The sequence below is a fragment of the Nothobranchius furzeri genome, chromosome 6 (genome assembly GCF_043380555.1).
Source record: "Nothobranchius furzeri strain GRZ-AD chromosome 6, NfurGRZ-RIMD1, whole genome shotgun sequence".
Lineage (NCBI taxonomy): Eukaryota > Metazoa > Chordata > Actinopteri > Cyprinodontiformes > Nothobranchiidae > Nothobranchius > Nothobranchius furzeri.
The window spans coordinates 40,565,135-40,625,738 of NC_091746.1; the positions used below are offsets into that span (position 1 = coordinate 40,565,135).

At 42.3% G+C, this 60,604-nt stretch overlaps 2 protein-coding genes across 3 annotated transcripts; one reads left to right on the forward strand and one right to left on the reverse strand.

The window, feature by feature from the left end:
• Nucleotides 1-346: 346 nt before the first annotated feature.
• dpysl2b (dihydropyrimidinase like 2b) lies at nt 347-28,620 on the forward strand. Of its 2 annotated transcripts, none has more exons than XM_015975841.3 (14): nt 347-874; nt 14,147-14,235; nt 15,065-15,249; nt 15,999-16,163; nt 20,549-20,610; nt 22,089-22,169; nt 22,410-22,478; nt 23,482-23,602; nt 24,150-24,306; nt 24,394-24,535; nt 24,621-24,791; nt 25,744-25,923; nt 27,235-27,400; nt 28,346-28,620. In XM_015975841.3, the coding sequence occupies exons 1-14, from the start codon at nt 608-610 to the stop codon at nt 28,435-28,437; spliced, it is 1,947 nt and encodes a 648-aa protein (XP_015831327.1). In that variant the 5' UTR covers nt 347-607; the 3' UTR covers nt 28,438-28,620. The 2 variants fall into 2 exon arrangements, with proteins under 2 accessions (XP_015831327.1, XP_015831333.1); XM_015975847.3 differs by lacking the exon at nt 347-874 and adding an exon at nt 4,002-4,267.
• A 12,944-nt stretch (nt 28,621-41,564) lies between these two features.
• Nucleotides 41,565-60,375, reverse strand: adra1ab (adrenoceptor alpha 1Ab). Its single transcript, XM_015975858.3, has 3 exons — nt 60,222-60,375; nt 49,459-50,681; nt 41,565-42,880 (listed from the first exon to the last, which is right to left on the reverse strand). The coding sequence occupies exons 2-3, from the start codon at nt 50,447-50,449 to the stop codon at nt 42,408-42,410; spliced, it is 1,464 nt and encodes a 487-aa protein (XP_015831344.3). The 5' UTR covers nt 50,450-50,681; nt 60,222-60,375; the 3' UTR covers nt 41,565-42,407.
• Nucleotides 60,376-60,604: the final 229 nt, after the last annotated feature.

Below are 60,604 nucleotides of genomic sequence, written 5' to 3' on the forward strand. Positions count from 1 at the left end.
GTGTGTGTGTGTGTGTGTGTGTGTGTGTGTGTTTGTGTGTGTTGCTGAAGGGACAGCGCCCTGCATTGTTGGACTGGGTGTGACTCTGAAGAACTGTCCCTGGTCCTGAACGCTTCCTGGCCCCCTCAGCTGTCTGACAGACGCCCCGTGGAGGCATTTGAACCATTTTAGGACTCTCACAGCTTCTAGACTCCCTGACATGCAGATCTCTGAGGATTAGGAGCTCTGATTTCCTCCCTTCACTCAGACTCCAGGTAATAACTCATCAGATCAGAGCTTACTGGATCATTACAAGCAGGCTGCAGGTCTCTCCACAGAATGACAGACGCGGGGTTTGATTAGATGTGTGCGTAAGCGTTTTGTCACTGATCTGCACAGAGCAGAGGGCTGTCTGCTGCCTCCTGGTCTTCATTGTGGGAGAGCTTTCTCTCAGCGCGTGTTTTCCCTTTGTCACAGCAGCGACCACCTGCGCGTGCAAGCCAGCGAAGGCGGTGGCTGTCCAGACAGCTGCGAGACGGAGCTGAGACAAAAAGAGGAAAAAGCCAAGCTCAGGAAGCGCCTGATAAATCCAGGGAAAAAAGAAAAGAAAAATCACCATCCCACAGGCATGTCAACCACCGAGGAAGTGCCTCCTTTCTTCCAGAAGATCGGCTCCGACAGCCCGTCCAGGCCGAGGCAGAAATTCTGTGGCGTGTTCTGCCCGGTGGAGGGCTCCTCGGACAGCAAGACTCTGGACTTTGACGCGCTGTCGGTGTGCAGAGGAAGGAGCGGCGGCAGAGTCATTGACCGGCAGAGCGACATCTCCCAGCCCAGGAAGGTGGAGATCCGGGAGAGCTCAGGCAAAGAGGCGCTCCAGAACCTGGACGATAAGCGGGTAAAGCCCCATGATTCTATTCAAACCATTTCACTAAAGACTCCACAGAAAAAAAAAATCAGCTTGCAGCTTTCAGATTTTTGGACAGTTTTAACCTTAAATTGCAACAATCAAAAGCTGTCAGCTGAGTTACTCAGCAGGGTGATCCAGACAACTTTAGTACACCACATTTCCCAGAGAGCATTGCGCCAACAGAATAAAGAGGGCCTATCATGCAGGGGAACCAGAGGGAGTGGTTCTGTTGGTCTTCTTTTTTTTTTGGTTTTCTGGTAAAACAGAGTTGACGTGTGTACATTTGAAACCCGAAGCTGATGAGTTCTGGTTGGAAATGTAATGCTTGATGCAGGTTCTTCTGGGCTCTTCAGCAGCAGCATAAAGGTGTTGGTCTGCATGAGTCACAGGGAAATCTGTCCATTTTTCTACTGCATGGTTCGGACCCATAATCTGGTTTTAAAGCTAAATGCTTGGCTCTGACAGGAACAGAACCTCATTACTTCCTTTACTTCATATTTAACCTCCCAGGGGGCTGCTAAAAGCTTTGGGGGTGGGGTGGGTGTGAGTCATAGTTTCATGTTTCATGTTACTTATTGGTCTCCATCTCTTCTTGTCTTGCTCAAAATGGGGTAAAATGTTAGCCAATGTTTGTTTTCTGACTTCAGATGAGAATAAAAATGCACATTTACATGATCCAGTAGCGTTCTGTTGGGCCTTTGTGCTGGTTTTGTTTGTTGCAGTGGTGCTTCAGAACAGTCCCCTTCTAGATTTGCAAGGATTGTGCAGCTGTGAAGGAAGAAATGTGACTGAACAAGGCGTTTTGAGCTTCAGGTACCAGTCACAGGTGCATGGGCTACTGGGACCATGCTGGTTGACCTTCAACAACTTCTGGTTGAGGAATGGGAGTTTGTTCCACAGGAGGAGGAGCCAAGTTGTGGCTGTGTATGAATCTTCTACATGTTACTGTGGCTCCTGACAGTGGAAATAAAAAAAATGAGCCATTGTTTGTTGTTGTTTTTTTGCTGGTTATTGTGAAAGACTTAGTTATCCAATCCAAATTGCTCAGAATAAGACACAAACGGGACAGTTTTACAGAGAAGCACTACATGTTTATTTATGTTGCTTGGGCTTTCCAACAAGTCGAACTTTATCACCAAAAATGTTTGCAACTCAGAAATAATCAACCAAACACAAATTTCTATATTTTTGTTATTTGGTAAATGGCCTGCATTTACCTCAGATCCAGGGACAGCTCGGAAAAGGGTAGAATGCTTTCTCCAGGTCAGGGATGAGGTTCTGCCCCAAGTAGGGAAGTTTAAGTATATCAGGGTCTTGTTCACAACTGAGGGAAAGATGGAGCGCGAGATCGATAGGCAGATTAGTGCTGCGTCTGATGCGGATGTACCAATCTGTCGTGGTGATGAGAGAGCTGATCCAGAAGGCAAAGCTCTCAATTTACAAGTTGATCAACGTTCCAACCTTCATCTATGGTCATGAGCTTTGGGTAGTGACCAAATCAACGAGATCGCAGATACAAGTGGCTGAAATGAGTTTTCTCCACAGGATGTCTGGGCTCCCCCTTAGAGATAAGGTGAGAAGTTCAGAGTAGACCTGCTGCTCCTCCACATCGAGAGGAGCCAGCTGAGGTGGCTCGGGCATCTGGCCAGGATGCCTCCTGGACGCCTCCATGGTGAGGTTTTCTGGGCATGTCCAATGAGGAGACCGAAAGGGAGACCCAGGACATGCTGGAGGAACTGTCTCTCAGCTGGCCAGGGAACGCCTGGGGATTCCCCCGGAAGAACTGGCCCAAGTTGCTGGGGAGAGGGAAGTCTGGGCTTCTTGACATAGGCTTTTGCCCATGCAACCCAACTCCGGATAAGCTTAAGAGAATGGATGGATGGCCTGTATTTGTTTAGTGCCTTCTTAGGGTTCTACCCCCCCCCCCCCCCCCCAGGGCACTTCACAACACAATCAGTCATCCACCCATTCACACACAAGTTCACACGCTGGTGGGGATGAGCTACAATGTAGCCACAGCTGCCCTGGGGCGCACTGGCAGAGGCGAGGTTTTCCAAACACAGGTGCCACCAGTCCCTCTGACCACCACCAGTAGGTGGTGCAGGTTAGTCTTGCCCAAGGACACAACAGCAGCATTCTCTGGTCGGAGCCGAGATCGATTCTGCAACCTTTCGATAACTCGACAACCCGCTCTACCTCATGAGCTAATGCTGCCTCAGATCTTTAAAAAGCAAATGCTTTAAATAAAAAAACAAAAAGGAAAATATTAAGTAGCATGCCCTGCCTTAAGTTTTTTACCTAAGTGTGGGAATTATTTCTTAAACCTCATTTCAAGGATTTAATTGCAGGTGTTGTAGAGCTTTTTAAAACAGATTATAGTAGAGGGATGATCTGTCAGCTGCTCCTCTTCATCGAGAGGAGCCAACTGAGGTGGCTCGGGCATCTGATTAGGATGCCTGCTGGATGCCCCCCAGTGAGGTTTTCCAGGCATGTCCAGCCGGCAGGAGGAGACGTAAAGGGAGACCCAGGACACGTTGGAGGGACTATGTCGCAGTTACATCTGTGTTTTTAGGTCACAAACTGGTTTTAAACTGTTAACTTTCATCCTGCAAGATGCAGGTGCAAGAAATTAACTTAACTTGAATTTTAATAAAACAAAATCTAACTTGAGATATTTTGATTAGATAAAAGCTGAAACTTTGGGATTTTTTATCCCCTTTAATGTGTAATTAGGCTTGCTTAGTTGAAGTCTCTTTGATCCTTCAGACACATAGAGGCCCTGCTGAAGGCCTCCCTGATCCAGCAACTCTCAGGTTCTGGTCACAGGAAGCTCTACCTAACTGATCTCCCGTCAGTTGTTCTCTAGCAGATTTAGAGTTAAGATGGCTGCTGGGCGTCTCGTCCTGAGAATTTGCAGGCTGCAACCCCCCCACCCCCCACCCCCACCCCCACCCCACACACACACACACACACACACACACACACACACACACACACACACCACACAATCCATGAGAGCAATTGATGGCATTAGTGCAGCTCGCCAATCAATGGAGCAGGGCGAGGCTTTGCGCATGCTCCGTGGCGGTCCCTCCCTCCCTCTGCTCCTGTTTGATTCTGTCTGGAGGATCTTGGTGGAGACCGGGCAGGCTGTCAGGCAGCGGTACCGAGTTCGGACAGTCCGAATCTTTAGGTTTGTGGTCTCTAAAGGATCGGCTGCGATCGAGCCTCTTCTTCCTCCTCTGAGAGTTCGACCCGGCTGCAGGCTGATCCGAACATCCCCGTTGCATTGATCCAAAAGGCGCAGCGTAAAAAGCCGAATCCCGACCCCAGGTGAAGATGTCTGGCTACCAGGGCAAGAAGAACATCCCTCGCATCACGGTGAGTTTCTGCCTAAATTCTGATCTCGTTCGAGGCTAAATCTAGTTCGCTGTTCGGGCCCGGAGCTGCCTGGGCCTGCGGGCGTGGACGTAGGATGTCACGGGTCCGTGCACCGCCAAGCTCCGCCACAAATCAGAGCTGAAAGCTGCAAGGATCCGTTTTAGTCAGGATTTTTCTGATGATTCTTTCGGGTTTGATCCTAAAATCAGGTTTTATTCTAAACCCGCTGATTAATGATGCACCAAGGCGGTGGCTGGAACAACCCGGGTTGTGGGAGCATCTTATTTTAGAAACAAGTGCTCCTGTTTGGATCCATCCGAGCTTTTATTCATCAGATTGTGTTTTTTACTGATGCATTTTCAAATCGATCTCACGCCGGTGGCCTTTGTTAGATGCTCTAGGTGTCAATGTGACTGCACACCAACAGCCCCCTGTGCCTCCCAGTCACCCCCAACCTGGCTGCGCTTGCTGTTCACGTTTCCTCCCCTCCAAAAGACTTCTTTTCTGTTTTTGCTGTAAAGGCTTTACCTTAAGTTCTCAAGGCCTGGGTTTAGGAGACCTTATCGGTGCCACACGGAGGCTGAATTGTCCCTGAACGTGTAGCAGCAGGGATGGTGAGAGAACAGGGAGGGGAAGGGAGGGGACAGTGGGTCCTATTTCCTCCCATGTTCTTCTCAGCTGTGGCAGCCAGGGGAGGATGCATGGAGGCAGAGTGGATCAGGAAGGAAGGATGTGAAATAACAAGATCATGTCAGAGCTGCTTATATGAACCATGGTTTGTGTCAGAGCCTTACCCAACACTGGGACAATGCATTTGAACAAATTATTACTTTATTGATACTAATCTAAAGCTTAAATGAACCATTTGTGTTACTTTATTAAGCTTTCATTCAAAGCAACATTGTGAAAATAGTGCCATTAATAATACCACATGCATGGTTTTGATCTTTGGGGGAAGTCGGAGTATTCCCAGAAGAATATGCTGACTTCATGCAAAAAAACCTGCAGTCAGGATTTGAACACCTGACCTTCTAATAGTAGTGTGACCAACTGCACCACTGTGCAGATTGAAACTAAGCCCTGATTTATTTCTCATCATAGAACCCGAACTAGGCAAGGCATCTTTATTTGTTTAGTACATTTCGTACACAGAGGATATTCAAAGTGCTTTCTAGTGAGAATAACACAAACATTAAAATCAATGTGAGAGCACAGTTAAAACACACAAACACATTTAGATTACATTAAAAACACAAATTAATTTCAGATTTAAGAATAACAAAGACTAAGGTAAAGCATGAGCAGTTACAGTGCAGAAGGTGCAGCATAAGAAACATATTCAAAGACCGGTGCATGCATGAAAGTTTTTAGATTTGATTTAAAAGTTTCTAGAGTTGGGGTACATCTGAGGTCATGAGGAAGCTGATTCCATCTGTGTGCAGCATGGTAGCTAAAAGCAGCTTCACCCTGCTTGGTTCTGACCCGAGGTTCTACCAGCTGACTGTTTCCTAAGGATCTCAGAGGCCTGCTGGGTGTGTATGCTGGAAGGAGATCTGACATGTATTCTGGCCCCATGCCACTGAGTGATTTACAGACTAGTAGAAGTGCTTTGAAATCAACTCTGTAGTTTACTGCAATTATATTTCTTTAAAATGTAAGCACTGCTGTCCTGCATGCCAGAGTTGGTTGTATACAATCAGTTAGCCCCTGGAAGGTGTGGTGGGGCTGATTATTGACTATGAATCCTCCTAATTTTAGCTCAACATCTGCAAAACGGATGGACTTGCAGCTGTTTTGTCATAGCTAATGTTGATCAGTTGTGGTGGCCATGTTTTGGGTTGATGCCAAAGTATAATCAGCTGTAGATAGATGAGCATCCAGTCTGGTGGTTTCATTAAATTCATCCAGTGCTTTATGAGGGGTTTTACTGAAAACACACACACAGGCAAAAACATGATCACCCGTCCTTCTAACGAGCCTCCCTGCATCATCAACGTGATATAAAACGAACACCAGAGGTGCTTTTAATGATCTGGTTCTGGTTCCTCCTCTCCGGTGCTGCAGCAGCTGCTTGGTGGAAGATCAGAGGATTAGTCAGAGTTGTGGTTGGACGTAAAAGGATTCCTGAGCAGCACCTTGAAAGAAAAGTGGGTCAGAGACTGAGCTGATATCCAATGGATCTCAGTTGTTCTTGTGGTTCCGGTTCCTTTAAGCCAACAAGCCCAATAACCTGAGGAGACGCTGCTGAGGAAATAAATAATAGATTGGATGAATCTGCTCCTTTCAGCACATAAAGCCTTTATTGAACCTGCTCGGTGAGGCTGCGTGGGTGTGGACCTGGTCAGCCAGATGGAGCTGGGTCAGCGGAACCAGCAGGAATCCCAGGCAGATTCTATTAAATATGAATAAAGCTCAGCAAGTTCACCACCTGGATCTGGAGCTGATGGGACTCCACATTCTGTCTGAAATGAGCTTAAATGATCCTTCTCTGTCTTTTGATCCTTTTTATTTATCCGTTCAGATTTCAGCATCAGGGACTGATGTTTCACTGCAATCCTGATAAAAGCAAAGTAAAAATGGAAACACAAGGACATCTTTTCTAGAAGATGAAGGGAATTATACATAGCTGGATGCTATTCTGAGCCTGTCCTGGATTAGACTCTCTTCAGCCCTCTGAGGGGTTGTTGGTGATCTGTTGGTGTCTCTCTGAGAAGCGGCGTCCTGCAGCTGCAATTGGCCTCCCACAGCCTTCCATCGCTCTCGGCTCATCCATTCATAAAGTGAAAGAAAAAAAATCTGAGAAAACGAGCAGTCATTTGTGTCTGCTTGTTTTGTGCTCAGATGTAATCTGCATGTGAACAGAGGAGGGTTCTGTTGGAATCGCAGAACCCCCGGCTGCTCAGAGGAAGGTCAGCGATGGGTCTCCAGTGATGGGAGGGAGACGATTAATAGTTTAGGTCAATTTAACAGCATGTTGAGTTCAGTTTTCACAATAAAAGCAAGGATTTTCCACCAAAGGTGGAGTTTACTGAGGGATAATTATTAATTTAAGGCAGTACCATTTAAAAAAAAACTTTCATTTTTGTTGAATATGGTGACAACATCAGTTACAGTAAGCCCACTTTGTTTTGTCACTTGTCTTATTTTTGTAGGATTTCAACCCCGTCATGTAAAGCAGCTGTTTGTCTGAGTGTGTTTGGTTGGTGATTTATTATAGTGATGCTGATGTTGCACACATTGGTTTTGCAATGACGATGCATTTCTGTTCTGTTGTACAAACCCCAGCGTTAGGAACCCTTCAGTAACAGATGATCCGTTTCAGTCGAAAAAGAACTGGATTCAACTAAAGGCCCAGCACCCGTTATGTCAGACTTTCAACCCTTTAGACCTCAGCAGATCTATTCCATGCGGTGGTTTGTAGCTTCAAACTACAACTCTTTTGTTTTTAATATAAAATTGATTCAGAGCCTAACTGAAAATAAAACAGTTAAACTAGTTAGTTAGAAATAAAAACAGTTGAAAAAATAACAAAGTTGTTCAAGAAAATTCATTATCTTAATCTCTTATTCCTCAGTAAGATCATCAGATGAGACGTGGGGGACACCCTGGACAGATCGCCAGGGACACACAGAGACAGATGAAACACAAACTCACGCCTAGGGACAATTATGAGTCTCCTATAGACCACACATGCATGTTTTTGGTCTGTGGGAGGAAACCAGAGCTCCCAGAGAAAACCCGCACACACATGGGGAGAACATGCTAACTTCACACAGATAGGCGGCTACTATGGGATTCAAACCTGCAACCTTCCTGCTGTGAGGCAACAGTTCTACCAAATGTGTTATTCAAATAGGCGATTATCCAGTAATAATAATAATTATTCCCACAGAACTCCAGTAAAATCTGCCCAGTGGTTCAGAAGTTTTTGGATCCAGGCAAAACCATTATATTAAGTGACAAGCCATAATAATTTAAAATGAAATAAAATTCTTCACTTTATTACTTACATTAATTATTTTTACCCTCCATAATAAATGCTGTTATTTGTCTAAACCTTGATCCTTAATTTTTCTGGTTGAGTGGAAGCAGTTTGTTCCTCTGAGCCTCCATCTTTGTGTTTCCTACATTAAACCAAATTGTTGCCAGTTTTTCTTTCATTGACCATCATCCATTTCATTCTGTTGTGATTTTCTTTTTTTTGGCCATTTTTCACAGGCTCATCTGTTTAGTATCTATGTTTGAGCATAGCTGCCTGCAGCCAGGAGGACGCGTACCAGTCCTGAGGCTGACTGAGGAACCTGGCAGCGTTCTTCACTCATGTTCTGTTTAGAACAACAACAACAAAACGTTGCTGAGTGACTCCTGACTCTGACAGACCTTGTGGATCCAGTCCTGATTTTTGCTGTACCAGCGTACCAATCAGCCGCCGGCTCACTCGTTTAACCTTTTCACCTCCAAACCAAGAAGAAACAGCACATTTTTATTGATTTTTGGGGATAATGGTTAAGATTTAAAACAAAGGTAACGATAATGTAAAATTATAGTAATGTAGGGAAATTGTATTTAATTGCTTATTCTAATACCTCCATTATTTTCAGGCTTTTTTAGCTTTAAGTTAAATCATTTTAGTTGATTCTCCAGTAAGATAGGGACTAATTGAATGGTTAATTTAAAAGCAGCTTTTAGGATATTTTAAGTCACCTCTGATCTTTTTTATTTCTAAGGATGCACCATAAGACTGCTGACATATCTACTGACCATGAAGAACCTGCTGATAAACCCGTGCCCCTCTGCTCTGCATCTTTTAGCTTTTTGCTTTGGTTTTACAGCCTGCAGCTGTCATCATTCACTCTTTAGGCTTTACTTTGCTGCAGCTGTTCTATAAAACCCACTGTAGCATAAACATCCAGCACCAAAACACACGCACGCACGCACGCACACACACACGCACGCACGCATGCACAATCAGTCCTACGCCATCAGGTCTGGAGTTTGGCCCAGGTTGTCATGAGCTGGGATTTAAAATAAAAGTTAAGATTCAAATGATCAGACTTGACTTGATTTTCTGCCCTTTTTTAATTGCAAGATAAAATTTGTCAACAACATTCCGATTTCTAACCCCCGAACTAGAAGGTCATATGCTTGGTTGAGCAGATCTCAGTACCCTTATCTCAGAGGTGTCCAAACTTGTCTAATGAGTGTCAGAGTCAACAATGAGGGCCGAAATCATCGAGGATAACCTTTCTAAACTGTCCTTGTAGGACAGAAAAAATATTGTTAAATAATAAAATATACAGTATATGCTAAATTTACTTTATGTAGAACATTTTTCATCTGTTCTCCTCAGAATAGGACCTAAATAGGCCTATTAGTAAAATCTGAACACAGCAGTGTCTGAAAGTGTTGGTCCACATCAACAGCCTACTAAGACAAAACTCGTTATTCTAGAAATGTAACTTCAGATCAAACTATATATATATATATATATATATATATATATATATATATATATATATATATATATATATATATGAAATTAACAATTAAACAGTATTTCTTCAATTTTTGTAACATAAATATTAATATTTGTTATTTTATAGGATTATTTTGAATTAGAAGTCTCATCTGTTTTGTCCAGACCTGTTCCATGAGTTTGTTTTTTAATTCTGTTAAAGCTTGGTTGAAAAGTCATGTCTGACTTTCATAGATTAAATTTCATATAATTTGTATTTATTATTACTTTTATTAAATTTAAGTAATTTCTTTGACCATTGTGGGGATTTTTTTATTGACTGAGGTGTACTCACAATTTGGTTCACTTCCTGTAGACTCCTCCTGGATGCTTTGAGGCCAGAGGTGATCTGATGTGAATCGGTGACAATAATCTCTGAGGGTTTAAAGTCTGCTGGTGTTTGATGGTAAAACAGAAGAGTTTAGTCTGTTCCTGAGGGGGGCTCAAAACTTCCAGCTGTTATCCTTAGAAAACGAAGCTAAATGAGATTAAAAAAAAAGAAGAAAGGGCAAACGCTTTGGCTCCTGGAAAGGGATTAAGAGGGATTAAGAGCTCTAGATGAATATTTATTTATCAGACTCAAACTGAACTTGTGTCAAGAGTCTGGAATGAAAACACAGTTCAGTGACACTGATCTTTGTCCACATCCTGTTTGGGATCCCTCTGAGAGATTCCCACGCAGGAGATGTTTGGCACAAGTCCAGAGCAGGCATACTGTATGGCTGACCTCCATGAACTCTAAAATGATCATCCCACTACGGCTCCAACTGCAGAAGATTAATTAGGAAGTAAACTGAATATTTTGCATTCAAACAGGAACAAAATGATTCCCTAGTGGCAGCCATGTTGGGTCACTTGATGCTAAAGGTTACCTCTTGGGTCATTCTGATGAAGACCAAATAAGTGTTAAAACACTAGGATCTCACTCGCATCCATTTAAACCTTTTCTCACTTTGAGTGCTCCAGCCTTCCTCCCTATCTTTCACCTCCCGGTGTGTTTGCATCGCTGCCATGGCTGCTGTCAGAGTGGGACCACGCCTTTACAAAGTATGTTCCAGACCTGCTGTCGTTAGCTCAATGCAGCTCAGTGGGAGTCTCCACTGCAAACATGAGATGTTTAAAAGAAGCTTGACAAGGTTCCTACACACGGAGGCTTTCGCAAAGGCTGAAGCTTTGGATTAAATGCAATAGCAAACACAAAAATTGATCTAAATTTGATGCTGAGCTAAAATTATATATATATATATATATATATATATATATATATATATATATATATATATATATATATATATATATATATATATATGGCAAGCACCACCCCATGGGGCCAAGCAGGTCAGGGATTTTACGCAAAAATGCGTTGGTGTGAAGTAAAGCTAGCATTAAAGGGAGAAAAGAAAAAAAATGAAAGAGGGAAATCAGTGGATCCCGGGAAAGGCAGAATAAGGAGAGGGTGATGAAGATCATACCACATCCAGCCTGAACAGGTGAATCTTCAGCTGCTTTTTAAAGGAGTCCACTGAGTCCACTGATCTCAGGCTCAGGGGGAGAGAGTTCCAGAGTCTGGGGGCCACAGCAGCAAATGATCTGCCACCTTTGGTCTTTAGTCTGGCGCTGCACAACCAGTAGGCTTTGATCACTGGACCTCAGGGACCTGCTGGGGGTGTAGGGACTGAGAAGATCATTGAGTGTTTACAGGTGAGACATGAAATAGTGCAAAACATCATTAAAGTTTCAGGTTTAAATGATGCTACACATTTAGGAACAAAAAGAGAAATGAAGCGTTTCTTTGTAGCTTATTTGTTTTTAAAAATTTTCAAGATAATGTTGGAGGATAATCTGACTATCTAGAGGAATGCAAATTAAATACAGAAAGTTATTATTATTATTATTATTTTTTTTTTTTACAAATAATTCTGATAGAATAAACCCAGATAAAGTAATAGAATCTAGGAGCTGAAGGTGAGTGGAGCTGTGTGTGTTTGGGAGGTTCTGGGTGGTGGTGGTGTGAGTGGTTTCTGCCGTGCAGCAGTTGTCCTCAGAGCCAGGGCTGCTGGCCGGGCAGCGAGTGGCTGCCGCTCAAACAGAGCCGGCTTTGTTAAGCGAGGGATGCTGGAGTCCTTGTGACCAGACCTGCCACTCCCTTTTTGGAGAGGGGTCTGGGGCCCCTGGGGTGACTGGAGGGGGGAGATGAGGGGAAGGATCTATAGGACTCCCCTCCTCCTCTTATTGCTCAGTGTTGTAACAGCAGAAAGGAATGACTGATCCTATGTTCTGCTCTGCGATTGGTCCAATGGGCTGTCAATCACCGATGAGGACTGATGAGTGTGTCTGGAGACTGTTTTATTGTCCCTATGTTGCCGTTAACACTTTGCAGAAGAGAACCAGCAGCAGGAGGAGCTGAGCTAACAATAATTCTCTTTAATGTGTTTTTCTACTTCTGTCACATCTCCAGACATCTCTCTGTTCCATTTTCTTTTCTCTCTTTTATTTAGAAAATATTGGAGACAATCCTGCTTCTGCTCCAAAAGTTGTCTTTATTTCTGTAGCTGCATCAGACTCCTAATGACAACAAAAACAACAAAAATGTTTACTAGTTACTTGTTTTGTCACATTTACCTGTGCAAACATGCTCTACTGATGGAAGTGGAAAGAAAAATCTGATAAACAAAGATGGCAGAAAGAAGGCAACACACACAGTCAGTGTATATTGTGTGTCATATTTCAGTCTGACTAGACCTTCTGCTGTGCAGGATTAAGGCCCTGTCCACACGTAGCCGGGGATCTGCCAAAACATAGATATTTTTCTACGTTTTGGCCTGTCATCCACACGAAAACGGAGTTTTTTCACACGAAAACGGATCTTTTTAAAAACTCCGGCCAAAGTGAAGTTCTGCGTTTTCTCCGTTTTGGGTGTCTGCGTGTGGACAGACACAACCGGAGTTTTAAGGTCTGCAACGTCACTTTCCGCGACAAAAAAATGCTGACATCACGTGTGCGACCTGTGTTTACACTAGCCAACAGCATGGATGCCCTCAGAGCTGCGCTCTGTTACTACCCGATCCATCAATTGTCCAAGCGCTTTCTGCTTGTTTGTTTTTGCAAGCGGAATTACTGCTCCTTGCGGAAGACCACAGACGAAGGACGAGGCTAAGAACGGGGGAAGTACTGCCGCCTACAGGTCTGGCATGTCCTTAACAACGTATTTATCCGGGTACGTGTGGACAGTTTTGTTTTAAAACGAGGTGGTGTGGATGCAAGTTTTTGGAGGGGCGGATATTCGTTTAAAAAAAAAACCTGGCTACGTGTGGACTAGGCCTAACAGTCAAATGACTCTCTTTCTAAGCTTTGTTGGTCCTGGAAGCAAACAAACAAGCATTTTTACTTACATGGACTTCCTGTCTGGACTTCCGGGCTTCTGTAGCGGCTCTTCTGTGTTTATAGCAGCTCTGTCCATTCATGTTTTATTTAAGACGGATCGATTAAATGGGTGGACATAAAGAAGATTTAGTTTGTTCTTACTTTTGTTTTAAATTGATTTCTAAATGGTGAAAAAATATCTATATGATACATTTTCTTACCTTAAATAAGCCAAATATTTTATACATTAATTTATATTCATTTCAGTGTTATAAAAGTATTTTTTCTCACATTTTATCCTTTTAAAAGTCTTGATCGTCATTAAACAGCTTAACCTTGCCACCGCCACCAGATGACACACAGTAAGCCCACACTTGTTGAAAGGTCTCTAGACATTTCCTAACAAAATGTACACACACACACACACACACACACACACACACACACACACACACACACACACACACACACACACACACACACACACACACACACACACACACACTAGGGAGCGGTATATTTGGTTCTCAATACTTCAGATTAAATTCGGTTAGCAGCTCAATCTTTTTGTTTCTCATTACAAATAACGAGCACTTTACCGTTGAGTAAAACATGTAGGTTTATGTTTTTCAGTAGATCAGTGTGATTATTTGGAAAGTAAAAAAAAAATTATTTTTGTGTAGGTAAAGGTTGGAAAAGATACAATATGATATAAGTATAATTTTCATCATTGCCACAGTTTTGATAACAGAATCAAACCTAAAAAAAGTCCAAATTGCTGTTTTCCTATTAATTGGTTTAAAGTCACAGGTCAGTGCATAATGTGACATTAGTAAAGAATCTTTACAAGGAATTCTTTAATACTGCATACAAATTGTGTACTCACCCTTACAGAAGTGTATTTATATGTATCTCTAAAGTCCCCGAACTGGAAGCAGCTGATTCTCACCTGCTTCATGTTAATAAATGAACAGAGACTAATCTTCTTTATTCCTCTCCAGAGTGACCGTCTCCTGGTCAAAGGAGCGAAGATCGTGAACGATGATCAGTCCTTCTGCGCTGACATCTATATGGAGGATGGGGTCATTAAGTGAGTTTACTGGCTTCTTTTTAAGATGCTGCTTTTAGTGTGCGTGTGTGTGTGTGTGTGTTATCAGTTAAAAGTTTTGGAAAAAAATCTTCACAAAAACATATCAAATTGTGCTGATTGTTCAATGACGGTGTGCTCAGATTTTTAATAATGATGTTAATGAAATATCATGAAACTCATAAAAACCTTTAATAACCACATGTGAAATAACGGGATTTAGAGGAAACAGGTGAATAAACTCCCCCCTTCTGTAGCTCAGCTAGACTTTATAATATAAATATCATTCAGAGGCTGGACGGGTCACAGAAAGTAGGACTTTAAATTATGATTTAAATGGTTTTTGCATAATAGCAGTTTAAGGTTTTGGACTTTTAGAAGGTTTCACAAGGGCTTAAATGAGTAATGAGTCATTGGAGGTGACAATGGTGACCCTACACTGTTTTTAGACATTATATTATATTCTTGGTTTAAAAAAGAAAATACATTTTATCTGCAAAAGCATCCCTACTTAAAATAAGGTAAATATTCTTAATATGATCAAATTTTCTTGTTTTGAGTAAAATAATCTGCCACTGAAGTAAGCAAATGTTGTACCCATTCTAGCCAATCAACGTTTGCTAACCTCATTGGTAGATATTCTTTGCTCAAAACAAGAATATTTGATCATATTTAAGAATTATTTCAAGTACTGCTGTTTTTTTCTTTTCACACACACAAAAAATAATAAAATGTTTTAAAACTGCTTCTTTCACTTTCTTGAAAATCATGTTTTTGCAGTGTGTTTCCATAGTGATCTGGATGGTGTTTCAATGGCTGACTTTCTTCTCAGACAAATTGGGGAAAACCTCATTGTTCCCGGCGGGGTGAAAACCATCGACGCCCATGGTGGCATGCTGATGCCGGGCGGCATCGACGTGCACACACGCTTCCAGATGCCGGACCGGGGAATGACATCTGCCGATGACTTCTACCAGGGCTCTAAGGCGGCGCTGGCAGGAGGAACCACCATGATTAGTAAGGAAAGGATAAATAAGCTCTATCTTGTATTATTCAAAACACATCCAGTGCTGTGCCGAAGTCTTAAATCTCTCCTTTAGGTTTTCATCAACCATTCTTCAGACTTCAGGTCTTTTCTTTGGACTTCAGCAGCTTTTCCACTCAGTTTTAGTCCTTACTTTATTTCTCCTTTCTAATCATTGTTGAAAGTCTAAAGAGGAGCTTTGAACGACCTTCAGAAAGTCTGGAGAACCAAACATCAAGCCTGCTTTGAAAGATTTGAAAAAGTCAGTTTTGGAGTAAAACTCAAATAAATTAGTGGTGATTTAAAACCTTTGCACGTCTCTTAAAAGCTAAATGAAACAAAAACAAAGCAACCTGTCTGCGGCCCTCCCTCTGCTCACTCAGCAGTTGTAACATCCTCTCCATGGCAGCAAAACAAACTCTCCCAGCATGTTGTTGTCACCTCAGGCTGAAAGCTTCCTGCTGCAGGCCCACTCAGAAACCTAGACCGGCATCTCACAAACCAAACAGGAACTTTCAATTAAAAAGAATTTGTACACAATTTAGTGACTTCAATTCATTTAAACTTGTGCTTTAGTTACTCCAGAGCTCAAATACTTACTATAGAAGCTGGGGTTTTGTTTTAGTTCAGCTGGAATGTTTATGAAGTGCATTTGACCAACTTTAATTTGTTTTTTAAAAGGTCACTGGAGACATTTGGACCATGTTTAGGTTTGCGTTAATCTGAGTTTCTGTTTCTGTAGTCGACCACGTGGTTCCCGAGCCCGGCGTCAGCCTCATCTCAGCCTTCGAACAGTGGTGCGAGTGGGCCGACAGCAAGTCCTGCTGCGACTACTCGCTGCACGTCGACATCACAGAGTGGCACAGAGGGGTCGCCGAAGAGATGGAGTCACTGGTGAAGGACCACGGTATGCCCTCCAGCTTCCTCCTCTGCTTTATGGAGGCGCAAAACGTAAAAGAATATTTAATATTCGTACAGGCATTCAAACAAAGTTTGAAAACTTTAAATGATTAATAAAAATAAATATTATAGAAAGATAAAATAAAATATGTATTTGGAGTAAAAAAAGTCAAAAGATAATTTATGGCATTACCTATTAACATCAAGAGGAGCCAGTTGAGGTGGCTTGGGCATCTGGTCAGGATGCCTCCTGGACGCCTCCCTGGTGAGGTTTTCCGGGCACGTCCAACTGGGAGTAAGGTTGGGCAATAAATTGCAAAATTATCGTTATCGAATTTTCTGACACTTATCGGGATAATCTTTCCCATGTCAATAAATCTGAAAATGAAAAAATCAAAAGATGTGTTCAGGCTGGCAACATTCTTGTCCCTTTAAAGAGCAAGTCAACCCCTACCAGATTCTAACTCCACTCCCACTTCATGTTTGAAAAATGCAACAAATGCTGTTGCCTGGCGAACCGAGAGGGCGGAGCTGCTAACAAATACACAAACACACAGGCATTATGACATCATAACGTACCAGTTTACATCATAGCATACCTCTTAGCCAGTAGCGATGGCAGATTTAAATTAGAATACAGTGCAGAGTTTTTACCTGACAATGGCACAACACTGCCAGTTTTAGGCAGAATATTTAAATTTTAACTAAGATGCACTGAAGTGCAAAACTATTGATGACACGTGTCTGCAGCACGATTAGACACTCATTTATTTAGTTTATCAGCAAAAAAAGTTTATTTGGGGGTGACTTGCTCTTTAAGAAGCTGTACCACCTTGAGTCACGTAAAAATGTGACTCAACGTAATACACGTGACAGCTCCATCTAGTGGACAACTTTTTTTTCTGCGCATACCTGTAGTCATTGTCCATTTATCGTTATCGAGGTGAAATCCTCAATATATCTTGATATTAATTTTAGGCCATATCACCTAGTCCTAACCGGGAGGAGACCTTAAGTGAGACCCAGGACACGTTGGATGGACTATGTCTCTCGCCTGGCCAGGGAAGGCCTTAGGATTGCCCCGGAAGAGCTGGCCCAAGTGGCTGGGGGTAGGGAAGTCTGGGCCTCTCGACTTAGTTTACTGCCCCTGCGACCTGACTCAGGATAAGCGGATGAAAATGGATGGATGGATAACATTACCTTCAATCTTCACTGATGTTTTTGTTTGAATTTAAAAAAATAATAGAGAAATATATTATTGTATTGGAGCCTAAATGCCAGCTTCTTACAGATCTAAAAGGGTTCTCATTTTTTCATGTGAGTCAAACGGAGTCACTCCTGTGATTCAGGAACATTTAATAATCCCAGAGTTGTGGGAGATTTCTGGAATTCTTCTCAAGTAAGTTTCTGCACGCCAGAGAATCTCATTCTTTCGGTCACTACCCAAAGCTCGTGACCATAGGTGAGGGTTGGAACGAAGATAGATCGGTAAATGGAGAGCTTTGCCTTCTGGTTCAGCTCTGTCTTCACCGCGATAGACCAGTACAACACCCGCATCACTGCAGATGCAGCACCAATCTGCCTATCGATCTTGTGTTAGGATCTTTCCCTCACTCGTGAACCCCAAATTACTTAAACTCCTCCACTTGGGACAGGATTTCGTCCCTGACATGGACAAGGCATTCTACCCTTTTCAAAGACCATGGTCTCTGATTTTGAGAAGCTGATTCTTATCCCAGCCACCTCACACTCCGCTGACAACCACCCTTTCGAACGCTGGAAATCACTGTCTGATGAAGCTAACAGGACCCAACATCTGTAAAAAGCAGAGGCAGACCCTCAGGCCACCAAAACTGATTCCCTCAACACCTTGGCTGTACCTAGAAGTCCTGTCCATAAAAGTTATGAACAGAGTCGATGATGGCAGCCTTGGCGGAGTCCAACTCTCACTGGGAACGAGCTCGACTTACTGCCGGTAATATGGACCAAGCTCTGACACCAGCCATACAGGGACCTAACAGCCCATATCAAAGGGTCGGCTGGTCTCACATACTCCCGCAGTACCCCAAAAAGGGCCCCTCCAAGGGACGCAGTCGAATGCCTTCTCCAAAACCACGAAACACATATAGATTGGTTGGGCAAACCCCTACGCACTAATCCAAGGTTTAACAATTCCATGGACCCTCCTCTTCAGGAGCCCTGAATAGACTTTACCAGGGAGGCCCAGGAGTGTGATCCCCCTGTAGTTGGAACACACCATGATGTCCCCCTATTTAAAAAGGCGGATTGAGGTCAGGAGGGGCATTCCTCCCAACCACACCCCTGAGGTCTCACTGTTGTTGCCCACATAAGCATTGAAGTCTCCCAGGTGAAAGGAGGAGTCACCGGGAGGAGCCCTCTCCAGCACTCCCCCCAGGAACACCAAAAAGGGTGGGCAGTCTGATCTGCAGTTTGGCGCATAAGCAAAAACAAGCAGTCAGGACCGTCCTCCCACACGTAGGCGGAGGGAGGCTACCTTGTCATTCATCCGGGGTAAACTCCAACGTACAGGCAACAAGGCAGGGGACAACAAGTATGCCCACCCCTGCTCAGTGCCTCTCAGTGGGAGCAACTCCATTTGTAGAAAGTCCAACCCCTCTTGAGGAAACTGCTTTCGGAGCCAGAGCCATGTGTTGAGGTGAGTCCGATGATATCTAGTCAGAACCTCTCAACCTCACACACCAACTCAGGCTCTTTCCCAACCAGAGAGGTGACATTCCATGTACCAAGAGCCAACTTCTGTAGCCGAGGATCAGACCTTTGGCTACAACCCATCTCACAATGCACCCGACCCCTTTGGCCCCTCTCACAGGTATTGAGCTCGTGGGAAGAGGGACCCACATTTCCTCTTCGGGCTGTGCCTGGCTGAGCTCCATGGGTGAAAGCCCGGCCACTAGGCGCTCGCCAACATGCCCCACCTCCAGGCCTGGCTTCAGAGGGGGGCCCCGGTGACCCACATCTGGGTGAGGGAACACTGTTTTCATTTGTATTATTCATTGTGAGAGGTCTGTGGGCTGCACTTTGTCTGATCCCTCTCCTAGGACCTGTTTGCCATGGGTGACCCTACCAGAGTTCTAAAGCCTCAGACAGCTTAGCTTCTAGGATCATTGGGACACTCAAACCCCTCCACCATGGTCAGGTGGCAGCCCAGGGAGACCCATTTTGTAGTATTTTACTGCAGCTCAATGAGCTCCATGTCTAACTGCACATAAACGTGGTTTATTTAAATCATTACATGTTTTGGTAATTCTGGGATAAAAGTATATTACAAATATTAAACATTTGACACAAAGTTACTACCTTGTTAGAGCAATGAGCATTTGTAAACATAATAACATATAATATATTAATCACTGCTTTAGAAATACCCATGACTAATAAAGAGAACCTTATTGTAAAATTACAGCATGTCACCATTTATTTATGGTCAAAAAACATTTTGGTAACCCTTTACAACAAGGCTCCCTTTATTAACATTACTAAGTGTATTATTAAGCATTAATTAACGGGATTTTTTTCATCCCCCTTTGTTTTTGTTTGAATTTGTGATTGTGTTGTGTCTATGCAAATTACTCTACTGTCTTATCTGCTATTTTGTTGTATGATCTGAGGACCTGCTCGAAAATGAATTTGATGCCACATCTCAAGCGGTTTATATCCTCATAAATATAAGTTAAATAATTAAATATTTAAAGTATTAACAACTGCTTTACCAAATTAAGTAATGCATTACTAAGCAGACACTCTCTCCTCCCCTGGACCTCTGTCCAAACCTTAAGGACTCGTAATAGTTAACAATAATGGTGACATTAATAAAGGGACCCTTTGTTTATTAATGATTAATAATGCACATAACACACATAAAGGGACCCTTATTGTCAAGTGTTACCACATATTTAACAGCAGGACTTAGCCTTATTAATAACAGTATAAACTTTTAGTTAGCATTTAAAAAAAACACAAACAGGAATAACTAAATCTATGTGGATAATTTTTCCTATAAAGACTTTTGGCATTTTTAAATGTTTACTAAGCACAATAAAGAGTTCCATGTTTTACATAAAGTCTTCCTTTGATAGTCATGGTTATTTATAATGCTGGGATAAAATATTACTATAAAACACATGTTTACAAATGTTCTTTGTGCTTTCAAGTAGCAACAATACAGTGGACAGATTTAGCATGAAACAGGTCACTTTTGTCTCCTAAACCTTAATAAATGCATAACAAACACTTAATGGTTTACATGGTTTTAGATAAAATATTAACATAAACTATTTATCACACATTCTTAAAGAGACCTTATTGTTTGGTGGTATTATTAATTCTAATGTTGTTAATATTTTCCTGCAGGTGTGAACTCTTTCCTTGTCTATTTGGCCTATAAGGATGTTTTCCAGCTCTCTGATGCTCAGGTACAACTTCCTGTTACACTGTGTTTTCATTTTTTTTGTTTAATTTGTCATAAAAAAGCTTTTGGGACACTTTAAACACTTTGATTGACAGCTCAACCACTAGAGCACATTTGATCTTATTGAAGAATGATTCACTGGAAAAATAAAATTAACCATAAATCATGATTACATCACTTGCAATGCAAAATAATAATAACTTTTGCATTCGTCTTGGGACAATAATAATAATAATAATAATAATAATAATAATAATAATAATAATAATAATAATATTATTATTCTGCTGCTTCCTGTTCAGATGTTGTTTTGCAGGCTGATTGTTTTCATCAGCAAAGAGTTTCACTTGACTGAATCTTACTGAAGCCTTTTTTTACAACATTGCTTTGATTAGTTCATATAGTTGTTATAGTTGTCATGTATCAGAGTGAGGAAAAAACAACAGCTATCTGTGAATGTGGATCCACCACAACAGGACGTGAATCATCACTCTGAGATAAATCGGTATTTATGGACTTTGTAGGTCAGAACTTTTTGGACTTGGTTCTCAAATCCAGAATTGTTCTACAGTCAGTTTGTCAGAAAAACATCTAGTGAGGTTAATCGATTAAACTGTTAAATCTGGATTAATGGCACCAGCTCTATGGCACTGCATACTTAATAAATGTGCAAAAGGTGCAACTATAGCAAGTCCTCCCACACCATGTAGGTAATGTTTAACGTACCACAGAAGAACATTAGGGTTTGTCAGACGGACATCCTCCTCTCTTCTAATTAGTCTGCAGCTTGTGACTTCATTATGACACGTTAGCTGTTGTTTATCTACCTTTCTTCCACACGTTGCTGGTGGAGGCCTCCACAGTATCTGGGGTGGTGAGTAACGGCCATAAACGATGTGTTTGCTTTTAAGTGACGTCTTAATCTCTTGTGACAGGAAAATTCAACTGGGCAGTTGTCAATAAAACTTTTGTTTTCTTAATGCCAGCATCTGGTAGAGCTTTGATATGAGAATGCAATGTAAAAGATTTGTTCTTTGGTTCTTTTTAACTCCCATTCATGTGAGCGCTTTAGCAGTCTCAGCCCCACCCCGCTGGTCAAGATGTAACCAGTAGTGATCAAGATCCCAGCCCAGCTGTGGCCCAGGGATCACCTGTGTGTTGGAGCATGTTAGAAACAAAAATATCAAAAAACTATTACTGCAAAATAAAGTATTTGTTGGCAAAAAGCAGTTAATTATCTAATGAAATAATAACTTTTTCTGCCTTAGAGAAAGTCAAACTTTTACTGATTTCTGCTCAACGTGACTGTGAAATAAAGTCTATGCTTCAGAAAATATATTAATATACGTCACAGACTTGTAAAGTCAAGGAAAAAACACGTGTTAGTTTTTATCAAAGCTTTCAGAAGAAAATAAAAAAACATGATGAAAAGAGAATTTGCTGTGAAGAGCTGAATCTGATCTGTTTCTGTTTTTGATGCAGGTTTACGAGGTGTTCAGCGTGATCCGAGATCTGGGAGCCGTCGCTCAGGTTCACGCTGAGAACGGAGACATCGTAGCTGAGGTAGGACACAGGGAATCAGATGAAGCTCTGCTGCTTTTCCTTTTAACAACAACATGAGGTAAAACAAAATATTGGCAGGGACACAAGAAGCTTCCATGCATCATTTTCATTTTCTTCATTATGAACAGATGAGATTCATGTTTTGTGGAACCTGAACATGACTCAAAGTTTCCTCTGTGTGTGTGTGTGTGTGTGTGTGTGTGTGTGTGTGTGTGTGTGTGTGTGTGTGTGTGTGTTTAGGAGCAGCGCAGGATTCTGGAGCAGGGGATCACGGGGCCTGAAGGCCACGTGTTGAGCCGTCCTGAGGAGGTGAGGCAGATCTGATTTTAGGAATCATTTCTACATGATGTGTTTGAATTTGCTCTGTTAGAAACAACTGCAGCCATGGTGTTTGACTTTTTTGTAAATGGAAGATTTTCAGATTAAGATTTATGACTTTGGGACATTCAGCAGCTTGGATGAGCAACGCTGGCCTGTTTAAAAATAACAAAACAACCTAAAGTCACCTGAAATTATGTAAACAGTGCATTTTTCAAAGGATGAAGCTGTTCCTTGTGTCAGAGGCTGCTCAGTCACCTATGAGGTGAGGAGGCCTGTCATGATGCTCTTTGCTCTGGTTCTGCATCTGCTGGTTTGAACAGCCTGTACTGAAGGGAAGCAGCTCTTTTTGAGCTTTTACTCTTGAGCTCAGTAGTTCTCATAAGAACTAAAAAGTTTCACTCGAGCTTTACCTTAGCAGTCAAGATTTAGTGCTGGCTTGCTGGGAAGCCGCTGCTGTTTTCGCGTCTCCATGGAAAATATTTACATTTACTAAACTAATGTGATTTTGCATCCGGGCATCTGTTATAAGAATACAATCTTACTCAGAGTCCAGAGGGAGGAAACAGAAAGTTGTGTTAATGTTCCAGTCATTAAAACCGTGATTGTAATTAATGATGTTATTTCATTACAATTTGTTCAAAAGGGGAAGAGAACCATCTGGGAACAAGCTTCAGAAGATGGGTCTGAGCCAAAGATGAAGGAACTAAAAAGCCTTTTCCACTCAGAACTAAATATTTCTTATAAAATTCTGTATCTGTTGTAGCTAAGGAGGGAAAACCCTATCTCTACATATTTTACTTGCAGCGCTGATTTGTGCAAAAACTTTTGTTTTAGTTTGTGCTGGTGTTGGTTTTGCTAAGCTAATTGCTGGCAGTTATGTGCAGTGAGTGTGTGTGTGTGGGGGGGGGGGGGGGCATTTTCTATGGAAGAATAAAGGTGACTTCATCAGTTCCATTGCCACATCTTCAAATAAACCTTTATTGTCCTGCAGGTGGAGGCGGAGGCTGTTAACCGTGCCGTGACTGTGGCCAATCAGACGAACTGCCCGCTCTACGTCACCAAGGTGATGAGTAAGAGTGCTGCTGATGTCATCGCCCAGGCGAGGAAGAAGGGTGAGGAGCCAAAACTGATACTTTGAAAAACAATCAGTTGAACAAGGAGCTGAAAGCGTTGGCAAATGTCGACTAGAAGGTGCACGTTTTCATGAGTCTACATTTCTAGTTTGTGGATTTTGAGCCGTAGAAGGTTGTCACATGTTTGCCTGGGTTCCAACCTTCAACGATGGTTGTAAGAGTTAGATCCCGACTGAAAGGCGGCTCCTCCTCATCAAAAGGAGCTAATGGAGGCGGTTTGAGCCTCCTGGTTGCCTCCCTCTGGAGGTTTTCTGGTTATTTTCTACTGGAGGTGGAGAGGGTCACTGAGGAGAACGATATCTGTCCTCCCCACCTGAACCTGTAACCTCCACACCCTATCTGTGGATAAGTGGAAAACCACTAATGAGTGGGAGACAGCTGGAATGCCCTGAGAAAACCTGTGCATCTGCATTTTTTTGTTGCAGAAAGACATTTACAGGTGTCTTTACTTAGTCCTATTATTTGTTCCTCTGAACATTTCAAATCTTAATATTTTATAGTATCTAATGTTCTGTTGGACTTTCAGGTACCGTGGTCTACGGAGAGCCCACCACTGCTAGCCTGGGAACAGACGGGTCCCACTACTGGAGCAAGAACTGGGCCAAGGCTGCAGCCTATGTCACCTCCCCTCCCCTCAGCCCTGACCCGACCACACCGGACTATCTCAACTCGCTGCTGTCCTGGTAAAGCTTTGATCCAAACCCTCATGTTAGGAAAACTTTGTCTGAGAGAAAACACTCAAAACAAAGTCCTCTCCACCATCTTTACAGTGGTGACCTGCAGGTGACAGGAAGTGCACACTGTCCCTTTAACACAGCTCAGCGCGCCGTGGGGAAAGACGACTTCACCTTGATCCCTGAGGGGGTCAACGGCACCGAGGAGAGGATGTCCATCATCTGGGACAAGTCTGTGGTACATGTTCACACAGACCGTAAGATAAGTCCAATTATCTGATTCAAGGTCAGCGATCCCAACACACAGTTCTGATTTACTCCAGGTGACGGGTAAGATGGATGAAAACCAGTTTGTGGCTGTGACCAGCACCAACGCCGCCAAGATCTTCAACCTGTACCCCCGCAAGGGGCGCATCGCCGTGGGGTCCGATGCAGATCTGGTGCTGTGGGACCCAGACGTCACCAAGATCATCTCCGCCAAGAGCCACAACTCGGTACAGCCTCCTGTGACTCGAGTGTTAGGCTTAGAGGAGACTCTTGCACAGGGCGTTGGTCTCACACAGCATCCAGGGAGTGATGTCATTCATAAAATCTGCCAGAGCTCAAACACATCATTGTCTGATTGTTAGCAGACCAATCGCTGTGTCTGTGTTCGCTCTGGGAATGTGTTCACTTAGTCCTGTTCTTTGGTTTCTTCTCATTTCATGGAGGAAATTGCTCGCTGCCAGTGTGTGTGTGTGTGTGTGTGTGTGTGTGTGTGTGTGTGTGTGTGTGTGTGTGTGTGTGTGTGTGTGTGTGTGTGTGTGTGTGAGTGAGAGAGGGAGAGAGGGAGAGAGTTATGGGATAGCCTTGTCTGCTGGTGATCTCATGTTGGGCTGTGGAGTTTGCCAGATTGCCATGACCTCAGCTTTAACTCCAGTAGCTTTTAGAAAGAGCAATTATAAGGCCTCCAAAAACACCCAAACCCCTCTGAAGACTAATCTTCTTCATCCTCTTCATCTGTTAGCATTTGGCCAAAGGGAACACTGTAAAATACATCAGCTCTGTACAATTTTTACACTTGTTTCTGCTGCTTTTTCTACATGTTTCAGTCCAACAATGTTCCACTGCTGTTTGGCAGATAATGCATGAGGGAGAGATTCATAAATCTTATTTGGGGGGTGGGGGGGGTGGAGAATGTGCATGGCCTTACATCATCCTGATGATAGAGGAAAATCTGTCTGGAGGATGTGAATCACCAGATCTCTGCTTTGAAGTTGTTTCTGTTCTGATCTGTTATGGTTTCGAGCATGCTGACTCTGAGGAGGCAGTAATAAAACATCACAGGAGTACGTCTGCCAGACAGGAACTTTAATTCTAAAAATCAGCATTGAAAAACCATTTTTACACTGGTGTTGGTTTGGTTAGGGCAGCACTGTAACATCACCGCTCTTGTTCTGCCCTCAGACTGTGGAGTACAACATCTTTGAGGGCTTGGAGGTGCGCGGCGGTCCCCTGGTGGTCATCAGCCAGGGGAAGATCGTCTTGGAGGAAGGAAACCTCCACGTCACCGAGGGTTCGGGTCGGTTTGTGGCCCGCAAACCTTTCCCTGACTACGTCTACAAGAGGATAAAAGCTCGCAGCAGGGTGCAGTAACTAGTTTCCTCTGCTTTGATGCTCTCTCTTCAGATTGCTACTGCTGAATGTCAAAGTGTGTTAAACTGGATTCAGGCGGTTGGACTTTTAGACTTAAAAACGCCACAACTTACATTTTAAAATTGGTTTGACTTTAAATCGTCTCACAAAACAGCTTCTAACAGGCTGTATAAAACTTAAAGTGACAGTTGAAATCCCACCTGTTTTAGGTTAGGATTGGTTTTCAGCTAACAGCTGGTCTGAACACAGCTAATACAAAGTGGATTACTGTCACCCTAGAACAACTCCACTCGTGGTTTTTCTGGCAAAAATATTCAGGGTTTCTAGCTTAGCAGCTTTGTTGCAACACTCACTGAGTTTATTTGACCTGTGTAAATCACACGTGAAACTCTAAATGGTGGAAAAGTCCATTTATTTCAGTAATTCACCTTAGACTGAGAAACCATCTAAAGGCTCAGGAACCCTTTAATGTGTTCTGGATTCATTAGTTGATTAGAGTGTGACACTTTGAGTCTACTGAACTTTTTCACAATATTGTAATTGTCTAATATTCAGAATGTGGGGTTTTCACCAGCTGTAAGCCATGATCACCACAATTATAACAAATAAAGACTTGGAATATCAGGATTTGCATAGAATGAGTGATATGTTAATTTCACTTTTTAAGTTGGATTATTGACATAAAAGAACTTTTGCACCATATTCTAATTTTTTGAGTTTCACCTGTATGCCAATGTCTTTTCGAGTCGGGTTTGCAGGTCCCAAGTCCTGATAAAGTTTAATTAAAATTGTGACACACAAAATAAACGAAGGAAAAAAAAATTAGGAGAAACATTTCCTTTTGTAGTTCTTAACTTACTTAGCAATTTGTACTCACGTTTTGTGTCTCCTATGACATTATTCCATTATTGTATACTACAGCATCCATTACCATTAGATACACAACGAATAATGCAAATTAGTTTATGGTGTCATTTACTGACTTCTAGTCACTTTTAGGATAGAAAGTAGCAACGTTCTTTACTGAGACATTAGCAGCACTAATAGCCTGTTATGCTAGTCATGTCAGATGTCCTTCTGTTAGCTGTTGCTTTACAAAAATTACATTTAAACCTTTGTCAGAAACCTGCCTAATGAACTAATTTAGTATATATATATATATATATCATAGTTATTTGCATCGGCTAGCAGTAACACTTCCAGTGAGCACTGCTGATGTAAATATTAGGCTATTTCTGCTGGAATAAGGAAACAAAAAGGATGCAAAGATTTTTACCGTGTGTTTTATGTCCCATGATGCAGATGGCTGAGCTAAGGGGCGTGCCCAGGGGTCTGTACGACGGCCCGGTCTGTGAGGTATCCATCACTCCTAAAGTCATGACTCCTGTCTCCTCCGCCAAGACGTCTCCTGCCAAACAACCCAACCAGCCTGTCCGCAACCTGCACCAGTCTGGGTTCAGTCTGTCCGGTCAGCCCCAGAACCATACTTCTGTTATCCATAATCAATATCAGTGTTTGTTTACCTTCTCCCTGTTGTCAGGAGAAACTAAAGTGGTTTCTGTCCCTCATGATGTAGTCACTCATCTGGCAGTTCTAGTTAGAAGTTAATCAAATTAGGATTTTTGTACAAAACATGGAGAACATTCATAAATGAATGAACGTTATATCAAAGCAAAGACATTTCTGCTTTTTAAAGACAATATATTTATATTACATAGAAAGCCAGTTACTTTGGGCTTCTAGTCAGTTTCCAGAGTCATTACTGGTGTCTGGAATCTGCCAGGAAACTTTTCCAGTTTAGCCTCCGTGAGTCAGAAAGTAAGAGACGAATCTGGGAGGAGTTGGAGAGCCGTGAAGCTAAGGTTTGACTGACTGGAGAAAGAAAATCTGATATTTTCAGCAGGAAACACTTTTGAATAAAATTGTAAGGAATTTCAAACAAAGTGAGACACATTTAAGACATTTTGGTGATTAAAGAGAAACAAGAAGGGCTTCAGTTTAGATGCTGAAACATCTATGTCAGTTTAACGTGATTCAGATCTAATTATGTTTTAGCTCAGTTCAGGAAAACAAATGCTTCGTGTCAAAATTTTTATAGAAAAACATCTAAAAATGATGTTTTACATGAGACGTTTCCCTGATTTGGACTCATTTTATTTAGTTTCTTCTATAAAGCATTTTTCAGGAACAATCTGTTTTACAACCAGAGTTCATCATTTGTCTGTAATAAAACATCTTTTTTTATTTAGTGGCCTGTTAGTTAGGATGTAAAACAGCTTGTAAATGATTTTACTGCAGTAGTTGGAAACATGAGACATGAAGTCAGATTTAAAGGGTCAAAAGTAGCTTAAAGGAGAGCCCAGAGTGAGCAGCAGTGTTTAAAGTCACCTCTTGTTTCCTTTTGGTCTCACAGGAGCTCAGGTTGACGACAACGTTCCTCGCAGGAACACCCAGCGCATCGTGGCGCCTCCGGGCGGCCGGGCCAACATCACCAGCCTGGGTTAGAGTGTGTCCCCCCTCACCCCCCCCCACCCCTTATTGGACACAGAAGAAAAAACGAGAAAAAAGTCTGCCTCATGATGGGAAAAAAGAGAAAAAAACACTGCTTAGTTGAGCACTTTGACTACATTATTTAGATTTTTTAATACTGTTTTTGCCATTTGATTTTTCTTTGCTGATGTTCTTCAAGGTTCTGGCGAAACTAATCTTAGTTAAAGTAGTTTATGGAGGATATTGACTGACGATTGCTTTCATTTAGTTTGTAGCTGAAATGGAGAAAAAGGTACAAACTGGCTCCTGATGTGCTTTTTGTTTTTTATGTTGAATAAATCAGAAGTAAAGTTGCTTTTTAAGAGTTTTGCAGTCGAGTGGAGAATCTCCATAGCTGCAAACGTCCTGCTGTTTGTTCTACGTTGCATTTTATTCACTTTTTTAATTGAATATTTGAACTCCGAGGGCTGCCTTAAGTGAGTTTTTTATTTAAATGTTTAACAGGTGTGAAAGTTGAGGGTCAGTTGGAGGGCAGGTAGGGGTCTTCGGCACACACACACACACACACACACACACACACACACACACACACACACACACACACACACACACACACACACACACACAGTTTTTTTTGTCTGTTTTACGTCATAATTAAGTAGCAGCATTAACTGTGGAAGTTTGTGATCGTTCATGACGGTCAAAGTCTTAATTTTGTTGCCTTATTGTCTCATTTTTTCATTTCTAGAGCAGGGAAGGTACCAATCATATCCCAGCTGCTCGTTTAACACACTCCTGTTTCACAAAGGTCCACATTTCTTCAAATCCATCCATTAGCGCACAGAATGTTAAAATGACCATCTCTGTTTGTTATGTGCCTGAAGCCACAGAAGCTGTACCGATAGTCTGAATCTCTTTCTGTTCTTTTGGAGGTGAGTGAAGGATGTAAGATAAAAGATGTAAAATAGCCAGGAATAACCGATTCAAAGGTGCCAGATGTTTCTGCTTTCAACGAGGCGACGGAGCCTCCCGTACAGACGGATAAAAAAAAAATTAATAAGCAGCTTGATATCTTGAAATGTACTTTTAGAGTTTTTATCCTTGTTGTCAGATTGCTTTCTAGTGTTATTCTGTAACTAGGTGCCTAAAGGCTGAGCACTATTGATTTCTGCTTGGAAGTAGACCAGAGCTGGTGTATTCTGTGTGCAGTGTTGATGTGAGAGAGATGGAGCCGCAGCTCAACCGCTGTTCAAGAGTCTTCTTAAATTTACTTCTCATTAAACAGATTTGCTGGGTTCCCACTTATGTTAACTTTATATTTTTCCTCAACAAGATGCAACAGCTTCCTCCTGCAGCCATACTTTATCACAGCTAGCTTTAAATTCACTTCAGCTTCTCTTCGAACACCAAAGTTGCCGTTTTGCTTTTGTGTGCATCTAAAGTTGGAATCTTTCACAAATGTGCACGCAGACGTGAAGCAAAACCAGTATTTTGGTGCTTCGCCCCCCCCCCCCCCCCCCCCCCCCCCCACACACACACACACACACACACACAAGCTCGCTCTGGGATAGGGCTGTTAGAAGGGAGAGAGTGGTATAATCACTTTAGCATCAGATAATCTCTAAGCTCCCTGAACTGTTTTACAGTTGTAACTGAGGGGGGTGTTAGGGGGTCGGGTTCCACCGTGGCTAACAATGTTTGGCAGCAACCCCTTCTCTCCCACCCCTTAATGCTTCTTTCCTTGTTTCTGACTGTTGCCATGGTGACCAACATCTCCACTCTAGCAGCATTTTGCTTTCTTTTCTTTTTTTTTGTTTTTCTTTGTCATGCCAACGCTTGTTGGAACCCAAGTTGCCACCGGCAACCGCCGCCCAGACTCGGTGCTGTTGTTGCAGAAATATTTTGGACATCTTTTTCTAATTATTGTGTCTCTGCAGCAGCATCCTTGTGGAACATCAGAACCAAACCTGCGTCCTGTTACTTCCGAGTACACACACACACATACACACACCGCTCTTGTCAGCTTGAATGCTTTTTCTACACCATAATATGCTAATATTGATGTAAGAGTGACATGTATGTAAACAACTTGCAGACTGGCAGGTTCTTCCTCCTGCTCTGAGGTTGTTGATGCTGTTAAAACCCCCACCCCCCTTGCCTCTGTAAGCTTTATCACCCCCCCCCCCCCCTGTGAAAGTGAACCAGTGTGGTGGTGTTTGTCTCGCTGGCTGTGGGGTTTCTGGGATGCTTGCTTGTTATGATAAACCTGTAAGATTTCATGGATGGTGATGTAAAAAATTGAAAGAAGCAACAAGGATTTGAAATAATAAAAAAACAAAACAAGAAAAAACTGAATTAAATCAGTTTCTTTTGTTTCTGTATGATGCAAGAAAGTGAGCTACCTCTGGTGAGTTAGAGGTGGTCCTGCCACAATAAAACCTCCACAACGAACAAAGACTCTGGTGAGTTCTTGTTTTATTTGTCGTGATTGCTTTTGCATCAAGACTATACCACGCTTCAGTCAGACACAATTACTGACTTTTGTCTCTGAAGCAAGAAAAAAACCACGATAATGAGAATTATAATTGAATAATTAAATTACACACTAAGAAAGTAAAAACAATGGAAATGTTCTTTTTTGCATTTTACAACAAAAGTTTAAATATATTGTAAGGCAATAATATTCTAAAAACAATGTGTTTTATTCAAACACCTCCACAGTTTGGTTTTAAGATTTCCCCCAATTGCCTTCAGTCAATACAGGAATTAAAATATCTGTCTGACCCAGTGGTGTCTAAACTTGGTCCTCGAGGGCTACCATTCAGGTCACAAAACTCTCCAGAAGCTTGCTAATCAACTGCTAATGAAAACCAGGTGTGCTGAAGCAGAGAAACCTCTGAAACATGAAGAATGGTGGCCTTTGAGAACCAGGGGTCTCATTTATCAAACATTGCATAGAATCCTTACTAAAACCGTACTCAAGCTCAGCAAAAAAAAAAAAAAAGTACTTACGCCAAGTAGGTTTGTGATCTATCAAACATGGAGTACGCACAGCTGCACGCAATCTCTGCTTCATAAATCGGAAACTATCTACAAATAGTCTCAGCTGCTTTTTAGGCCTAGTCCACACGTAGCCGGGTTTTTTTTTAAAAACAAATATCCGCCCCTCCAAAAACTTGCATCCACATCACCTCGTTTAAACAAAACTCTGTCCACACGTACCCGGATAAATACGTTGTTAAGGACATGCCAGACCTGTAGGCGGCAGTACTTCCCCCGTTCTTAACCTCGTCCTTCGTCTGTGGTCTTCCGCAAGGAGCAGTAATTCCGCTTGCAAAAACAAACAAGCAAAAAGCGCTTGGACAATTGACATAGCGAGCGCAGCTCTGAGGGCATCCATGCTGTCTGCTAGTGTAAACACAGGTCACACACGTGATGCCAGCATTTTTTTTGTCGCGGAAAGTGACGTTGCGGACCTTAAAACTCCGTTTTTGTCTGTCCACATGCAGACACCCAAAACAGAGAAAACGCAGATCTTCACTTGGCCGGAGTTTTAAAAAAGATCCGTTTTCGTGTGACAAAACTCCGTTTTCGTGTGGATGACAGGCCAAAACGTAGAAAAATATCTAGTTTTGGCAGATCCCCGGCTACGTGTGGACAAGGCCTTAGTCACATCCCGCCCTCACCACGCCCACTTACTGCCATAAATAGTCAATGCAATGTGCCTTTTGGATCTCATGCATATACATAAGCCGGCCTGTTGCAGCGCTCCGCCAATGACAAGGGCGACCGTAGATCAAGGAGGCGCAATTTCACAAGCAGAAGTTGAGGTGGAGAAATGAAAGGAAGTGCTTTTGCAAAACAAATAAGAGAAAATCCACGGAGCAGCACAGCGTTGCTGAAGCCGTCAAGAAGAAGAAGAAAATATCATTTCTATAGCGCCTCTCAAGATAAAAATCACGAGGTGCTTAATGGTGAGTTCTTCAGATAGATCTGTGGCGGAAATAAAAAAATGATCCAAACAGGAGTTGATCCTAGGCAGATTGATTGATTGAGGCAGAATGTCATGCGTTTGTGTGTCCTGTCACTCTGACAAGATTGATCATCTGCCCTGGCTAGTTAGTGGAGATTCCTGTTTGGCTGACTGGTTAGTGTGTGTGACTTTCACTTGGGAGTCTGGGGATCAACTCCTGTTTGGATCATTTTTTTATTTCCACCACAGATTTTCTCTTATTTGTTTCGCAAAAGCATTTCCTTTCATTTCTCCACCTCAACTTCTGCTTGTGAAATTGCGCTTCCTTGATCTGCATTGATCTACGGTCGCCCTTGTCATTGGCGGAGCGCTGCAACAGGCCGGCTTATGTATATGCATGAGATCCAAAAGGCACTTTGCATTGACTATTTATGGCAGTAAGTGGGCGTGGTGAGGGCGGGATGTGACTAAAAAGCAGCTGAGACTATTTGTAGATAGTTTCCGATTTATGAAACAGAGATTGCGTGCAGCTGTGCATACTCCATGTTTGTAGATCACAAACCTACTTGGCGTGAGTAAATTTTTTTTGCTGAGCTTGAGTACGGTTTTAGTCAGGATTCTACACCGCCAACGTCGTTAGGTCCGTTTTAGGGGGGCTTCAGCCCCCCCAAAATAATCACAAGCCCCCCTATCATTTTGTTTTTTTTTAATTTTATTTTATATTTTTCAGTTAACTTTTTTTTATTTGTTCACATCTACATGCTCAACACAATCACGACACATGTGTGTTGGTACAGGAGTTTTTTTTAGTCTGAAACAGAAATAATAATTAATGAATATAGAACTACACCATTGCACAGAGGAAGTATCAAGAAAGGACTTCCTCCACTTCCTTAACCCCAACAGCTTTGTTGACAAGTCAGGAGGCAGGGGCGATACAGCAAAACCTATATCCCTGCTCAGCGCTCATGTAAGTCACTCAACATCACATTAGGGTAAGACAGCAACAGCAGCACACCGTTAACATTTCAAGGTTATAGTTCAGACTTCAGAGAGAGGAAAATGCTACCGCACCGACATGCTAATGCTAACTCCGCTAGCATGTTTACATGCCGCAAACCATAATGAAAAGCTTTGATGTCAAGTAAAATGATCAGAAAACTCCCCTGAAGTGACATGATTTATGAGCCATTTCATTGAGTGATTTAGTGCCACCAACTTGAGCGTACAGTAATGAGTCTGCACAAACAGAACCTGCTCTGCACTTGTGTGCAGGAGCTGCAGCCCTCTCTGTGGGATCAACTCTGCGCATGCAAATCTCTCCCTGCTCTCCTCAACAAGTAGCCTCTCCAACAGTCAATCACAGACAGCTCTATTTTATCCAATCAAAGCATGTCCAGGAAACAATGCTTTACAGAAAAACACCCATTTAACAGCTTATTGAACTGCTTTCTGCTGCTGGTTAGCTACCAGTCACCATCCACTGCCTGCAAAATACTTTGTTGTAATTCATGTGTCATGATTAGGGTGACCATACTTTGACTTACAGAAAAGACACATTGCCCATTCCTAAAACTCTTAAATTGCACTCTTTTCAGTTAAAGAAGACTTTCAATTTCAATATATAAAGTGTTTCTTCTCTGTTTGGTCAGACATAAATGATCCCTTGATGTGTAAAAGGAAGTGAACAGTGGAAATGTCCCAGGAAAAGAGGAGGGTTAATCAACCTAATTAAATATATAAAGTCCTCTTTATCTGAAAAAAGTGCAATTTTCCTTGCAGTATTTCCTGGCCATGCTTTGATTGCACAATGGAGAGCTGTCTGATTGGCTGACGGAGAGGCTACATTGCTTTGTAAATTGCAAATTGAGCAACAGCAGGGAGAGATCTGCGCACGCAGAGACGGAGTTGAGCATGCAGAGAGAGGGCTGCATATGACTGCAGAGCAGGTTGTGCTCTTGCAGATTGATCACTGCACGCTCCAGTTGGTGGCACAAAAATCACTCCACACTAAAAACCTGAATCAGAATATGGCCGAATGTGTATATTATTGACCGTTTTTCTATATTATATATTTTTCTATAATATATATATGATATATTAGGTACATATATGTTTCTATAAAATAGTAAACAGCCAGTTTTATATATGTCACATATATTCAAAAGCTATATCAGAACATATATTAAAACCTATATGTTTATATGACTTCTTTCCATGTGGGTTGTCAATTGCTTAATATTTGCTATGTTTACCTATGGTAAAGAAAGGATATTTTGTACTCATCTAACTTTAACATAAATTTTGGCAGCTTAATGTGACGTTATGGAAAATGCCATCATCATGAGCAACCAAACATAGGCTATATTAGGCTAACAGTTGTCCATATTCTGTACCATTTATCCACCAATGGCTGTTTCAATTACTGTGAGTGAAAACTAAATGGCATAGTAGCATTTGTTCTGGCATTAGAAATTGAAAATGTTTTTCAGTTTGTTGGCTAGATGGATATACGAAGATTTTTTAAGAGAGTAAGTGAGGAACAGGAGAGAGACCAGGTGGCTGATGCTGAGGAGATCTGCATGGTCAAGGTCAGTGATCTACAGCGAAAACAGGGGCAAGCACACCGTTATGAGCATTTACCTGAGCACAAAGTTCCCAAGCAAAATTGAACAGTTTTCTATTTCTGAGTGAACAGGTAAGAGACCTTGAGAAAAAAAAACTATAATTATCATCTGGCCTGCAACCTTATGTCAAGTTGTATCTGTATAGTTGACTTTCTGTATTATAAGTTGTACTACTTGCTGGATATTTTTATATATACTGTTATTTTGTCTTGTAATTGTTAAGTACACACTCCTTTATTCCATATCATAGCAGTGTTATTCATATAAAACTGTCAACTGCACACTCATTTGGCAGAATAAAAGTTTGACAATTATTCATTTGTTCTTTATTGTCATATTTCAGTAACATAGATAATTAAACAAGTTGTAATTAAACAAATTAAATAAATGACTACAACATTTCCCCCTGTTAAGTGCAGTAGACTGAAATGAATAGCTTTATTTGGAAATATAACATATCAAATTTTTAATGGACTTATATAAAATCTTTCTTCAACATAGACCCCACTAATGAACTGATTAAGTGTTATTTTTTATAAAAAGAAGAGAGAAAATGCACAAAGGTAGGAAAGGAAAAGAAAGTGATAAAATAATAGGTTTTGTTAAATTTTCTTCAGCTAATGAATTAATTGACAAAGTTTTTGCAGGGTGTGACAAAAAATGTTCAAGGTCAAGCTCCTGGGGCTAAGCCCTCCTATCTCTCAATCCTAGTGACGTCCATGTTCTACACAATGTTTAATAAATGAGACCCCTGGTGAGTTTGACCTCTCAAGGGTTTCAAACAGTCTGCTCTAAATAAAAAAAAAAACTCATCAAACAAACTAAACACATACCAGCAGCCATGTTTGCTGCTTTTATAAGCCTACTAGAGACCAGGGGTGGGTATAGGATTGAAAAAGTTCCGGGGCTTAGTCCTGATGAGTGATGGATTTTTCAGCATCTGCAAAACGTCGGCACTTTTTAAAAATTATACGGCATCTCAACTTTGAAATTTCTGACCACCTTTAAATCAGAAAAAAATCACTGGATTACTCTTGTGAATTAGTCTTATATAACAAAGACCATGCAAGGTTACTGAAAGATCTGCCCTACATCCAGAGTCCTGCAGACCTCATTATAAAAAAGCATGATAACAGGCAACAAAAGTCCAAAAACTGCTTCCCTAAATGAGAAACATATGGAAACCCTATGGCGTCAGACCCGTGCCACAACCCGTGCGTGTGAACGGGACTCGCGAGTGAAAATATACATAGCGAGAGGTCATTTGTGCACTGAGAGGGAGCAAACTGTGTCTGTGAGTGCACAAGGATGTGCACAAGTGACAAACCTGCGTGCGCGCGTTGCCAACGAGGACACGGCAGAGGAAAACGTGCGCGTGCGGCAGCCTCTCTGTGCGCTCGGCAGCCTCTCTGCGCGCTTGGTTTCTAACTCCGCTCGCTCGGCTGTGAAGGGGTTTTGGCACTCTGGAGGCGTGGCCTGTGGCAGATCTTCTCTGTCCTCTGATTGGTTAGTTTTGCCCGCACTTTACCCTCTACCTCATTGGCCCATTGGCTTCCTGTCGGACCACAATGATGAGAGCTATATCCATATAAAAAAATTTGATATTCAGTAGTTGTTGTCATAGCTCAGCTGGTAGAGCTGGTGACTCTCCCCCCGGAGGAGGCAGGTTTGAGTCTGGGCAAGGCAAATAGAGTAGATGTTGTGTTATTTTTTCCTAATTCCTGTGATATTATTTTACAGTTGTGACCGTTCAACTGTCATTAAATGTCCAAATGTTTGCTGGGCAGTGCTTTAAAAAGTGCAGATAAGCTAGATGATTTTAACCATATAAAATGCCTAATGGTAAAACAGGGAAACAACTAAAACATGACAGATAGCAGCCCTCGAGGGACCAGAATTCCCCACCCCTGGTTTAGATGGATTAGATCACTTGTGCAGATCCAGTTATCTGCTATAGACACTGATCCCATCTTTGCCTTGTTGAAGGTCTATATTAATGAATCACAGCCCACTCTAAACACTCTCAGGTCACCCAGAACACTTATGGCTGCAGCATGTTTGCAACACCATGAGAATTTCTGACTTTCTTGAATGCAGGGAGGAAGGTTTTAACTGAACACCAGGTGGCAGTGTTGTCCTACTCTCTCTGTCACTTTGCTTCAGCAGCTGTTTAATAAAAAAGAAACCAATTAAAAGGAGTCAGAATTTCAAATGCTTTCATTTAACCCTTCAACTTCCGCACTAAAAGACTGCATTCCTCTGCATAAACACATTAAAATCATATAAGGCGGCAGCAACATACACTACATTCACCAGAAGAGAAATAAGGATGACCAAACAAGTTGATTAGAGCAGGGCCACCATGTTTTAGAGGTTTCTCTGCTTCCACACACCTGGTTTGAATCAGTCGCTGATAAATAGGGTTCTGCAGAGCATTGATGACCTGATCAGCAGGTAGTTCAACCAGTGAATCCTAACAGAAATCTTTCATGGTCCAACAGGTGAGATAGTGATTATTTATAACATTTAACCAATTTGAGCCATCCACTTGAGCAAAAGTCAGACCAAAAGCCTGGGAGGAAGTTGGTTTGATGAGTGAATTGCTAACAACATGAAAACTACAGCTCCTTTCACTCTTCCTCCTCTCTGTCCATCATTTTCTCTTTGCGTCAAGTCCACAGAGACTTCCACGAGACTTTAAGGCCAAGAAATGTGCTCAGAGTTGGCTGAAAGAAAGCGATTCTTTTGTCGTTAGGAGGAAAATTTCTGGATTTGAATCCCTACAGGGTGCAAATGTTTCACTTTGAAGAGAATTCTCAGTTTTTCTGAAGCAGCACACCCATGGTCTTCAGCTGCTTCCCAAACCGTGAGCTCCAATTTCCCACCGCTGAATCAAATTTCAGGTAGGAAATTTAGCCAGCAACAAGTTATTTAACCCCGACTGATGCAATGAGTTGCATCAGATTTCTTAAAAAACCATCTGGAAAGACACATCTGGTGGTCATGGAAAATATGTTAGTCTATGTGAGAAGGGTCAGATCCTTGGCATCAAGCAGAGAAAACATCTAAGGAGATTGCAGAAACGACTAAAACTGGGTTTAGAACTGTCTAACGCTTTTCTAAAAACTGGTCTGAGTCCAGATGGACCCTGCTCCAGAGTGATGGTGCATCAGGGTAAGAAGAGAGGCAGATGAAGTGATGCACACATCATGCCTAGTGCCTACTGTACAAGCCTGTGGGGGCAGTGGTATGATCTGGGGTTGCTTCAGTTGGTCAGGTCTAGGTTCAGCAACAGGATGTACTCCAAGAATGAGGTTAACTGACTTCCTGAATATACTGAATGACCAGATTATTCCATCTTCCCTGATGACACGGGCAAATTCCAAGGTAACAATGCCAGGATTCATCAGGCTCAAATAGTGAAAGAGTGGTTCAGGGAGCATGAGACATCATTTTCACACATGGATTGTCCACCCCAGAGTCCAGATCTTAACTCCATTGAGAAAATTTGGGATGTGCTGGAGAAGTCTTGGTGCAGCGATCTTGGTGACACATTAATCCAACACTGGATGGAAACAAATCTGGCGACATTGCAGAAGCTTATGGAAAGAATGTCACAGCTAACCTTGTGCTGTAAGATAAATTCTCGCGAGATTTGGAGTTTTCCAAAACTCAGGAGAATGTGTAGACTCGACACGGGGCGGGGCTACACTTTGAGATCTGGCTGCTGCCACAGCGAATGTGTGTCGTAATCAAAGCTAAAGGTGGTCCAACTAAATATTAGTGTGACTTTTTGGCCGGGCAGTGTAGTTTCCACATTTTTCCCTGACTATAATCTCAACTCTTGCTTCTTTTGCTTTCTTCATTTTGTTTTCTTTTTCTTTCTTCCTCCATTTGCACTGCCATTAATGTGCCATTGCAGAAAGTCAAACAAGCAGCCAGTTAACATTAAAAAGTTCAGTCATTAGTTAATTGATTAATTGCTTTAAAAACCCATCAAACTTGATCTAGAATTTGCATGACTATCTCATCAGAATGTCTCAAAAATACTTAAGAAGTTTTACTTACATAAAACTCTAATTACAAAATGTTTGGTTTAGTAAAGTAGAGTCTCATTAACACCAAACAACCACTCTGATTAGGGTATTGATATTTGTTGTATCATCAGTTTGTTAAAAAGCAGAAGTTCCTGCTGCTGCAGAAGCAGCCTGGATATCAGGCAGCAGCTGGAGACACGAATGAACCACGACCCAGTCAGAATCACACATCCATCCCCTGTAAACAGTCGTCCTGTTGTTTATCGGGATACAAAACGTGTCAGGTTCAGGTAAACAACACTAACAAGAAGTTTGGCTACTCTATCAGGAGTGAAGTGCTGCTTAAACTTCTCATTTCTGCTTTTGGAAGAAGTGTGATGCAGAAGACTGTCAGAAAAAAGAGTTTAACTCAAAAGCTGACTTTCTTCCAGGAGAACAATGAAGCATCTCTGTCTTCTCACCCTGTGCTTCTGCAGCCTCCACCTTATTAATCATAATCACTCTGTAATGACACGCCACTTTGCTAAGTCAACTGATTACACCGAAGCCCGCCTCTTTTTCTGTAATAGGAGCCTGGATCCATTCATCACAACAGCATTTGATTTAATTTGACAGAGGCGGCAACATTCTTTGCTGCTTCTCTCCAAAAATGAGAGCTGCATGTTTAACAGGAGGCTGCTGCATTTATTTTCATAAATAATATCAGAGCTGATGGGAGCAGATCTCTCTCTCTCTCTCTCTCTCTCTCTCTCTCTCTCTCTCTCTCTCTCTCTCTCTCACTCTCTCTCTCTCTCACACACACACACACACACACAAACACACACACACACACACACACACACACACACACACACACACACACACACACACACACACACACACACACACACACACACACACACACACACACACACACACACACCTGGATATAAACACTGTTGCATACTCAGATGGGATGGAATTTGCTCAACGTGAGCGACATTTTGATTGTTTTATATCCTTCAGGTGCCTCTCTAACACAAATATCGCGTTCAACTTCACGAGGAGTCACAACCTTTGCATGTGAAAAAAAAAAGTCAGATTTAGTGTCTGATAAATGTGGATTTGAAGTGTTTTTGTTTTAGTTTCAGCAGCAGGGACACGCCTCAACCTCATGACCCAGTGAGTCTTATGCATTCTATTCCTTTTAGCCATTTTCTGCTATTTTCCATCTACTTACCTTTTATCATTCAGTTCTCAACCCACTAGCTTTGCTGGTCCTCCTTGACCTTCCCAAACATTTCACTTGTCATTCTCATCCTTCTGTTTACTTATCTCTTCTCATCCCACTCTTTCCTCATCCACACCGAGTATCATCAGGAATCAGTTAAACTGGTTTAACTTGCATTTTTATTTGGCTTCACTTATTCCTTTCATCCATCTTATTTTTCCTCATCTCTTGCATCCTTCTCAGTCCTTGTCATTCCACACATCTTCATCCCACTCACTCCTATTGTTCCTGTGGATTCTCATACTGCTCATCTTCCTCAACTCTTCCACCTCTCATCACACTTCCTTTCCTCATATCACATTTTCTTCTCATCCAAACTGAATCTCATTCATCATTACTCCATCTCGTCTCACTTTGTCCCCTCATCTTTACAATCCTCATGCCTTCTCATTCATTCTTCACAACCCCATTGCTTCTCAGTCTGCTCATCTGTTACTCCTGCTCATCCATACTTTCCCATCTCATCTCATCTCACCTCACCTCACCTCACCTCACCTCACCTCACCTCACCTCACCTCATCTCACCTCACCTCATCTCACCTCACCTCACCTCACCTCACCTCACCTCACCTCACCTCACCTCACCTCACTCATCCTTTAAATATAATAGTAAATGCATGAAGAAATAACATTAGACTGCAATGGGATTAACCCTCCCATGCTCCTAACAGGGTCAGATGGACTCCAGGGTGTCCCCCCTTGATTTTTCATGACTTTTCCCCAGTTATTTTCACTAATACAGATGTGACGAGTCTTCCTATGAGCATGTTCTGGGTCTTGGATATAAGAGCTGATTGATGAGTGGGTTAAACTCAGAGTTAAAGAATCACATCAGTCAGCTGGTGCTCCTATTTGCTCATGCATTCGCTTTTTTTAATACAAAAAAATCTGCAGTGTTTGCTTGAGGGGATCCCCGACCGTGAAGCTCCGCAGTGACAGAAAAGCAGAAGTTAAACAACAATAATCTGTCACCAGGACTGATGAGAGGGGGGAAAAATACATCAAACATCTTTTTATTTGTTTAACATCACAAATGATGATGTAAAACACAGAAAAGACATTTCAACATCATGTTGTTGGAGCCTTAAACAAAAGCGGCAGAGCGCCTCAAGCTTCAGACATGTTCTGGAAAAAAACTTTTTCTGTTTCAATTTAATCCATTCTGAAAAAAATCTCCCAGTCTGACTTTTTCAGGTTGTTACAGACTTTTAAATGTCTCTTCTTCAGAACAGAGGTCACACATGTCTCTCTCTCTCTCTCTCTCTCTCTCTCTCTCTCTCTCTCTCTCTCTCTCTCTCTCTCTCTCTCTCTCTCTCTCTCTCTCTCTCTCTCACACACACACACACACACGGTTTCTCTGTGAATACTAATTATCACCACAATGTTTTAATATCCTGCCCTAGAGACCTTTGGTGCAAACTGCAGAAATACCACTGATGTTTAATGAAATCTCGTCTCCAGGGTTCTTTCACAATTTCATTTAGAATAAATTACTTTATCTTCATGTGTCCTTGGCTGATGGATATGCTTTCTATCTGAGTGCTCGAATCCACAGAAGGAGCTTTTGGCTTAGATTTTTTTCCACAAAGGCCAACAATATAACTTGTCCAAAAGTTTCTTGCTGAGCTTGCATGTTCTGAACTCATAAGTCATTTTTATCCCCATCTGTTGCATTTCAGGACCCAGGAGTTGTTCATAATTGTCTCTCCGAGCAGGCGGAATATTAACCCTCTGATGCATGAATTATGAGATCTTCAACCATGATTTTTTAAACAATTTTTTCATTCATCTTTAGATGTGAATGAAACAAATTTCAACAAATATTTTTTGTACCATTTTGTTAATTTACAAATAATTTATTACATGTCCATCTCAGTGTACAACGTGCATTCTGAACATGAAATATGGTGGCTTGACTTACTGAAGTCCAAATGGAGGGGCTCACATGCAATAAAGTCTTCAACAGCTGTGCTTAATAGCAAAAATAAAGAAATAACAATTTTGAGTACCTGTCCACTGTAGTGACCATTATGCATCAAAGGGTTAAGATGGAGTACCCAGAGTTCTCAAGGAGACAATTAAACAGCCTCTCCCGAAATGCCAAGCGAAAGGCGCAAGACCTTGGTCGACCCATTTGTGGAGGGGTTCTGCAGTATTGAAGTTCGCCTTGCTGAAAGACACCAGGTCTTCAGGAGACCCTTCTTCTGGGCTTGTGCAGTCTGAGCTCGTTCTTTAGGGGCAACAGATGCGGACGAGGTCGATAGCGTCTTGCAGCAAGCCCAGGGAAAAATGGTGGTCTGTGTTTGGACCGAGACGATGGATACATTAGAGGCGGGGCCTGTACTGGAGGAATGAGCGGAGACGTGTCCCTGTTTGGTGGTGGGAATCCCTGTCCTCAGGCAGTGTCCATGCAACATGTTGTGGAAGGCTTTTTTGAACTCCTGACTGAAGCACGGGTAGATGATGGGGTTAATGCAGCTGTTCAGGTAGCCCAGCCAGAAGGTGATCTTAAAGATGGTTTCAGAGGGTTTACAGGACGGGAAGATGGAGCCTGGAAAAAGCAAAGACAAAGAAAGCAATTGGAAAATGTTCACAAAAATAAAAGAGCTCACGGATCTGGAAGAGCTGAACAATCACCCAAAATTACAGTTTCCTAAATTATATAAGGAACACTTCATGTTGACAGTTTTGATTGGTACCATTTTAGAAGACATACCACAGATGGTGCATCAAAAATATGCTTTCATTGTTTTTACTACATCCCAGCGCCACATGGTGGAGAGTCTGATGGTATTTCTCTTCACTCATCTATTACCAGGTGTCCTTGGGCAAAGCACCTTTGCTGCTGGTGGTTGGAGGGAGTAACAGCGCCAGTACTCTGAAGCCTTGCCTCTGTCAGTGCGCCCCAGGGCAGCTGTGGCTACATTGTAGCTCATCACCACCATGGTGTGATTGTGGGTATAAATGGGTAAATGACTGATTGTGTTGTAAAGCAACTTGGGTCTTTTTAGACTCTTAGAAGGAGCTATAGACAGACCATTCTTCCTGAGTGGCGCTCCAGTAGCTCTTTGCTTTTCTAGCAGCTCTGTCTGCCTGTTTTTTTTATTTTTTATTTTTTATTGTAGCTGATCAATGAAATGATAAATTTATGTTTACTTTTTGTAGCAATTTATACTTAAAAATTAATCACCACTAAATTGCCCAATTCTGCTACATCTTCATGTAACTTGGTAGGTGCATTCTTCTTAGAATGTCAACTCTGGATATTTTAGGCTAAAACAAATCAGAAAATATCAGCATTAACATTGTTTTGCTTTCAAGAAAAAATTTAAATTAAACTAAATTAGAAGACCTCTTATGATGAATTATATAAATGGAAACCGTGTTCCCTTGCCAGGACGTGGGTCACCAGGGCCCCCCTCTGGAGCCAGACCTGGAGGTGGGGCACGTTGGCAAGCGCCTGGTGGCCGGGCTTTCACCCAATGGAGCCCGGCCGGGCACAGCCCGAAGAGGAAACGTGGGTCCCCCTTCCTATGGGATCACCACTTGTGGGAGGGGACAAAGGGGTTGGGCAAAGTGTGTGACGGGTGATAGTCGGGGGCGGGGACCTTGGCGGTCTGATCCTCGGCTACAGAAGCTGGCTCTTGGCACATGGAATTTCACCTCTCTGGTGGGGAAGGAGTCTGAGTTGGTGTGTGAGGTTGAGAGGTTGAGAGGTTCCGACTAGACATAGTCGGACTCACCTCAACGCCTGGCTCTGGAACCAGTTTCCTTGAGAGGGGTTGGACTTTCTACCACTCTGGAGTTGCTCCCACTGAGAAGTGCCAAGCAGGGGTGGGCATGCTGGTTGCCCCCCATCTTGGTGCCTGTACGTTGGGGTTTGCCCCAGTGAATGAGAGGGTAGCCTCCCTCCGCCTATGTGTGGGGGGACAGGTTCTGACTGTGGTCTGTGCTTATGCACCAAACTACAGTTCAGACTACCCACCCTTTTTGGAGACCTTGGAGGGGGTGCTGGAAAGCACTCCTTCCAGTGACCCCCTCATTCTGCTGGGGGACTTTAACGGTCATGTGGGCAACAACAGTGAGACCTGGAGAGGTGTTGTTGGGAGGAACGGCCCCCCTGATCTGAATTCGAGTGGTGTTTTGTTATTGGACTTCTGTGACAGTCATGGATTGTCCATAATGAACACCATGTTCAGACATAAAGGTGTCCATATGTGCTCTTGGCACCAGGATACCTTAGGCCGCAGCTCGATGATCGACTTTGTTGTTGTTCCATCTGACCTGTGGCCGCATGTTTTGGACACTCGGGTGAAGAGAGGGGCAAAGCTGTCAACTGACTACTACCTACCTGGTGGTGAGTTGGCTCAGATGGTGGGGGAGGATGCCGGTCACACCAAGCAGGCCCAAATGCATCGCAAGGGTCTGCTGGGAATGTCTGGCAGAGTCTCCTGTCAGAAGGAGTTTCAAATCCCACCTCCGACAGAACTTCCAAAATGTTCCGAGGGAGGCGGTGGACATCGAATCTGAATGGACCCTGTTCCGTGCCTCCATTGTTGAGGCGGCCGACCAGAGCTGTGGTCGCAGGATCGTCCGTGCCTGTCGTGGTGGCAACCCCCGCACCCGCTAGTGGACACTGGCGGTTAGTGATGCTGTCAAGCTGAAGAAAGAGTCCTATCAGGTCTTTTTGGCCTGTGGGACTCCAGAGGCAGCTGACGGGTACCGGCAGTCCAAGCGGAACACGGCTAGGGTGGTCGCCAAGGCAAAAACCCGGGCATGGGAAGAGTTCAGTGAGACCATGGAGCAAGACTTCCGTACGGCTTCGAGGAGATTCTGGTCCACCATCCGGCGCCTCAGGGGAGGGGGGAAAGCAGTGCGTTACCAACACTATCTATAGATAGTGGAGGCATATAGATAATGGGGAAGGTTTGCTGCTGACCTCTACTCAGGATGTTGTGGATCGGTGGGCAGAATACTTCGAAGACCTCCTCAATCCCACCGATACGTCTTCCAGTGAGGAAGCAGAGTCCGGGGACTTTGGGTTGGCCTCTCAAATCTCTCGTGCTGAGGTCACTGAGGTGGTTAAAAAGCTTCTCTGTGGCAAGGCTCCAAGGGTGGATGAGATCTGCCCGGAGTTCAATAAGGCTCTGAATGTTGTGGGGCTGTGTTGGCTGACGCGGCTCTGCAATATCGCGTGGACATCAGGGGCAGTCCCGCTGGACTGGCAGACCGGGTTGATGGTCTCCTTATTTAAAAAGGGGGACCGCAGGGTGTGTTCTAATTACAGGGGCATCACACTCCTGAGCCTTCCTGGTAAGGTCTATTAAGGGGTTCCGGAGAGGAGGGTCCGTCGGATTGTCGAACCTCAGATTCAGGAGGAGCAATGTGGTTTTCGTCCTGGCCGTGGAACACTGGACCAGCTCTATACCCTTACGGGGATCCTGGAGGGTGCGTGGGAATTTGTCCGACCAGTGTAGGTGTGTTTTGTGGATTTGGAGAAGGCGTTTGACCACGTCCCTCGGGGTGCCCTGTGTGGGGTACTCCAGGAGTATGGGGTACCATGTCCTCTGATATGGGCTGTTAGGTCCCTGTATGACCGGTGTCAGAGCTTGGTCCACATTGCCAGCAGTAATTCGGGCTCATTCCCAGTGAGAGTTGGACTCCGCCAAGGCTGCCTTTTGTCACCGATTCTGTTCATAACCTTTATGGACAGGATTTCTAGGCGCAGCCAAGGTGTGGAGGGCATCCGCTTTGGTGGCCTGTGGATCAGGTCTCTGCTTTTTGCAGATGATGTGGTCCTGTTGGCTTCATCAGAACGTGATCTCCAGCATTCGCTGGAGCGGTTCGCAGCCGAGTGTGAAGCAGCTGGGATGAGAATCAGCTCCTCTAAATCTGAGGCCATGGTCTTGATTCGGAAAAGGGTAGAATGCCTTCTCCGGGTCAGGGATGAGGTCCTGCCCCAAGTGGAGGAGTTTAAGTATCTCGGGGTCTTGTTCACAAGTGAGGGAAAACTGGAGTGTGAGATCGATAGGCGGATTGGTGCTGCATCTGCAGTGATGCGGGCGTTGTACCGGTCTGTTGTGGTGAAGAGAGAGCTGAGTCAGAAGGTGAAGCTCTTGATTTACCGGTCAATCTACGTTCCTACCCTCACCTATGGCCATGAGCTTTGGGTGGTGACCGAAAGAACGAGATCATGGATACAAGCGGCCGAAATTAGTTTTCTCCGAAGAGTGGCTTGGCTCTCCCTTAGAGATACGTTGAGAAGCTCGGTCATTAGTGAGGGGCTCGGAGTAGACCCGTTGCTCCTCCACATCAAGAGGAGCCAGTTGAGGTGGCTCGGGCATCTGGTCAGGATGCCTCCGGGACGCCTCCCTGGTGAGGTTTTCCGGGCACATCCAACTGTGAGGAGACCTAAAGGTAGACCCAGGACACGGTGGAGGGACTATGTCTCTCACCTGGCCAGGGAACGCCTTGGGATTTCCCTGGAGGAGCTGGCCCAAGTGGCTGGGGAGAGGGAAGTCTGGGCCTCTTGCCTTAGGCCCCCGCGGCCCGACTCCGGATAAGCGGATGAAAATGGATGGATGTATGGACTAAATTAGAACTCGAGCATTTAGTAATGGGGACACAGACCATCATTTACAGATTAGTGCACACTGCAGCATGAAAGGTACTGTGCTTCTGGGGCATTGCTTAACAAATTTAATTTGAAAATGCATTCAGATGAAGTTCAAAGTAAAAAAAAAGACATTCTAATATTGTCATGTTTTCTATTCTTTCCTATGATCAAAAGAAAGTAGCATTACTTTAATATATTTTAATCAAGCAGAACAAAAAGCAGTCATCAAAATATTTATTTATAAAAATTTGTTAAATCATTTAATAAATAAAAATATAAGGTTTTATGCAAATGCATGTGACTTAAAGAATGAAATAAAAACACCAAAATAAAAAAACAAGTTATGAAATAATGAATTAAAGAAGCATAAACAGATTTCTAAGTCTGTCTTAAACATATGAAACTTAATATTGCTCCAAATGTGAGCTAAATGTTAGGAGCTGCAAGGGTTGTGATATATGGGAGGTTAAAATAATTAAAAAATCATAACATTTCTATTAATAATATTCATGCAAAAAAGTAGATTTTGGTAGTTTATTTTTTCAGCGATTTTCAGTGCCCGTTATATTAAAATATTCAGACTTTAATGCATGCTACCTGCTGGTTCAAGAGTAAAATCCAGACATAAATCTAGCAGTTTTAATAAAACTTGTACATTCTTCCTGCTATCAGGCACCTTTGAGAAGTATTTTCTTTACATGCGGACCTTGGTAAATGCTCTGGAATCTGGAAAACTGTTGCTATTGCGACAGATTTACAGCTCGATAGTCAACAAGTGCTGAAGCACAAAAACATGCTTTTCATCTAAAGAGTTTGGGTCATAAAACATAAATTCAAACCATCAGTTTCAGAATCTCATTGCCTCGGTGTTTGAATGAGCGCTGAGCCGTGAAGGTCTGTCTCTATTGAAATGCATAGCTGTCCTTGTATGACTGGCTGCCTCGGGAGTGGTGGTGACTCTGGATGCCTCCTGGCATTACAGTCCATTAAACTTCATGCTTGTTATCTATAATGGCCTTCGTACAAGGGAGCAATGGTTTGGCTCATTCCTTTCCAGTCCACGGTGGAAGCCCATTCTGCTGTTTTGTTTGTTCTGTTTGGCTGCTTATAATTGAATTTCTTCGTGTCCGTTCTAAGACACTCGTCAAGGAGAAAGGTCCTCCGTTCAAGTTGTGCTCATGAAGGAAAAATCATTATAAACAGCCGTGCTTAAAAATACAGGCTCCAAATGGAGCTCTGACTAATGTAAAGGATGAGAACCAGCTATCGCTCTGGGCTGTGACTGCTGGCAACACACTGATATACTGTAGTGTACAATACAATGACTGTGCCAATGTATGGGCTGCAATTTAGTCCAACTTTATTTTTTGATTACGTATCAATTTGTCAGCATTTTTATTGACACTGAATTTATATGGGGCTGCATGGTGGTGCAGTTGGTAGCTCTTTGGCCTTGCAGCAAAAGCTTGCAGGTTCAAATCCCACCTGTGTGGCCTTTCTGTCCAGAGTTGGCATGGTCTCCCCATGCATGCAAGGGTTTCCTTTGGTATTGTGGTTTCCTCCCACAGATGGTAAACATGTATGTCACGCTGATTGAAGACTCTAAATTGTCCCTAGGGGTGGGTGAGTGAGTGAGTGAGTTCCTTGTTTTTGACTGTGATGGACTGGGGACCTGTCCAGGGTGTGTCCACCGCCTCTAGCCCTATGATTGCTGGAGTTAGACATCGGCTACTAACAACCCTAATGAGGAAGAAAGGGTTTAGATGATAGATGGATGGATGGATGGATGATTTTATAAGCAATCTAGTCTTCAAAGCCTCCTGAAGCTGTCATGGTCCTTGGAAATACATCTAGAAGACATCAAACAGGGTTCCAGACTCCTTTCAGTTACATTCTACAAAACTGTATTTGGTTTTGAATATCTTAGAAATGCCCACCATGACGGACAGACAACAGACTATAAAACTGAGCCTAGCAGAAAACAAATATATCACTTAAGCAAGAGACAAGACAGTTTTAAGTAGTTTTGCAATATCCCACCCTCAATCTTGCAAAAGAAACTGTCTCAAAATCCAGTATCTTCTTCTCCAGTGTGGGGTAAAAAACTCCTCTTCTCCATTGACTTAAAATTTCTGCCGACACCGTGAGGACATAGAGAGCTCTCCCCAATGCTTCGAGATTGTATATTTGTCACCAACAGTTGCAGCCCAGTGAAATCCAGACTAAGTGAATCCAGAATATTTTGACTCCTAATGTCGCCTGTAGTCTACCCTTTGTAAACCAAGGCTGTTTTGGGCAGTATACTGAGTTGCTAAGGCCAACTCACATGCAGTAATATCTGGTCATGTTAAGAACTGCAACCTCTATAAGCTTACTATTATAAAATTATTTAAAGGCTAACCAGTCATGAACTTCCAGCACCAATAAAATACAAAGATTTGTCTCACCACTCTTTTCTGACAAGCGATGGTCGATAATCACACAGTACAAACCCAGCCTTAGGAAGTACCTACCGATTGGTAAAACCAGAAAAAACGGGAGCCAGCAGAGGATGAAGCACCCAACCACGATGCCCAGAGTCTTCGCTGCCTTTTCCTCTCCTGAGAACTTCAGGATCCTCGGTAAATGAAATGATGGCCGTTTGGGCGTCTCCTCTTCATCCTCCTGCTTTCCCACCTGAGCAGAATTCCCTCTGTGGATCCTCAGCATCACCCCCTCCATCTCCACCTCATCTCCTTTCCTGCTCTCTCTAAGAGATTTAGTTTCTCTTCTCGCCACAGTATACACCCTGCAGTACATGGCCAGGATGATGGCCAGGGGGATGTAGAAGGACCCTAAAGCTGAGAACAAAGCATATCCAGGCTCCTCTGTGATTCGACACACAGTCTCGTCTTCTGGGTCGGGCTCCTTCCAGCCAAAGAGAGGGCCCACAGATATCGCTGCTGAGAGTCCCCAGAGAGCCGCCACCGCAGTGAGGCCCCTCCGACCAGTAGCTATTGCTGGATAGCGCAGAGGGTAGCTGACAGCCAGGTATCGGTCAATAGAAATCACACAGAGACTGAGGATGGAGGCAGTGCAGCAGAGAACATCCAGGGCAGCCCAGACGTTGCAGAAGGATCGTCCGAACACCCACCGCCCCAAAGCTTCAGAGGTGGCCGAAAACGGCAGGACGGCAGAGCTGAGCAACAGGTCTGCAGCAGCCAAGTTGGCAATGAAGTAATGAGTCACCGAGCGCCAGTGGCGATGGAAAAGCACCGACAGGATAACCAGAATGTTTCCGAGGACTCCGAACACAACAAAGATCACGAGCACGACCCCTAAAACCACCGCCTTGACTACATCCACCTCAGGGTGGGTGGAGGAGCTGCAGTTGGGGCAGAGATCTAGACGGGAAACACTGGTGTTCTCTGAAGGAACCATTCTTGACTGTTGGGTGAATTTACTCATTAGGCTCTCCTGTTTTTGACGCCATCCAGCGTGGAGGATGGAAGCTTTCCCAGCCATAGAAACTCCACTTCCACTTCATTTGCGGACACCACGACTCCTGCCACCAATCCAGATCATGTTGTCCAGATTCCTCGGCTAAATGTCATATTTTGACAGCATGTTGCCACCATAGTTTGTCTCACAGAGTCTGCACATGCTTAACAAGAAGGGCAAAAATGATTCATAATTAAATTGCTGGTCATTGATGGATCGTCTTTAGTCACGCTGATGAGCCTCGGGGGTGACGAATCTGTACAAGATAAGAAATAAAACATTTAACAGGATTTGTTACTTTTTTATAAACCAGACTTTTTAATTGCCTTTCTTCTTGCAGACAAATCGACTTGAAAATGACCAAAACAAAAATGACAAAAAAAAAAAGACAAAAACCTTAATCCTAGCCCAAATAAAATCAAAAATTCATGCCGCTACAATATTAAAAATAAATGTTCTGATTAAAAGGTAAAAACATAACTAAAAAATCTTCTCACTTCATTAGAGCTGCTGCAGACAAAACCAATTTTCTTTTTATTCATGGACAAAGTAACCCACTGCCTTTTTACTCCTCTGACAACCAGAAAATGTCTCTTATATTAACACGTGACTTTAGTTTAACCTTAATTTAACCAGATAGATTGATGTTCTGTGAGGGAAGCAAGATTATGATGGAAAATATAAATAGTACGTAATCAAGTAGCAACAGGGGTGAACACGAGCACACCAGAGCAGAAATAATGATCCTCAGGGGGCCAAAAGAAAATCATTTGTGGTATTATGAGAAACCCAACCAACCGTGCTGCGAGAAGATAAATGAAAGCACAAATAATTATGTTTTTAAGGGCAGACAGTCAGCCTGCGCCCCGTGATGGCTTCCTGGAAGGTGTGATGTGTGCTTCTGGGCTTTAGCTCATTCGTTAGATGACAGGGGAAGAACTGAACTGTGAAGAGAGCGGTATATAACCCTCAGACAGCCTTACTGGTGCTGATGGTCCGGCCTCTGTTGGAACACGTGACACTGGGAATGAAGGTGAGTGGGATAAGCAGAGTAAGGATGGCAGCATGGTTGTACTTTTCATGCATTCATGCAGGATGCAACAGTACTACTGATAAGGTGGAACCAAATTCTCTCTCTGTCTCTCTCTCTCTCTCTCTCACACACACACACACGCACGTACACACGCACACACACACACACACACATAATAAGTGTAAATAAACCTAAATATTGTTTAAACATAATATTTATAGTTAATTTTGATTCAAATAAAGTTAAAATAAGTTACAGTAAAATGTTACCTGTATGTATATATATATGTATATATATATATATATATATATATATATATATATATATATATATATATATATATATATATATACATATATATATATATATATACATATATATATATATATATGTATATATATATATATGTATATATATATATATATATATATATATATATACATATATATATATATACATATATATATATGTATATATATATATATATATATATATATATATATATATATATATATATATATATATATATATATATATATATATATATATATGTGTGTGTGTATACATGCACATGTATATGTCCATCCACCCATCCAAAATCCATCCATCCGACATCCAAGGTCGGGTTGTAGGGGCAGCAGCCTAAGCAGGGAGGCCCAGACTTCCCGCTCTCCGGCCACATGGGCTAGCTACTCTGTGGGAATCCCAACGCGTTCCCTGGCCAGCTGAGGAATATAGTTCCTCCAGCGTGTCCTGGGTCTTTCTTTAGGTCTCCTCCCGGTTGGACGTGCCTGAAAAACCTCACCTGGGAGGTGTCCAGGAGGCATCCTAACTAGATGCCCGAGCCACCTCCACTGGCTCCTCTCGATGTGAAGGAGCAGCAGATATACTCCAAGCCCCTCCCAGAAGACTGAGCTTCTCAAGACTCATTTTGGCTGCTTGTATCTGCAATCTCGTTCTTTTGGTCACTACCCAAAGCTCGTGACCACAGGTGAGGGTAGGAGCGTAGACCGACTGGTAAATTCAAAGCTTCGCCTTCTGACTCAGCTCTCTCTTCACCATGACAGATCGGTACAATGCCAACAACACTATAGACACATCACCAATCCGCCTGTCGATCTCACGCTCCAGCATTCTCTCAGTTGTGAACAAGACCCTGTCCCTGAGATACATTAACTCCTCCATTTGGGCAGGACCTCATCCCTGACCTGGAGAAGGCATTCTACCCTTTTCCGATTTTGATGATTTTATAGTGAACATTTAAATTTATTTAACTCTTAAATAAATTAGGATTTGACTCGTAATCTTTAATTTGATTATCCTATATTTAGATTTAAATTGGAACACTCTTTTTTTATTATTTACTATTATTTGAATATTTATACAATTTGAATCTAAACATGCAAATCACAGCAGCTAATTTAATACAAAATAATAGGTAATTGGCACACAATGCATGTCGGATTATTTGGCTAGAAAACAAGAATTGATTGCAACAATATTTAGAATGCTTGTTTAGTAGAAAATAATTTCTTTCAGTGTGATAAAGTCCCTGTGAGAAAAGATTAAGTGCTGCTGCTCTAACGAGATTTTCTCTCTAGTTCTCAAGTGTTGGAGAATTGGTTTGTTACTCTGAAATGGGGTCAAACAGAAAGTAAATTAACAGTGACCTTAGGTAAAACAAGATTACTGAGATATATACCATGCCATGCATTATTCCTGCTCTCAGCAGCATCATGCCGTTTGTCCCCAGGCTGTGAGCTAAAGACAATCCTCTCCTGGTGTTAAAAGCTGGAGCTGTAAGTCAGCACCAGGTGACACATTTATGTCACGAAGCTGCTCGGTGACACATGGCACATGTTAGGTTTAATCTGCATGTGCCGTGTTCAGGCTGCACCGAGACCTGAATTATTACCTGTTCTCATACTCAGATCAGCCATCACATTAAGACCACTGACGGGTGAAGAGAGGAATGCTGCTGTTATTGTGATACTATGTTCTGCTGAGAGTAACCTTGCATCCGCTTCAGTGTTACTTTCCTGTTTTATAAAACATTCTCCATTCAGTCATGAATTAGTATCATAAGCTGCTCCCAAAGTTCCAACTCAAGACTAGTGGATCAGTTCCAGATGCCTGTGAGGACTCCGTGTTTGGTTTGAGAAAATATTTGCCTTGCAAAAGTTTTGCTCCCATTTAATTACACAAAAGTCAGGCTCTTACAGTCAAGCAAAGGCTTGAACATTTAAAGATGTTGCAGAAATGCCTTTGCAAATGTGCAGAAGCCTGTGTCGTTTCAGGATGTGGCTGGCATGATTAGTGATCAATGAACTAGAGAAAAGTTTTAGAGAGGCTCAAATTTATGTAAATGGTTTTCATGACCCATGACGCCCAACACAAACCTCACTGGAGCAGGTGTTTGTAAGGTTGATGCAGGGAGGAATGTAGGCTGTCAGTAGGATGGTGAGAAAAGCCGTGGTTGGTAATAAAATTAAGACTGGGCAGAATAAAACTAGAGGAAAACACTTTTATTTTAGAAGAACACAGGGACAATAAATAAAACAACTGTGTTTGACCCCAATGTACACGTTTGTACAATAATTCATGTGTCTATGGTGCAGGTGGGTGTGACAGAAATAGGCTACGGGGGCGGACACACACACACACACACACACACACACACACACACACACACACACACACACACACACACACACACGCGCGCACACAATGAAACTAATTTATAGCAAAAACGAGTGAACGAGTTCTTTAAGTAGCACGCCATAATAATGAAAAAGCCTCAGACTTCCCCAGTTACCAGTCTGATTGGATCTTATCGTGTCTGTAGAGATAAAGCCCAATCACAGATCAAATAGGACCATCTGAAATTCTCCAACATGACCAGATCTATCACTCATCTCAAACATTAAGTGTCACTAGTGGACCCTCCTGTATTTTGTGTACATCGTCTCAAAGATGTGAATTTTGGGAAATTTGTCAAAAGGGCAGTTTTTAGAGTCTGGACCATCTTTTCTTGCCCTCCACTCATCTTTCATTTTCTAAAACACAAACTGGTCAACAACTTAGTAAAAAACTGACAGCGGTACAGCTATTCTGACAGTGCTGATGGTTGAGTGGCAGCAGACACACTGCATTGGATTGGCTGCAAATGTCAATTAGTTGTTGGTGTACCTGATGTTCAATGATTCATGGCAGGTTTCTTTATCAACTTTCTTCTGCCTTTTGTGAAAGGATGTGATTTCAGTTTTTCACGGTGCTTTAAATGGGTGTTCTGGCCAATCCCTGTGCCTCTTCCCCTCATGTTTTATTCATGCCGGTGCAGCAGCGAACAGGGCAGCGAGGCAACAGCAGCACTGAGATGAAATGATGAAGTGATGTTCGACGTGTGAAATGACCTTTCCAGTCTGGTCTGCTCGTCGTTGCCCTTCGACCCCTTCCTGCCTCGTTGTGAGGCTTCCTTTCTATCTGGGCTCATGTTTTCATGCTCCATGAAAGCAGAAATAAGAAACTCGTTAGGCCAGTCAATCAACCCTAAAGTGTTTATTCTAGCTCTCATTCTAGCTTCTTTCCTTTGGATTTTCTTTAATTGGGAACAAAGCATCAGGCTTCTTTCTGATGTTCCTTAAGCTACAAAAACAAAAGCTGTCACGAGGAGTACTAGTAACCCACCTTAATGGAATTAACCTTGGCACTGACCACTTGGACCCTACAGAGACTCTTCCTCTACTGATGAGATTTGATTAAAAGCTATGAGTGGATGGTATAATTCCCCAATTTACTTGAGGAATCCAAAGGATGATCTGGTCACGACGTTGCATTAATGGATGTAATGGAAAGGTGCTTGTCCTTGGAGCTGGGAGACCATCGCCGGATTAGAACTAGTCAGCCAATGAAACGTTGAGCAGAATACATAAGGGCATGTTTGGTTTGAAGAGACAAAATCAGCAGGAGTGTTATTCAGCCTAACGTAGCTTGACTGGAGGCAGACTCATCTGGAAAGAAGGCTTATTGCTTAAGGCAACATTATTATCACACAGCGAACAGATGACATGAACACCTTCAACGTCTTATGTGTTCATTATTTCTGCAACACGTAAACAAGCTGCTGTTTTATGCTCAACACATCTAACACCAACATGTGTCATTTAATTTCTCTGATTGGCAGCAGTTGGTAATTATATTTCTAGTAAAATATTTACATTATTTTTACATGCTTTTTTCATGTTAATGTCACATGTTTAGTTTTCACACCCTGCAGCTTTACAAAAGCTAAACATACATCACAATGTCCAGCTCTGTTAGTAGCTGTGTGCTACGACTTGATTGTTTTCACGTCAAATGATGTCAGTGAAATCTGCAAAAAAGGAGAAAAAAATCCCCCCAGTGGCACAATGACTTTAATGCAGCAGGTGAGAAAACACCACCCCCCTTCTGAGCTCTATGCCCAGGTAGAGTTCCCTGTAGAAAAATGCAGAAAGTTGAACTCCACATGATGGAAATGCAGTTTTAGATGTTATACAGTTTTTGCACATTTACAGGTTAAAGTGTAATAGTTTCTTTCATCATATCATATTTCAAATATTTAGCAAAATGAAGTCTTCCTACACCTGCTATGTTTTTACCCAATATTTCTGTTTCTCACACAGCTGTAGCATTTATAGTTTTCCCTTAAATCCCTCAGGCTCAAAGTAAGTTTTGATAAAAGGACGAACTACTAAGTCCTTCAGAGGTACTTCTGAGTTAAAAAATGCTCATGAAATACGTATGTGGAGTAACCAGGTAGGTAGGTTTTAACGTTGGAAATCTGCAACGCCTGCCTCCAGAGGGTTAAATCCCTCCGAGTGTAGGGGACGCACTCCTAAACTTCCATAGGCTCTGGTTATGTTAAAGCTACGGTTATTCTCTGTACACGTGGAAGTGAAGGGTGTTTCAATTTGTCAAGTTCCTACAGGAAACAATGCAGAACCATAAAAACGTACCTGTGTGAACATCGGAGCCGTCTGCAGCTTGAGTTCAAGTTTTCACACAGGCCTGTTTGTCTGGGGCTAAAGTTTGAGTCTACTTTTCTGTCTTCATGTCATTAAAGGTGTGGGGCATTTGCGATGGTCTCTAGTGGGAGCGAGTGCCTTGTAAGTCGTGCTAGTTTCTACTAGTTGAGACGTTCTCTGCTGTTTCCTAAACCAACAACAGCCTTCCTCGTAGCAGTTGTTTTCGTTAACGAGAACGATGACGAATTGACTTCGGTGACGCCCCTTTTTTTCATAACAAAAACGAGATGCTGATGAGCTAAAAATAGCTCTTTGGTGACTAAAACATGACGAGACGAACAGGAGTTTTCATTAATGAGCCGAGACTAGACGAAAACTATGCACAAATCAAATTTCTGCCTGTCTCGCAAAAGTTAAAAGTAACATTGCTACTGCTCTGTGTCTGCCCTCTGCTCAGTAGGCCAGCCTCAGCAGATGAGTGAAGCTAGCTCCCCATCCACACCAAGGAGCACTAACCACTCTATTTGCATGGATTTCTGAAGTGTGTTGGAAGCCAACTTCACTCAGCTCGTCTCAGCGCTTCCCTGCCGCGGGAACGTGCAGTGCTCAGCCGCCCATTGATGCTACTACAAGCGATAATGCTGCTACTTTTAAACATATCCGTAATAATAACACTTTTCTTATCCAAGTGGTTCCTGAAAATATCATGCTTTTGAGTAGATAAATAAAAAAATGTGCTTTTTAACAGGTTTTATCTCAAAACATTTAAGACGAATGTTTTAAAGTCAGTGTGGCAGGATTATTGTCTCTGCTCCCTGGTTCCTGATAACAGGTCACATTCCTGCTTTTTAACCCAACAGCATGACAGTTTAAGCCTGTCTAAATGTTTATGAGCATCTCTGCTGATGCTCAAGAGCAGAACTGGGTTATTTAGATTAATTCTGTAGGCTTCTGGAAACTCACAGCACTGCAGTCTGTGGAAAAACATGAATGCCTTTAAGTAGGTAGACTTTGCCACAATATACATTTAAGATGGAGGTCTGATAACTCAAATAATAAATGAAACAAACACATTTCTTTATTTCTATTTAAATATTGTGTAGAATACTCTGTATGATTCCTAAGAGTTCATTCTGTTAGGGAAAGAAAATAATACATTTATTTTGTGAAAATCTAAAATGATGCACAGATCTGCATCAATAAAGTATATACATTATTGTGATTATCAATAAAGTAAAAAATTGATGCCAGTCTGGGGATTATTGTTTTACAATATCTGGGACAGCTAGGATTGTGTCCCATAGCCATAAAACAAATGATGTTGGTACGAAACTCACTCCAGTAACTCAGAGTACCTCTGACCTATACATCAATTTGTTAGAGAATAATTCTTCTTTGTCGACTAAAACCTTTTTGAGATTTAGTCGACTAAAACTGACTAAGACTAAAACTTAGATGGCCGCCGCCAAAAACAACACTGTCTCGTCATGAGTCAAGATGGGTGAGTCCATGAATGTTAAGTGACAGTGTGACATAGACCTGTCGGGATTTTCAAATCGTTTCACCGTCTAGTTTCTATTAGAAGCTAATGCAGGAGATTGGGGTAGAAGACTATTTTCAAATTAAAAATCTCTTTCGGGAGTATTTTTCTTTACCGATGGCACCATCTAGTGGCTGACAAGCATATCACACAAATAGTTTCTCAATCCGTTTTTTTTTTAAGATGGTGACTGCACCTTTCTACTTTATTTATGTGCTTCTGTAGCTGACAAACGGAGCTAAAACATGCTGTTTTACAAGTATTATTCTCATGTCATGTTGTGTTCTCAGATTTATATTTTAAAGACTTGTCTGTGAAAAGTTCATCAACTCTGCATCAGCTGAGGTAGTCCTTAAATTAAAAGCATGTAAGCGGTAGTCTAACGCTATTGGTTAGTTCTGATCGGCGCTCGGTTTCTGACGGAGGGTTAAGGTTAGGGGCGTGCTTAGCAAAAATAAAAAAATACATAAAAAGACGTATTGCTCACATTATATTACGTACATGACAATCATTTTTACAAATTTCTGAAAGGGGAACACTCTGGAAAGCTACTTTAAAATGTATTTTCAGGATGTGAAGGACAAAGGAATAGTTTCCACTGTGACCTTAATGAACCACCAGTTTTAACATTTCTCGAGTCATGAGTTCACCTTCGTTAATACATCAAATTGTAGACAATTAGCTTCAGATTAGATTATTACAAAGCTGCTGTCTGAAGCTCAAGCTGTAGCTGCATTACCATCTTTCAAGTTTCCTTCATAGATTGTATCGAATGTTATTTTCATATATTTACTTTGCAATAAGAAGCAACCTCAGACTTCCAGTCTCTAAATCTGACAAACTGAAGATTGATGTTGCCAGTACTATGCACAGCATTTAAATGTCATAATCACTGCTATGTGCACAATATCAGTTTGGCAATGGACTGCAATAAATCACAGACTATTATATTCCAAGTGCCGTGCACTCATGGTTTGAATGCTGAATATGTGTTTGGTCAGTCTGATGGACTCTCACTGCCCTTGGTGCACACATTCAGTTTGGATGATGGTGATTGAGATGCTCAAACACAGAGAAATTGTTTTGAGTGTTGTGATGACAGAAATGCAATAGCTGAGGGAGAAAAAATGCGGGTTTTTTGCAACTGGTATCCTCTTTGCAATAATAAAAAACAAAATTACAATTGCAGATTTTGTGGATATTATGCAGTAAGAAGTGAACACATTTGATTTTTTTTTTTATCTTTCTCAAAGGCCCCACATGGTGGTTTGATTATAATCTGATCAATAGTTTGAGAGTGAAATCAAACATTAATTGAAACACTTTATTCCAGTAGAAAGATGTGGAATACTACTTCTTTCACATGCTTTCATTTATTTTCCCATTAATTTCTTTCAGGTCACTGCATCCCATCAGTGAATCCAGATTTCCTCCCTTCTGCCTGCTGCTAGAGAAGGTCAGCTCATAAACATTAGTGTTTCCACAAACACATACCGTAACGTAACATAACAGACCAGACCAGATCGGGTCGGGTTCTGTTCAGTAGAGCACTCCCGTGATGAATTACAGCACTAGAGGTCCATTTCTTAAAATGCTGCTCATTCTTCTCAGAGATGAGTCACTGCGTGAAGTTCATAATTCGATATCTTTATGACGTTCATGATTATGTTGCATCAACCTTGAACATCAGCCACACCGTGCTTTACAGAGTCTCTGTTTTCATGCACCTCAGACAGTTTGGTTCTGGGTGCCGTAGGTCTGGGACTGCAGATGTCTCTGCACCTTCACAGCCACTAAATAAAACTCTGAATTTACTTCTGTTTTGTGACAATTTTGAGTCTGTTTTACCTCTTTTTCATCTGTTTTCTGGGTTTAATCCAACCTACCTGTTGAAGGAAGGTCTTGCAGATAAGATTATGAATCAAACTTGCAAAAAATAAGCCTAACAATGATGTATTTTTAAACATTTGTTTAATTTCTTTAATTCCTGATAAGCTTTTGAATATGCAAAATCCAACAAAATGAAATGCTTTAAATTAATACACCTTAACTTTTAACATTTCTCATTATCAGTGGCCTTCAAAAAACAATCAGAGCATGCTGCAGCTAATTAAAAAGTATTAAAAACAACAACTGTATTTTTGCAAAATGCAAATTGGAAGCCTTTCATGCAGTGAGGAAAGCTGCAGGGTGGAAGGAGAGAAAGAAAAGACTTACCTTCTGTAGAGTGCACACATCTCACTGCACCCAGAAGAGAATTCAACCAATTTTCTCCGAGAGCATTCATTCATTGTTGTGCCTGCCACAGACAACACGGGGAGCACAGTCTAGAGATTTCCTACCTCCTGCAGTCCTCCTGCCTCCTCCGATGGAAAATAAAAATCACATTGGACCACCAACCTGATCCTCACAGGCCCCGCCTCCTACCGTATCCCCTTTTGACAACTGGGTGTGTTCACATGTGTGTGAGTTTAAAAAAATAAAAGCTGTGGATTCATGCTGGAACGCAACCTTAAAATCACCAGGAATTGATCCTTTTGATTCCAGGTAGCGGAACTTCCTGCAGGTAGCGAATCAGCTCAATCCAATAATTAAGGTTT

Bases quoted from the DNA above. Each gene is read 5' to 3' on its own strand.
- dpysl2b (XM_015975841.3), top strand. From the start codon at position 608: ATGTCAACCACCGAGGAAGTGCCTCCTTTCTTCCAGAAGATCGGCTCC. The intron at 23,603-24,149 runs GTGAGGAGCCAA...TTGGACTTTCAG, and splicing joins CGCCCAGGCGAGGAAGAAGG to GTACCGTGGTCTACGGAGAG. The intron at 24,792-25,743 runs GTACAGCCTCCT...TTCTGCCCTCAG, and splicing joins CCGCCAAGAGCCACAACTCG to ACTGTGGAGTACAACATCTT.
- adra1ab (XM_015975858.3), bottom strand. From the start codon at position 50,449: ATGGCTGGGAAAGCTTCCATCCTCCACGCTGGATGGCGTCAAAAACAG. The intron at 42,881-49,458 runs GTAGGTACTTCC...TGCTTTTTCCAG, and splicing joins TTTTCTGGTTTTACCAATCG to GCTCCATCTTCCCGTCCTGT.